Below are 58,457 nucleotides of genomic sequence, written 5' to 3' on the forward strand. Positions count from 1 at the left end.
GAGTCACCATCCCTGGAGGTATTTAAAAGAGGAGTAGATGAGGCACTTAGGGACATGGCTTAGTGGGCATGGTGGTGTTGGGTCGACGGTTGGACTCGATGATCTTAGAGGTCTTTTCCAACCTTAATGATTCTATGATTCTATGATCCGGTCACCCTGAAATGCATCCTAATGCAGCTGTAAGGACAGTTTACTCTAGTATCTTCTTTCTGTGGGCAGTAGGGATGAGACTAGGTCAAGTCTAGCTGCCTCCACACTGCACAAGTCTGCCATGACTACCCCAGCAGCTGTTGCACCTTCAGATCACTCCATATGCACTCATGACACACACAGAGCATGAAGCACACACTCTCACCTTTAGTCATAAAATCTCACTCCGGCAAACCACAACGCACTCCGTACATTGTTTCAGGCACTGTGAACCAAAAAGGAAAGAAAATAAACTCACTGCTCCCTAATGCCATTTGAGAGGGATGGGTTGGTTTGTTCCCTTTTCAGTACACCCACAGTTCCATTCAGCTAACTGCAAGGAAGGCAGAAATCTCCTTCAGTGGGACAGAGCAGGTAGTTAAAAGGCAGCTACAGCTACATCTTGCCTGCCACAGCTGGGCACATCAGAACTTAACTATCAGAATTTAGCTCCATTTTTCTGAATGGAAATTACATTACAACAGTTTCCCAAGTTCCTGGTCAGACTTAGGAGTCCACAAATGCTAAGTGCTAAGTTAACCCATACAAAAGAGGAGGCAATCTCTACTCCCAAAGCTTGCAGTCTAAAAGGGGACATGACATGACAGTTTGGAAGGGATATTCACATAGCAAAGATAGAGACAGAAGAGAAGAATTGTCATTGAAACAGTCAATATTATTATAGAATTCGACGAATTGGAGCTTCTAATATTATATTTAATTAAATCAATGCATTATAATTGCTAAGACTGCACTTTAATATCTCACTCTGTTTAAAAAGTTGCTGGAGTCATATTAGGCTTGCAGCTTAAAAATTCAAGAATGCCCAGTATATCAGAATATGGGAATTAAGACTGTAAGACAGAACCCTTGATGTTAATGAAAGGGCTTTTTTAATTTAGTCAATTAGAAAAAAAGACATTTAATACTAAGAGACCAGCTGAATTTTAGCACAAAGCTAGGATAATCATTATCCATTTGTCCTAATATTCTTCTGAGCAATCACTCTGTGCAAAGGCTTATGTGGGACTAGAAGAAATTCTCATCCCCGTAGGAAAAAAAAAACAAACCACTTTTTTTTTTCCCCAATAATCAGAACTCCCCCCGAAATCTTTACAGTAACTGAAAACACACAGATTGCTTGCAAAGGATGAGAACACAAGAACACTGACACTGCTATTCTTTATTACCTGTACCCTGAGATATAAAGAAAATCAAAAACTCCATAGTTGTTTATAATGTGAAAGGAAAAAGTATTTTGTAAACATGACCCGTGCTGCAGGGTCGACCTACCCAGGCTATTTAAGTCATAAACATGCACTAAGTAGCTCCCTAGTCCAGTCTGACTAGCTGTGAAGATTCAGAGTGCTGCTACAAGAATGAGAACGACATTTTGACATATCATATACAACTAAAACTATTCTAGCTACAATATACTGGTTTTCTGAGAAATGCGAAATAAGGCTACTGGTTGATATTCACTGCTGGGTCCTGAGAAATTCTAAAGAGAAGAACAACTAGGACATGACTCAGAGGGAGATGGGCGAACGTTCAAGAACTGTGTAAATCTGAAAAATGGCAGAAAGCAAACAATATAGGGAAAAATATAGTCAAACAGTCTACAGAGCAGAGTCAAAACTCCTGGGAAAATTCTTGTTTCTGTTCCAGAGTCACAGTGTGACCATAGGCAAATCTGAGCGCCCCATTTTCCCATATGAAAAATGAAGCTAACACTTATGTCATATTAGACTTATGATGCTTATTCAAAAGCTCTTTGGAAGCTCTTGGATCCAACACAGCATGCATTTAACAATTTGAAGACAAATATCACCCTTTACATATCTATAAAGGGATCAGAGATACTTGGACTTACAGAACTACTTGAGCAGCTCTCTAAAACAGTTAACAGAATTACTACCTGTGTGGATAAGGTTTTTTTAATCTCCAAAGATAGCACATATTCTTTGGCAGGCAGACTACCGATGCCTTATACTACAAAAACATGGGAAAGGATCTATGTATTTGCATAGAAACCATACAGCAACTACCTGCATGCATTTTCTTCTTTCTGTCACTGTCACCAAAGCTAAGAACAATAAGCACCTACGAATGAGTGGAAAATAAGTCAGTGGGATACTCAGAGGTCTTCATTTGGAAAAGCTTTGCTAGTGTAGTGATAATCACCTTTAAACATCACCTCGATTTTAAACCCTACTGTATCCCTCCTCTCCAACCCCAGCAGGATTTTTCATTCCACCCCTTTATGGGTCCCCATATATGGACCACTGCTCAGAGGACTCAGTTCAGGACAACCAGAGAACTGAGACAGCCAGGCACTTCCAATAACTTTTTCAGTCCTAAAGCCTGTGTAGAATTAACGGTGCTGGTACAATAATCCTGTTTACTCTGTATTTGTGAGATTTCCTCTGTATGACTGACGGCTGTTGAGAAATGTCTGCCATAGCAACATCAAGCACTGTTTAGTCACACAGTACCTTTTGATGTCTTGCCACATTGGCAACAGCCCTATTGTGCTGGTTTCAAAACTGAAAGGTATCTCTGCCTTACTCGGTACAGGATCTTGCCTGGTTGGAGTTGTAATGTTTCATTTTAAAGCCTTTTGAGGCAGGGAAGAATTACTTCAGACAGACACACCAGAAAAGAAAGAACCTACTACAAAGTTATTTTATGCTGTCTCGTTAATACACAAGCAGCATCTTCCAAAACCTAAACTCAGGTGTCAGTCAACAGCTACAGAGATTGAAATAAGAGAATAAACTGATGTAATTTTCACCTTCATTTAGCATTTCTGCACTATGTAAACTATATGTAAACTATGCCAGCTGAGACGCTCTCATCAACTGTCAAGCTCAGTCCAGTGAGCCGAATGGAATACTGCCTTCCTCTCCACAGCTCTGCATTTAACTGTTGAAAGACATGAGCAGGCCCGAAGGAATAGTTATACCACTATAGATTTGCTTCTAGTTTTACTGCCTGTATCTTTTGGAGACTCACCACTTGTGCGATCCAAGGAGTAATTAAAAAAAAAATTATCAAAAGGGTATTCTTTAGTTATTTTTCCAGAATCTCTTCAAAAGGATTATTTGCAAAACGAAGTCGGGATACAATGGAAGAGTTCTGACGTGCTTTTTTTTTGTCCCTCCCAGTTCTGACATTGCCACTGACTTCATAATCAGAGTTGCACTGCTTCAACACATCATACACATCGGGTCATATGATCAGTGATAATTTAACAACTATAAAGGAGGAGAAGGAATGGCAAAGTAGGTAAGACATTGGTTTGTGCTTTAAGAGATATATTCCAGTTGTACTTAAAGTTCTTGCTGTACTGTTGACTTCTTGCCAGATGAATTCTCTCTGCCTCATTTCTCAATCTATAGATAGTGAATATTATTTTTGTACTTACAAGTAGTGTTACGAGGCTAACCTAGTTAATGGTTGTGAGATGATCCTATGTTCCACTAGCAGTAGCTATGTAAATAACTAGATATTCAGGAAAAGCGTATGTAGGATATTAAGCTCAGCAAACATGCAAATAGACATTGTTAGCCATGACTCTTTATTCTTAGGATGCCCTTACTCCATATAATTATGCCAAGTGATTTATAAGTAGTTCACAGACGTATCTATGCAGATAATCATCTACCCCCAAACTATCTCATGCTCAGCAGCCATAGAAGTAGCAGTGTAACAGATTAGATTTGAGCAAAAGTACTTATCCAGCTGCTAGAAGTATAAAGATAGAAAATATCTGCAAAATACTTTGATCTTCATGAATATAAGGCACTGTAAAATATATTAAATACTATTATACAGCTGTAACAGTGAACACAAGGATTGTTATGCAAAACGAATGCAATGATGCATTTATTCAAGTATACTGTCTTTCAAATAATCAGAACCTAAACTCAGACACTTTAGAGAAAACTGCAGCAAACCACACACTAGACAATTCTGGAAAACTACCCCTGACAATCTGTACCTTGAAGCACAAGGACTGAGATTCTTTAAGCATTGTATTTCCTATGACTCATGTAATTATCACATCTTTATCCAAATCCTTCTAAGCTCTTTGTTCTGAATAACGTCTTGCAGCACTAAATTGCACATGCCACTTCTCCTTGTATAAAACCTAGAGCCACTCCCACTTAGCACCTTTTAAAGAAAAGCAGAGAGGAGGATCTATGCATTTTCCCTTTTAGAAAACGTTTGCCACGATAGCTGTCTGCTGGCCTAACTCCCCTCGAGTTCTGAGGTACAGGTCTGAGTTACTGAGTAACAGCCTCCCAGCTACAGATTCTTTAGCACATTAAGGCTACAATCAAACAGGTCACTCACTGGGCAATGAGAGGTATGGTACCTTCCCAAATAAGCAGAGTCAGTGCCCACACATTTCTATTTTTAAACCCATCTTTTGCTTCAACGTTGCAGATGCTGTGCACTTTAAGCAACAGCTGTACAGTCACAAACCTCCCACATAAGACACTTCAGAGCTTCTTTCAGGGTGACATTGGAAGTTTTGCTTTTAACACCAAACTCGAATGTTTCCAACTCATGAGTTTATACTGGGACTTGCAGAAATACATTCAGCTAATCAGAACAAGTGAACCAAAAGTATTTGATTTATTTTTAATAATCTCATCTGGTTCATAATGAATTTTTAACGATGCTAATTGCAAGCCTACTACTTAGAGTAGCTTCCCTCAAAAGGGCACAGTCAACATAAATAGCTTAAAGGCTCTTTTTGAGTTTTCCGAATAATTTTGAACCCTATAAACCACTCAAGTTAGAAGACCATGTGCAAGCTTAATACTCAAAAACACTTACATATCTCAGCTGCTGAGAATGTACTTGCATCTGTAACAAGAGCCGTTGGAAGAGATGCAATTCAGTTCAGTTCTCTCAGTGACTTCAGCTCGTCTGTTTAAAACTCATGGTGAAGAACAGGATTTCATCATTGTACCCATGAACAGTTCAAGATTCATTGTACTGCCGTAACTTAAACAGATTAAATAATGCGCCAACAGCAAAACTGAACTTGGTGGTCTGAGCTGAAAAGCGAATCTAGGTTTCCTCAGCTGCTGTTCAGTATCTTTATCGCTTCTGCTCTCACCAAACAGCTGTACACTCAAAAATTTAAGATAATAAGCATGATCAGTAGCAGTGAGTAGTGTATTTATTGGTAGTAAACTGAGGTGTGATGACCACTGAGCCCGTATCAGTCAATACCACTCTGTTACGGACATGTATGTTTAAAGCCTTTTCAATGCCTCTTTCCATTCCCCAATAGCTTTCAGTTTGGGCAGTGAACATCACGTCACTTTACTGAGGATCTTCTCATTCTTAGGTCTCGCCTATATTCCATCCTGAATAGATTACAACTCACTTACCTCAAAACAAACAGAGCAAGAATTCCTGTGCTTCCTTCAATTTTTTTCTTGAAGCTCCTGGGCAGTTCCAACAGCACTGGCAACTACAAGAGCTGGAGAACATTTAGTGTAACTAAATTCTACACTGTGTGATTTTTTTGGTCACCTGTCTCATGTATAGAAAGGGCATTAGGTAGACCCATTTTTGTAAAGTGCTCCAAAACCAGAAATGGAACATTAGGGAAGTTCAAACAACTATCCTCTAAATATAAAAACTAATACTACTGAGGTCCCTATGCAATTTTCCCTTTGCAACTCCCATTTTTCTCCAAGTCATTTATTTCTTTGCGCTTTACTTCCACTGTCACGTATGTCCTTGCTTATTGGCCTATTTTATTTGTGCATACTCCAACCTCCTGCGCCACTCTGAGTAGAGAAAGCCTTGAATAGCCATGGGGATGGAGCTTGGCGAGTTGGGTAGGGAGAAGCATGGAGCAAAGCAATGATGTTTGATGCCTACTCATGTTTATTAGCAGTGGGGACATATAACAGTACTTCATTTTGGTTGTACCTGGCAACTTAAACTAAAACTTGGGTTTTTTTAAACAACACTATTACTTTTAATTTCCACGGAGAGAAAAGATTAGTTGTTGGGGGCGGCAGAATTGGTGGGGCAGTGGAGAAGGCTGGATGCAGGGATTTGGAGAGGGGATAATTTCTGAGCTAATTCTCTTTTACACCAAGCTGGGGGTGTAATCAATGATAGTATTAAAAGGAGCTGTGAAACTTGCTGCAGGCAGCACTACGTTGATCCTTTTTTAGCTTGGTCAATTACTAACTACAAATTTGAATAGCAGTTAATAGAGGTACTTAATCAGCCATGTAGGCTTCATCTATGCTATGTATTGAAAGTGCCACCTAGTGGAAAATATCACTTTAATGAGAGGCTATTTCTGTGACTATTTTTAATTCACGAGTGACTATACAGCTATATGAAATGTAGCCATAGATCACTCAGTCACCTATACTGAGACACTGTCATATCCAAGGATATTTTCCTCACTAAAGGGGGGGGGGGAGGGAAGCATGCTAGTTCCAGCAGCAACACCCCCAAAAAAATCCTTGATGCTAGTTAAGAATTCGATTAAAATAATCCACATAAAGTCTGTGGTCAGCAGCTAACTGCCTAATAGTACCTACGGTGCAAAGAACAGAATGTGCTCCTAGAGACCTGTGTTCATAGAGCTCTCAAAACCCTTATCTAAGGTAAAAGAATTTCACCAGACAGGATTTAGCAGCCCTAATTTAGTTTTGCCACATATTAAAAAATAACACAGTTTTCTTCTAAATTTCAAAAAGCTGCAGATATGCGAGTTTCCACCAGCAGAAGAGCGTTAAACAAATATACACATACACACAAAAAAGAGAGTTCTGGAATGCCAGATGACATTTTACTTAACTCAGCCGGCCACTCGGTTCATACCAAGCATTCATCACACAGTTTGTGGGGTTTTTAGCAGGGACTGAAAACCTTCTGTTATGCATCAGGTCTGCTGCTATGTCAGGTATGAACTGACCAAAGTGGGCTGCTCATCTACGGGACAAGTTTTCCCTCCTATTCCTGTGGGCAGCCAAACGATGATCTGAGGTCCTGCAACAATGGCAATGTGCAAGCAGAGTGAGGCAGTGAACAGGGACTTTGGATCTGTTTGTACTTTGTTCTGGAAAGCTTATTGAGCAGACCCCTTTGGTTAATTCCTACGTTTGGTAGTGAATTATCAGGTTAGGCTGCAAGAATTTCACCACGTTCAATCACAGTTGCGTAAGTGGCATGACTCACACAGCCTGAGGAGATCCAGCACATTGCAAGGTGTTAAAAATTCAAAGCACAGAGCATCCTGAAAACAACAGTTAGGAAAAGAGATATTCTTTTCAGAACTAGCAACATTTTCAGTGTTCTTACAAGACAGCCATTTACTTTAGCCATCCTAAAGGCTAAACATACATCAACATATGCTAGCTAGTTCATTTCACAAGTGATGAAAGAAAGAATTCATGTTTTGCACTCCTCATACAGGATCTCTGTTGTGGCATTTATTAAGTTCTATCATATCACACGAGGTCGTGAGTGTTACTTCTATTTTACAGATTAATATGGAACACACATTATCTGGTTAGCCCAAGGTAACTGAACAAACTAGCGGCACTGAGAATCATCTACCTTGGTGTTCATTCTACCTCACTTCTATGTCTTACCATCTACTCAGATATGTCCGTTCTCTCTTTACACAACAGAGAGCTAAGCAGTGCCATCCTGGAAGTTGGTATCATTCTTTTAAGAGCATATGTACCGACTAACAAAGAAAATACATTAGAAACATAGCTACTCCTTAAAGAATACAAGATTAAAATACTACGGTCCTGCTCTTCATTCTTCACTGTCATCACCTCATAAGACTACTAGTGTGAAGTGGGTGTGAAATACCAGCATTCTGACTAGATGCCGTATTAGATTACATGAGAGGCGATGTATCAGCGTAACAGAGACCAGCCCTGTATGCTCACACACCACGAGCTGCGTGCGGCAGCTCAGTACTATATTGCAGCACATTTTAGACCTTGGAGCACTTCGTTAAACAGAAAATTACTTGTAAAAGTTAACTTTAAGAAGCCTGGCATATTCCATCATAGTATTGCTTCAGGTTTCAAGAGAGAGATGTTACAATTAATTAATTAGCATAGCAAAAATCCCTGCAACATAACCAAAATTCTAAGCCAGGCCTCTTCGCTAGCTTTGCTGCTTCCTGCATCTGGGCATGTGACTCACTCACATCACTTAAGGCACTCCTATTCGGTATAGAACAGAACAGGCCGAGAACTTTGAAAGCTGAATAAGGTCACAGTCACTGAAAAATTTGAAACATCTCCTTGCCATTCAGCCAGCTGACCACTAGCTGTCCCCATTGCTTCACAGGAGTAAAGGATCGGTGTCGGAACTGGAACGAAACATGCCTCCAAAAATGAGTGCTGCTACTCTTAGCGAGGGGGGGGGGGGAAGTGAAAGCTCAGAAAAATTAAAACGAGCTGCTACAGTTCTGTAAGTCTGTAGATAAGAAAATGGATACGTAGGAGAAGGCCTACATCCCAGGACAGTGATGGGGTTACAATCTGAGACAGATCAGCATGGGAAGCTTAGGATACAATCTTAGCAGATCTACGGCTTTATGACACGACAAAGGAAAGCCCTGGAGACCCGTTCATGTAGCAGACCAGGAACAATCAAAGTTGACTGGAGCATTCCAATGTTCCTGCCTAGTCTCTGACCACAGCCATCACATCATCATCTGCAGGATCTGATAAAACCACCTTAAGAGATGTTTTCCCAACCAGCATCTATGGTGGACACTACTTCCTAACCTCAGAATATAGAAATTATTCAAATTTAGAACTGGAAAAATGTATATCAGAGAGGCCATAAGGTGAAGGTGTTTTAGGCTCATCTCAAAACCATAAAGTTCTTTCCTCTCTTGAGAATTCAGGACAATTTCTCATTTCCATTCATCTTTTGGCTTCTCAACATAAGCCCAGAACACAGAATTGTCACTATATTTGTTAGATCTACAAGATTTTGGACTTGGTCTTTTCACAAATCAACTTGGAGAAATCTGGTTTCATATTGATAATGGTTGGGATTTATTATCACATAACAGATGCTATTAAGAAGGCAGAATAATATTTTGCAAGGCAATTAATTCCACCTTAATTGCTTTTTCAGCCTTAATGTGGCTACTCACAAAAGAATGATGAAAGGCTGCATATGCCTAATAAAATTTATGTTATGAATTTGGATGCTATTTATTGCTTTTTGTTCAGCCTTTGTAAATCAGACCCATTATCTGCTCTATAATATTTGCTTATAAAAAAATCAAAGACAAGGCAATGTCATTTCTAACGTGCCAGGCCTCCAGTACACCCCCCTAGCCAGTGAAACTGCTAATACATCATACAAGGGCAGTTGTCACTCAAGTCAGCTATTTAGATCAGAATCTACCCTTTTTCCTTGCTACATTACAGTCAAGCAAAGATAGGAAGGGTAGTAAAGGTTGAGAATACTATATCCTTCAAAATATAGTTATAAGGAAAACATACTCAGGAAAGAGAGATTCCTGCTTTGTTACTTTAAGCTTCTGCTCTGGAAGGACCTCTCTTCTACTCGGCAACTGTCATTCCTGCACATCAAAGCATAATGCACTAAACCAAAACGTCTGCAGAGAGCTTTATTCAGAACAGCAAAATGAAATTCAGAATTGTCAGTGCAGGATTATTAGCAAAACAACATAAGAAGCAAAATGCGAGTTCTAAATTCACCAAGTTGGAGAGGAAGAGTTCAGAATTCAAAATATATTGGCAATTTTCTCTAAAATGGGCTAAAATCCTGATCCAAAACTCCTCTCAGTTTGAAATCTACAATTTAGTTCCAAATTCTGAACTTTGCTGTATGTAGTATCAATGTATGCAAAAATGTCAGGCATCTCATGTGCCACTAGCTACCTACTGAATACCTGTGGGAAGTGAACTGTGGTTTTTTTTCACAGATGAATGCACTGTATTAGTGCCTTCTAACAGACTTTAAGCTTTATTGACCAAAATAAGTAGCTCCAAATACTGTACACATATTATACTGTGTACAGATACTTTACAGATGTAGCAACTGACTGGAGAAACTTCTGACTTTTTTTTCCCAGAAGAAGCTTTGACTGAAGACTAGCATATTTATACAGGACTGGGTATACATATAGACTGATCTCCTCAAGATGACACCTGTTACTAATACATGTTCTTGCTAGAAAGTATGAAAAGCAACTCAAATCCAAATCCCTTTATACCTTGTGTTTGAGAACCTATGAAAACATTTAGTTTGAAATGAACCATATCAGCATGTGATTATTCACATACCCCCAGCAGTTAAAAAACATCTAAGTCTAAAGACTGGTTCAACTAATAGGTTAGATTCAAATGATATAAATTAAAAAAACTTGGACTAACTGAAAACTAAATACAGCTTGCTGAAATCAGACCAACTTAGGGTACTTGGGAATCCAAAGGAAGCAGTTTCCCGCTTAGTGGTCACAGCATGTGGCCAGAGGAGTAAAGTATCGTCAGTTTAACGATCATATATTGTAAAGTACTTTCTTTAAGCAGTATGGAACAAGGAAAACAGTCTCCATCCATGTCAATATATACACATATTAGTTGAAAGCATCAAAAGGTATTGTTATTCACAATTACTAATTTCTTCTAATAAACATGAATAAACACTATTTTACTACTTTCGTAGCTTCATGAACCAAATCATACCATTATGAAAAAATGGATCAAAATGTTTCTCGTGTAACAGCGTTGCACTAGGATAAAGAATGAATGCGTGACTGTAGTCTGGTGTATCCAACATTCCTGAACACCGAAGAAGGGCAGATCAAGATCCAAACCGTGCAGTGAGACCCAGCCCTTCTGCAGCGTTTTGTGCTGTTGGTATTTAGGTAGCTAAGGCCTGCAGGAAAAGTTTTGTCGCATGAACATCTTCCAGACAGCTGGAGGGCTACAACTAATGCTACTGTAAATGAGCAAATGCTGCTTCTTCCTCCAGCTGATTTATTGGTACACCTGCATTCAGGAGAGGTATAGAAATGCTTAAAAGGACGAGTCTTCAAGAGTTTTGAAGAGGAGGAAAGGAAATAGAAATCAAGTTACAACAAAAAGCTGTAAAGAATCTTTCTTTGTAACTATTTCAATACAGTCTGAACTTGAGAGCTACCAAGCAACCACACCGCTACAGGTGATTGAGAAAGGGAGTGAAACACTCCGGTAAAAAAAAAAAAAAAAGGTATCTATAGATCATGCTACATTTAAATCCCATTGCATTGGTAACTACAGACACAGGCTGTCTAGAGACACCTAATGCTTTATTAGACGAATATGATTTCTTTTGCTGAAATAGGACAATTAAGGTGTTCAGATACATGATGTACTGATCATTGACTTCCCTAGATTTGAGGAGTCTATACTATTTTGAATGGCCAGCTGTCACAGATGTGTAAATTGCAACTGAATAAGCTCACATATGCAAGCAGAAGAAACAGTTTCTGCCAGCTTCCCTCCACCCCATGATTTTTAAAATACCTTTCAACAATTACGCCAGCAAAACATCATCCTCCAAAAAATCACAAGAAACAACATGCAAAAAAGCGCAAGTTTTACCAAAGTGCACAGTACGAAAACCTTAAATACTCAGAGAGGGTAGCCTGTGCTTCTCCACATAGCCCTGAAATTAACAGTCAAAAAAGGTTTTTTCCACAACTACAGCTACAAACCATCTTGTGAATACAGCCTAAGGACACCATTCTCTCACAAAAGGGAACAACGGTGTTATCAGGTGTGCGAAGTGATTCTTTCCTCCTGAGAACCAGAAGGAGGAACCTGTAAGTTTAAATGGTGCTTAAGCGTAAAAGACCCTCAAAGAAAAAATACACCTCTGAACAAAGAAAAAACTCATTATACTTTGCACCTGTTTAAGAAAAAAGTCCTTTTAACAAGTTGGTTCATTAATAAAGGTGCAATTAAGTATCACATCATTAAAGGAACAGGAATGAAAACAGAGTAAATTCTCATTAAGAGACAATGCTAAGGTATCTATCTCATTAAAAAAAAAGAAATCAACACTTTCTCTCCTCGCTCCTGCTTATAGATAATCTCATAGGAATTTGTTACTTACATAGGATTGCTCCTGGAAGTTAGGAAACAGCGGGTTTTGAGCTAAAAAGCTAGAATTTGTTCCCATATTTCTAAGAAAAGGTGTTACTTATTGTGAACAAGCACAGCAATGAGAACAGAAAAACCTTTAGGGAAAACTACCACTCATTTCAATATCACAAACAGGACACAAGCATAGGGAAAGTGACAAATTTTGCATTCTCTCAATAACAGATTCGCTTTCTGTTAACGTTGTAAGTTAGAATAGAGAAACTTCAATCACTGTGGCAAGCAGCCAGCTCATGAATAGGCTTGCTAACATCAACAAGACTATTCGTATGAACAAATGCTCAAAATGACTATGAGACTTCTTGTATATCCTTTGTAATGTTAAAATCAGTAGGATTACTGTGGTTTCTAAGTGCTCTCCCACATGGACTAAGAGCTGAAGTCAAGAAGAGTGCTCATGTGAGAAACTATGTAAGAGCTGCAGTTAAAGACTGAACGGGTCCTTTGTTTTCAGTTTAAAAAAAATAATATAGCACATTCTAACAAAAGAACTACCGGACTAGCAGATACCAGGCTTTAACTATAACCGAGTGCCTGAAGTTAGATTCTGACATCTATTGATCAAGAAAAGTACTACTGTCGCTGTGTGAACAGTTATTGGTTAACTACGTATGCAACTTTGCTTGAAGACCATGAGATTTCAAACTACATTCAAAAAGTATAGAACCGGGATGGTAATACATAAAGGATCTGTGAGAAAGGAAGCACTAGAACTAGCAGCAAGGTGGGGTTGCCTGCATGGTCAGCCCTTCATTTGAATGCAAATGTAATTTTGGGGCAGGCAGTTATCTGTGACATCAGGCAGGACCTTAGTAAACTGTTACCACCAGCACCTGGTAAAACCATTGTTAATCATGTGTAGTAAAGGGACATCAGGGCTAGCATGAGTCATTTATAGAGCCAGTCAGGGCTAGAAAAGAGAGAGAAAGAAAGAGGAGGGGAAGAGAGATCAAACAAACACTGTGAGGAGCAGGATGTCCCAGCAAGACAAAGCCGGGCTGTGAGCATCATGTATGTGAGTTATCTTTTGGATAAAGAGAACAGCATGTATCCAGGATCTGCAAGGTGCAGCAGCAACAACCTGCCAGTGCAAAACTTTGTGTCCGCTCCACCCTATTCCGATTACATGGGATATCATCATGTGCCAACTCTGGACAACCATGGACAGCCTGCGGGAACCTGGGGATCTCACTATGGCCCACAGAGGGAGGACTGGAACGCTTACGGCCCAGGACCTTCCAGCACGGTTGCTGCTGCACAGATCAATGGCTCGTCTCCTGGACAGGTCTCCTACAGTTCTGCTGATTACAGCTCCCTCCATCCTGCTGGATCTGGGGGGTTACCTCCTGTAGAAACAATTAATACACAGCAAATCTCTCCCAACAGCCAAAGGCACAGCTCTTACGAATGGATGAGGAAAACGGTGCAATCCACTTCTACAGGTATGAGGGCACTGAGGTTTTATGCTGAGAAGAGATTTCACTTTTTTTTTCAATAGTTGGGGTTTTTTTTGCCAGGTTCCCTCTTTAGAGGGAAGCATACAGTTTAACAAAGAAAGATCCTAATTACTCTGAAGGATTCTCTTGCTAGCAGTTAAATATTGGTTCGATTATTGGATGCTGGTTTTGGTCAGCTGACTATTTCTTATATTTCTTTCTTGACCTTTAACGCTGAGGCAAATGAAAAGCAATGTCCTTTGACAATGAAGTATTTTCACTTCAGATATGTTAAAAAATTTGTGATATCAAATAATTGCTTTTAATTGGAGTCCTATAGATTGGAATGAAGCAGCATGTCTGCAGAAAGAAATCACAATGAAAGTATTGTATTTCACCACCACCTATACTTTGCTTATTTTCCTCAAGTTTTAGAGTACATAAAAAAAGTTCAAGTAAAATATATACAGTGGGGGGGCTGGAAATAAGGCTTTGTATTAGAAACAACCTCTCTAAACCTCAGAACACTGAAATGAAATGAGATCTGCAAGATCAAACAATGAGTCAATGCTTTAAAAACAGGAATGATAAGGAAAGGCTTGCTTCACTTTGTAGTAGTAGCTCTCAGAATATGCAGGAATACAAAGATCCGTGGTAACACAATCAGTTAATACAGCGACAGATCAGTCTCTGATGCATAATAGTCAAAGACTACAAAACAATTCTTCAACCGTATCTAACCAGTAAAAATAAGTCATGAAGCCTGAGGAAAAGGTTCTGTTTGATTGTGATGAGGAACAATAGAAAAAAATATAAATATTGAGCATCCTTAAAAGAAAAATCTGTACCTTGTATGAATAGGAAAAAAGTTATGAAACAAGAAAGGGGAGAAGAAAAAGAGGGAAAACTGCCTGAAAAGAACAGAGGCACAATCTGCTATATAAAAGTATTTGATCCTCCAAGGTGCTGAGCAGCTTTGACACGCACTGAGATCAGTAGAAATTAAGGATGCTCAATACCTCCCCTAAAGAGATGCTCACGGTATTTCAATGTTACATCCCAGGAAGGTTCCTTTCCTTTCAGCCCTTCCTCCCGCCCCAGCTCCACATGCCTGTAAATAATAGTTTTCAAAGCAAGTACTAAATCAATCCCTGATGGGAAAGTAATTACTTAAAACATACTTTAGAAAAATGAAAGCAACTATATAGACAAATTGTCTTTATTAAAATAACGCATCTAATTTATATGGACAGACCGAGTCATCCTCACTCCTGCTGAACACAATGTTAGTTCATAGAGAGTCCATAGAAGTCAACAGGACAATCAGAGTAGGTTGTTACTCTGGGTGAAAATGAATTCTGGCAAATTTAAAAAAAAAAAAAAGAGTAGTTGGGTTTTTTAAAATCATATTTGTTCTTCACTGAGTACTACCCAAGAAAAAACAAAAGAGGGCCGATATAGCAAAAACTTACAGCTTACTTTTGAGTAGTCCTTACAAGGGCAAAGAAAATTGCTTACAAACTGTATGATTTACAGATGGCAGAATACTTGCTCAAAAAACCACTACTTCTCATCTCTTCTTTACCTACCTGCCTCTTGCTCCTGTGGATTTAAATTGCAGCCTCTCTGAGAGGAAGACCTGATCTGATCTGTCCATGCTGTCCCTTTTATAGTGGGGACACTGTGAGATAGAGAGAGAGAGAGAGAGATATAATAGACAATAACATTCTAACTGCCTGCTTAAGAAGCATGCTTAGAGCTTTCTAACCCTCCAAATTTCAAGTCTGCAAGGGTCAGATCGCTCACAGGAGGTGTTGGGAGTCTCTCCATTCTGGAATGGTCCAACAAGACATTGAGCATCTTCATCTCAAGAAGAATCGAAGAAATCAGCATGTCATAGGACCATATCCTCCCAAATGCCCATGGGCCAGTGTAAGGCCCTCTGAAGTTAGTGGGAGCCTATCCATTCATTTAATAGGTACTGGGTCGTGCTTTAGGGAAAAATCCAGATCAGTAATTTTCCTGCTGATTCTTCCCCTCTTACTTTTTTGCTAGGCCAGGAATGCTCAGTGCCAATAGATCTGCTTCACTGGAGTTGGTTCCTTTTTCTTCATTCACTCCTTTTCCTCTGTTTAAAAGCAAGGGCAGTTTTGTTTTTCCCCATTCTCCAAAAAATAAAATAATTTTTAAAAATTTGCCCTAACAGCAATGTCAGATCTAGCAATGAACTTAAGTGAGTTTGGTTCTGAGCATACAAGTGTTGCAAGTGACTTCAAATGCATGACTAGGCTAACTGCAAGCACCAGTGGTGTTTGCTGGATCACGACCAAAACACTCAGCATTTTCTTAGACGGAATCCATTGCTTTTTATGTCCTTAAAGCTGTATGCATACATTGAGCATTACCCTTCTGTCTCTTTGCAAAGCCTTTAGGAATTTCAGTAGAGGTTTTGTATAGGCAAGAGTGAAGGAATCACACCTATTATTTATTAGCTTTCCTTATTCCCTGTGAAATAGATATGAGCCAGTATTCTTAAAGCTGGAAAACCTGAGGCTCAGACTTACCTGAAGCAATCGGAACAGAAATTAATTAGACAAATTAATTTTATTATTTGTTCATTCTTGTTGCAAAATACTAGTTATCAATAATAATATTATTTCACTATGGAAACAATAATTATTAAGGCAAGTGATTTTTGCAAGATATTCTTGAAAGTGTGCAAGAAATGTTCCTGTAATCTTATCCCTTTAAGATCAGGAGAGATTCTTTCTGAAGGTTTACTTACATTGAGTAGTCTGACTTGCAACAGCTACAGAAACAAGGCCCAGAATCAATGACATTTCCATCTCCAGAGATTTCATGGTTAGCTTCTCTTATTGGTGCTTTGTGGCCTCATGACCTGACAGATGACAAACAAAACACTTTATTGAAATTTCTACCGCTGCCTCATGCCCTACAGGTCTTTTGATACTCTGTTATCTACACAACTAACCTGGAACAAAAGAAGAAATTATTTCAAGTCTTACTCTCTAACTTTAAAAACAACATCCAATATAAAACCATGTCTTCAACTGGTGTTAAAGTTAAGTTTATGCGGTTATGCTACTTGAAACCACTGGAAGATCTCAGTATTTAATGTGAGACTATCATCCTGGTCTAGTGCTACTGGAACACATTTCCCACAGAAAAGACCTAATAAGGCTTTCATCCATCATTCTCTCTCTGGTTGAAGGATGTCTGAATGCCTCTCCCTGCAGCTTTGGAACTGGAGGGATTGGGACTTGATCCTAAATGCAACGTGTGTAGGGTCCAATCCCTAGTTACTGCATTCTTGAGGGTGTTCAGGATACAGGAGAAAGCAAATCTGTTTTGACTCAGAATGCTTGAAGGAAGAAACACTGACTACTTACTATTTTCAACCAAGAACACCAATTGAAAAAGACCCTTCTCTAACCCTTATACTGCTCCTGTCCCCTCCCCTAAACCACCACTTCGAAAGGGCGAGCAAAGCCAAGGCAACTAGCAATTGTAATAGAGGACAGAACAAAGCCACGACAGCTAGAGATTTGAGGTGACAATTACACACACACACAGCATAATTACAGGCAAATTTTTTGATGGAAAGTAGAATAAAACCACCTTAGAACAAGTTACAAATCTCCTCCTGTTTATTTCAATATTTTTATACCACTTCAAAAGGGCGAGCAAAGCCAAGGCAACTAGCAATTGTAATAGAGGACAGAACAAAGCCACGACAGCTAGAGATTTGAGGTGACAATTACACACACACACAGCATAATTACAGGCAAATTTTTTGATGGAAAGTAGAATAAAACCACCTTAGAACAAGTTACAAATCTCCTCCTGTTTATTTCAATATTTTTATGGAGGTATGCAATCACTCACACAGGAGTAGACTTTACTTTTTGCCTTCATGAGAAAACAACATACATCTGTGGTAAAACTGTGCCCAAAACAATGAGTTTGAACAGTTAACTGCCAGGCAGTTCCAGCAGCAATGAGAATTTGCTCACAAAGCTGAAAGTACATCTTAAGATCTGCACTTACGTTACCATAAAACAGGGAGGGAACAAGTTTGAAACAGAGGTAAACTAATTATAAGCAGAGACTTTTCCCGTAGATGACAACTCTCCTATCATTCTTGTTCAATAAAAATTTACTCTGAAGACATAAAGACAGTTTTTCTGATGATGACGATGACAGGTGCTGATAGCATCATTATCAAATGCACTGTAAACGTGTAGCATCTAGTCCTTGAATGAAGAAGTTATATTCCCTCAAATCTAAGGAAGAGAAACAAGCCTCTTAAGAAGCCATTCCTGCAAAATGCTGAATGCCTAAAGAACGTATACCACTTGGAAAAAATTTCAGTTAATCGTTTGCTTTTTAGTCATTGGCAATGGGATTTCCCCTGATCTTGCCACTTAGAAAACCACCTACATTTTCTGCAGGTTGGGTCCTTCTGCCAAACAAAATCCATACAGGGCAGTCTGTCCAATCATTGTTTAAAGGTGATAAAAATGACTCTGCTTTGGATTCAATTACTTCTGTACGAATAGAAAAGTTTACACTAGCAAAGTGAAGGACAGAATTTCGCCAATGAGTCAAATACAGAATAGCAGAACAAATTCAAATTTGAAAACATTAGCATTTTAAATAGAAGTCAACAGAACAGAAGGGAAAATTCTTCAAGTCTGTTGAAAGGTTCCAATTCTACGACCCTATTCTGTTCTTTTCAGCATGAGTCATCCGAACATGTAGACCAAGAACAAATGGTCAAGACCCAGCAGAAAATACAAACACAGAATTTCACCATGTTTCACAAACCTTTATGCATCCAACTTTGCAATAACAAATAGTCCTACTCATCACACTAAGACTTCTGGCAGGAATATTATTACTCACATTATACAGGATTGGATCCATGTAACATTTGCTAATGGCAATACAATGGCAGTGTGTGTGGGGGGTTTTTTAGCTTAACTTTACAGAACATCATGTGCAGCACAATGTCCATCTTCAAGACTTATTTAAAATTACTTTTGTTTCACAACTTCAGTTGGTGAAATTACACTAGAGAGAATTTGCCCCTTTCTTTTCCTACACTTTTAAAGTGCATAAATATTTAGAGATAGTCCCAAAACAAAACTCTGGGGCCTGACCTCTGACAGTCCGTATCTTTATAAACTCAAAAACTAACACTAATCTCTCTCTTAATACTGAGCTAACATAAAGATGCAGATTTGAACTGAGCATATCTTCAGGCCAGAAAGCTGTTTCACATTTGGAGCGGACTTAAGCTAACTTCCAATCACCAAGTACAGACATTAACTCCCTCTGAAACTATGTTAAACTATGGAATCCAGATTACGATGCTTTGTTAGTAATCCGACGGTATTCTATACTATGACACCTTCTGTCTAAATTAGGTAGCTTCTGGATTTTATGAATGATGCCAATTTCAGTAGATGAAGAATATTCCTGAAAAGTTAAGAGAGGAGGCACTGAAAAAGGGGCCAGGGCTAGTTCTAATGCTAATTTATTTTGCTTTGTAAACTAGTTGTGAGGTCCGATGGTGGGGTTTTTTTTTTCCTTTCCTGGGCTACATTGTCTGAGGTTTTGAGGCCTATCTGTCATATTGAGGCAACAGACCCTTTCAACACTTCTCTTCGCTTTGATATGCAGTCTTGTCTCTTCCTTCTCCCTCTTTTCTTCAGGAGTTATATTGCCGGAAAGGGTGATGATTTTCACAGCAAATAAAGAGGCCTTCTCCTAGCTTTATTGTCTTCAGAAGAAATACTCTGTGAATTTTATGACCAATGGGAAAGCTGTTCCCTTCCCCCAGCTCAAAACTTGGCCAGTCACAAAAATTGCTAGAGTGGGTGTGATAGAACAGGATTGTTAAACTATGTCTCATGAAAAGTTTTCTAACTCTGAAATGTCTTATTCCTCGTTACTCCAAAGGCACTCTTCAATAGTCACTATTTGCAAAATAGGTTTTTGACAAAACTCACTGCTCTTAAATAGCTCATTAAAACCAGGAAATCCACTCCCCCAACACAAAGGCAGTCATACTGCAAAGGTAGTTGCTTCAAAGCTCTTTTGTTTCCTTTTTCTTCCACCCAGCTACTAATAACCTCTCCAACCACTTGCAATTCTGTAGTATAACCGTCCATGACAGAACACATTTCCAATAAAACTGACGCTATATTGCTGATTAAAATTATAATCTGTCACTAACAAAAGATTAACTAAGATTGTAGAAAGTTAAATGTTGGTAATTTCACTCACGTAAGTGAGTAAAATATGCAGGATTTTACTAAAGAATTGGATTAAAATATTAACTTTTATCATTGCATCATTAAATTCTGCCATTATCTCCTAAAGAAGTCTGAGAAGTGAAGAACATCCTTCTGCTGTCTCTGGGGTGAATCCATTAGTCCTACCTCAAATTTTACTCAGGTAATACTTCTCCTTGAAATAAAATGCATCACTGTAAATAAAACCAGTAGAAGGTCTGCAAGATTTGGCTCAGAATGCAGTAGAGTGGATCTATTCCACTTAACAGATGGAATTTAGAGGCTAAAGTCCCAAACTGTTCAGCGATAGGTTTTGTTGCTGCTGTTTGTTAACTTTGGCAAATAAAAGTGTACTTTGCCTTTGAAAGGAAATGCCATATGCAGACTAATTCCAACCCAGCATCCAACAAAGGCATTAGGAAGACTCTCACTGACTTCAATGAGAATCTGGGTAAAGGCCGAACAGACTAAAACATGACTCTGCCAGAACTAAAAGTATCCTCTCAGAAGACCCTGGCAGACCTCAGCTCCCATTGTCTGTTGTCTCTCACAGAGGGTATTACTCGACACAAAAAATCAAATTATTAAAGACAAGATTTATGTGACAAATCATAGGGAATTTTTCTCAGACTCTTGTTGACTTTTAGGAAGGAAATGTTCTCCTTTTGCTTTTCTACTTTTTAAATTATTCTCTTAACTTACTTTAAAGAACGAAATTAGATGTGAAAGCTCCCAATCTTCCTTCAAAAAGAAACCAGATATTATCATTCCTACTAAAAATAAACTGAAAGCTACTCATATGAAAATAAAAGATTTTATGGGATAAAGTTCTGTTTTCACATACATTTCATTTCTTCTTCAGTTTAAAAAGCAAAAAACCCAACTCTCTGCTACTCAGATAATAAGGGTTTAAGCACTTAAAACCAGAAACAGGAAGGTTTATCTTGAAGTTTACCACCTTGTTTGGGCAACAGAAGAACATTTGATATTTGTCTATGGCTTCTGAATGAGAATACAGTTCAAGATAAGATCACCTTGTTGCTCTTTTGTGTACTCCACCTTAACAACACAAAGGAGACTAAGGAAACATTTTAAACATTTTGTCCCATAGAATGACCCCAAATTCTCATTTAAAGAGGAAAAAAAACCTAACCAAACCACCGGCTAGAGAGATCAAAAGTTAAAAAATATCAAGTGAGGCACTAAAGCACCACAGGTGACCATATGTTAAACAAACAATTTACACTTCGAATGAATGAAAACAAATGTCCTAGTGTTTATGTGGACTGAACTGAATAACTGCTGCTCTTTAGAGACTCTAAAATTCTTACCATAATGTTGTAAAATTAACAGCACTTTTCACTTGATTATCGGTGTAAACATAATTGGGCTAATTCTGCTTTCACTACAGTTTCGCAATGATAGAAATGCTACTGAAATGCGAATGTCCTATGTATCTACCCCAGCCAAGCACAGCACAGCAGAACCTTCACAGGGAAGTTAACAGATTTGAGTCAAAGTGGTTTTGGCTGCATGGGTTGAGCAGAATCCCCAGGGTAAGGAACAAACACAAACATGCATACACCTATTTTCCCTATTAAAATATTCCAAGTAAACAGACTGATGGCCTCAACACAGTTGGAAAACGCCCATAGCATTGTAAACTCACTATTAATGGAGAGTGCTTTCCCAGGGTTGAACACCATGGAGCATGGAAGCTGAAGGATCAAATTCTGATGTAGACCTTGTTCTACAAGCCTGGGAAGAGCCCTAGAGAAACCCTGTCACGTAGGGCGAGCAAGTTATTATCCACAACCAGAGGTGTAACAATATTTGTTTACAGCAGGACTCCAGTGCTAAACAAGTCTGTATCTAGGATCTATACAAACAGTACAAAAAGGATCAGAGCCCGAAGAACCTCCTAATGCAAACAATACCTTGGTGAGCCAAAAATTCTTACAAGTAGCAAAGTACTGACTGTCAAATGCTGGAAGAGAAAAAGGTGATATGGCTCCCAAGCCTTTACCATACAGTGTACACAGCAAGTGGAAGGCAACGTTAACTTTAAGTATGTTCAGCTATTAAAACAAAGAGACACTACGTCTCCCTCCACAGATGGGGAAAAAAAAACCATTAACCTGTGAAACTAAATAATGAATTAAGGGATAAAGTACTTCAAGATTCTGCTACAGTTCTGTACCCTGAATACTGATCTTTGGGTGCTACTTAAACTTCAAAAGCAAGGGGAGTTGGAAGGAGGGGCTGGGGAGAAATCAGGCCTTTGACACCACTGATACATGAAACCTCCAGCTATTCTCTCCTGCAGGGGGGAATCTGGTTGCTACGGGGCGGTGTGCCGTGGCGATCTACTCGGAGACTGAAATTTTACCAACTCAATGCCTGAAAATCTATTTCAGTCCTCTCCATTCAAAATTAACTGCTCTTATTAGGGGGGCAATTCTTGAGAGTTTGAACAACCTGTTTTTTGAAGAGTTAGGCACCCACACAATCTTTTCAGAAAAAGATCTGTAAGCAAACACGAGCTGTTGTATGAAGCTAAGCTACATCTGCAGCAATAGCAGGCTGTTACAGGCCGCAAGCCACAATATGCCTCAAGTTTTATGCATCATCTGAGAGAACCTGAATCTAAGGGGGCTGTTCTACTATAGTGACCACTAAGGACACAAACATTCACAACCTACGGTACCACAGTGGGACACGCTGCAAAAAAAATACTAACTAAATATACATTCCCTGTCCCAGACAATTTACAGTCTAAATATACACATCTGAAGAAATGTCCATATGAATATAGACAGGCAAGGAAGCACAAAAAAACGGTAAGGCTGTGGTTAGCGAACATGGTAACACTGGTCTTAACGCAACAATGATCCAATCTTTCAAAAATGTAGGAAGACCTTAGGCTAGGGCTCAGGGGCCTTAGTTGTAAGCAGGTGTTGATCTCTGATATATTGATTGCCTAATATGAACATTTACAACAGAGGAAAGGTGGGTGAGAAAGGAAGCATCAGTAGCCTTTCCCATTCTCAATTCTCTTTCACTACTGCCAACACATTCTGTCCTCAGAAATTATCCTGTATAGAATCCATAAAATTTCAGCTCCTTGCATCTGTGTTCACTGGCTCATGTCGTTTGCCATTACCTTTTAACGACCCGGATACTGCTGAGCCATGTCTGCTTCAGTCAGCTGTACCCACAGCTGAAAGGATGCAGCAAAAGAACAGATGCTGTAGTTCTATCATCGTTCAATGTCCTTTGTAAAGCATTATTGCTTTCTTTTTCTCTTTTTTATTAACTGCCATCTGAAAAATCTATGTTACTATTCCCTGTGCTATTATCAAGTTGTGGATAGGCTGTGCCAGACTTGAAGGAAAAACACATCCTCCAAGCTGCGGTAACAATCACAATATCGTATTAATTTTTCTAGCAACAGGAAGTGAGGAACTTCGGAAGCTCTCAGTATTTTCTATGCAGTAAAATATCCCTCACAATTTCCCTCTGAAACAGGTAGCAGTGTATCAGCTTTAGGGACAGAGAAACAGAGCAATTCAACACCAGGCAGGAAGCCTGCATCAGAGCTGGGAACAGAACCCAGGTTTCCTGGCTCCTTGTTCTTAACAAGAACGCCTTGCCTTTCCCAATGATAACACAAGGGTGATAAAGAATATGAGGACCAGTTTATCATCTATTTACTAAGGAGCAAACCCAAAATCTGATGGTATGAACCTCTCGTGTTGTAAATCAAGACCGAGTCCACTGCAGTCAAGGGAGTTACTCTGGGTAAGTGCATAGAGAATCAGGCCTAAAATACCTACAAACGTATTTTCAAATGTAAAGCCAGATATTTTGTGTTACTAAAGTTAAAAAATTCTAGCTTGAAGCAATGTGTTCTTCTTTCAAAACAGGTAAAACAAGAACAAGAGAGAAGTACCGAGTGGTTTACACAGATCATCAGAGATTAGAATTAGAGAAGGAATTTCATTACAACAGATACATTACAATCAGGAGGAAGTCTGAACTTGCTGCAAACCTAAGACTTTCCGAGAGACAGGTAGAGTATGGATCACCCATTCAGGATTGCCTTTGAATTTATTATTGCTGATGAGGACATAACCGTACCGGTTAAGAACAGAAAAATGCTAATGCCTCTAATAACCAAACAACGCGACTGGGTTCCCTTTGCAGTGTAGGAACTCAAAGCATCCAGCTGAATGGCCTGACAGCACTGTTTGCCCTCATTTCTAAATATCCCATCAGCACTACTTCAGCTCTCATAACGACATCAGGGAGCTGTGCAACAACACAGAAAAAGCAAACACCGGTCTTACATACAGTCCTGTTCTGAGAAACAAGAGTTTAAAAACGTCAACAAAATCCTGCCTGGATTTCTCCCTGTTTTACTGGGGTAGTGGTAGCAGGGAGAAATTTTTGGCAAAATTTCTAAAGCGGAAGTCCTGGTTCTGCTGAAGTCAATGGAAATTCTATAACCAATTGCAACAAGGTCAGCCTTAGCAGAGAATGGAAGTGATGAGCTCAAGTACGTTCAGGTCACTTGAAGGTATTTGCTTCTTTGGCTGCCTTTTACCTTTTGTTAAAGATTTCCTACACACTTGCTGCTCCTTTCTCCTGCCCCTATTTCCTCCCACCCCCTCCAAATTCCACTTCTATTCCCACGATGTTAATCAAAACACAATCCTTTCTGGCCAAAAGATATATACAATTTGCTCTGGAACCAGTCTGTGCCGCGCTCTTCAATCATGCAATTGCAATACCTGTGCCACCCCCTACCAAAGCAAAGCAGGTACATGGCCTCTGGCTCTCAAGCACTTCAGCTGGCTCATGCAAACAACCGAGATAAGATGCCAAGCTAGATCTCCCACAAAGACACTCACAACATGGGCTGAGCATATGTTCGGTCCTATTTTACTTGGGAGTTTCTTGATGCAGCACACTGAAGTAAGCAGTGAAACAGAAAATTAAAAGCTTTACTGAAGGATCTCCCTGAATAGATTTCAGGACACAATATGCTCATTTGCCGCCTTTTCTATTCGCAAAGCATCACAGCTCTGTTTTCTCGGTCAGTTACTATTCAGTATCATTCATTGAAGGTTATGTCTGATTCACCATTGTTTTATGGGCTCTACTGAGCAGGAATAGTCCAAAATCCACCTAGTTGTAGCACTGTTCATCCGACTTGAACTTGTCTTACACAGCACATACTGAAAGAGCTTACAGAAACGGAGAAGCAAATACCCATTTTGCAAATATTTCTCTATCTGCTGCTGAATGCAAGTATTTAATTATTGAAAATTAAAATTATTTCAACCGGATATAAAAAAAATATACTATGTGTCTTTTTGCTGGCTGGTTAAAACCAAGTATTTATATTGAAAATTAAAATTATTTCAACCGGATATAAAAAAAATATACTATGTGTCTTTTTGCGCTCTGTTAAAACCTTAATAACTTGACTTCATTATGCTGAATTTAAAAATTATGACCCTGCTTCTGTAAACGACCAACAATATTTACTTGAAACTTCCTAGGTTCAGTGGTAATTCCTGATAAACCTTTTTGTTAGTATATCTGAAGTAGTGATACAAAAAAGACATGATACATTTCTTTGATATATATTGGGGAAACAAGGCAACAGTTTTTGCAATATTTGTTCTTCTTCATCATCAATGTGTCATGAATGAAATTAATTCAAGTGCATAAAGCCTACATCTCTGAAGTCACTTTTGAAAATGTAAGATTAAGAAAGAAATACCTGATCTATACTCCCACTACTACCCTTTCATACAAATTAAACAACCCCATCATATGAATATGACTGAACACACACTGTCCTGTCCCAAGTTCCACTGCACTCAGCCTAAAACCTGAAATGATTTTCTGGAAAAGCTTTTTTCCTGGCTATGCCAAAATCCCATCCAGGACACTGGAAGGAATATCTCAAGACAAAAGGACAAAGAACAATTGTTTAAATAAGGAAGGAAAGATGTAATATCTAATGAATAAAAAAAAAAGGCAAAACGAAGCATTGCTAATATAGGAAGGATACAGAAATAAAGGAGATGATGAGGACAAGAAAGAAGAGAGAAAATTAGACTTCAGGGGAAGAGTTACTCGCACAACAACCGAACAGTGGAAAAAAAAATACTGAAAGGAAAGAGGGCAACAGGTGAAGAACAAGTCAGCTGATGCAGCTGACCATGTTAGCTTTTAGTCTAACATTACAGACCTGTAGTTACTTGTAGTTATTTGATAATTGGCATATGACCTTGAAGTGCCTACTAAAATTCTCACTGGCTCACTGCTGCAGATCTGCATCCCTAGTTTAATAACAAACCAGAACAAAAACCTAAATTCAAAGGCAGGTAAGAACACTGAAGCCAGAGGGTAATTCTGAAACATCTGTAACAGATGTTAGCTTGGTTTTCAGACTGTTTCATCTTTTCATGCATTTTGGCAAATGCATGGGTGAAGCTAGATTATCTCAGCACAATCAGAATGCACAATCAGAATGCAAGAGATCTGAGAGTATTTGAGACTGGTTTAATGGAACATAATTTGGTACTGAAATGATACTCCAGAAATTAAGACAACAAAATGAGCTGCCAAATGTCTCACATCATAGCCTGGGACTTAAGGGACCTAGTTCAAATTTCCACAAGCTTTGTGTGTATCTGAATTCTTCAATTGTAAAATGGGAATAATAATGCCTCAAGGGTAAGTACACTGAGGCCGTCACAGAGACTTCTTAAGATGTTTTGTGGGGCTTCACCACTAGTTTTCTTTTAAAACACAACCTAGTAGCCACAGATGTTATCACCTCTTACTGTTTTACCTCCTTTCTGATCATCATTCTCTTTCCCTTTCTAGTTTCTAGCAAAGGATAACTAAACAAATCACTGTTTCTCAACAAACCATTGATTTTTCTTTGGGTTATAGAAAATGGTGACAAAAGTGTTTCCTTTGCCATCTGAACACCAACAAGAAAACACAATGTATCTGAATGAGGTAGCTTGACTCATTACACTGACTAGACATAACACAGAGCCACTTCCAAGGATAAATAGCTGGCATGCACTGCTTTAAATCCAACATTGGGGATTCACATCCAAAGACTTTTCAGTTGCCACAGAACAGTCACCCTTCCACACCTGAACAAGTTCTGCTGTATTTTCAATTGACCGTTACTCATCAACTTCATCTCATGTCCTTACTTGTTCCATCCTAATCAAAAACCATATACTTTTCAATAGTTGCTTCACTTCTTCCCAAAGATGACTGCATTTCTGCGACAGAGCAATGACTATGGTATAAAGCAGTGGACTGTGCGGGAAGCAGCAGCAGATTCTGGCTCCATCTACAACTGCAATAAAAGGCACCTAGCTATTAAGGCACCGTTTATACAATATTTTGAAGCGACGTTGTGTACCAAGAGTAGTGCACTGGTGAAATTCTGCTCAGAAGTGTATTTCCATTGGCTTACACATTGGAGCAAACCAATTAACGTGCAGCATCCAAACAGGAAAGCTTTTGTGCCTCAGTTTATAGGCCAGTAACAGGTTTTGACTTGCTCTGACTAGGGCATACAGTTTTCAATGTAAAGATACTCTCAGATTCTTTTGGCCATCACTATGACACACGAGATTCTGTTCTGTTAGATTTTGCACAAAAAAATAAAAAAAAACCCCAAACCCAAAGCTCATTCCATAAATAAATACCTCCTCAAAATAAAACTGAAAAACTGAAAAACTCTTTTTATCAAACTATTAATAAATATTTTATTACCGGATAGGAAAGATTACCTGTATGAAAAACAAGCAAACAGCTCTGTTGTCTCAGTTTGCCACTGCCTTTCTCACTGGTCCTCATGCAATTGATTTTACCTATGACCCTTGACCGTATACATAAAGGACCACTTTGCATTCTATTAGCAACTGAAAAAAATTTTCCTCTGCTCCTCCGCAGGTGAAAATCTGGTTCCAGAATCGCAGAGCCAAAGAAAGAAAATTAATGAAGAAGAAAATGACTCATTTTGATGGCAGCAATCTTGGCTCTATGCAGAGTGACTCTGGCTCAGTGAGCCCGATGCCAGTTCCTGACCAACAGACTCATTCAGAAATGTCCAGTTCTTTATTCCCACCTCCACCTCCTCCACCTCCGCTTCCCATGAATGGTTTGCAGCACAACGGGAACCTGCAGCAGGTAGTGGCCTCTCAGTAAGGCTGCCTGAAGAGCTACTGCATAACGAACACTATAGACTACCAGTACATGGAGCACTACAGTATGAAAGAGAGAGGACAGCTGTAGCTGTTTTGCAGGAGTCCCCAGCATGACACAGTTCTGTGCGCATAAGCTTCAAGTACAGTAAACCAAGAGCCACTTGCCAGGTCTGCAGGATAGCGCAAGTTCCCAAGGGCAATGGAACTGCTGTGTGCCAGGAGTCCTAGTTGCAGGGAGCCTCTGCAAGAGGATGCCATGCCGAGTCTTTGCCACAAGGCGAGCATCCCTCCAGCCATGCAGCAGGTGGGTAGGCACTGGGAGGGAGGAGAGCTGAGGACCAGATACGGCCACTTGTCACAGCACACTGCAGACAAAAAACAAAAAGCACAAAATGGGCCACAGGCAATACAACATTGCTGAGGCAGTAACGGCAGCTGTACACAAGGGCTCTGTCTGTCCCTCGTCCCTAGGTAAAGAGTATATTCCTTCCCCTCTGATCTCCACACAGGTTCCATGTACTAATCTCACTTTCATGGACTTTACACATGGATCTTGATAAATGAAAATCTGGCTTATATGTTTTGACCCACTTGATGGAAAGCCTGGGTCGTGGTGATTGCACTCACTACATGTTAAGGGCAAAGGTCAGGGATGAGCTTTTTGGAATTTTTTGGTTTTGACAGGTATGATTTCCAATGCTCCATACACTGGTATAGACATGCACTCTTCAATTTTACCATAAATGTTTTGAAAGCATTCTGGAACTGTGAATCTTGGCCCAAGTTCATTTCTGACAGAAGAAAAATCATGTCAGACTCATTTTGTACCCTACAAGAAAAAGCAAAGGGGGGGAAATCCTTTTAAGAAGTGTAGGTATTTTAAAAAGTGACTGCATTTCATGAGACAGCATAGCCCATGGATAAAGATGCAATAACTGCATTCAACTAATTTTAAATTGGGTCCAGCTTTCAGAGCTATTGTGACACTAAAACAATCTGAGAAGCCAAATTAATGGAAGGCAAAGTAAACAAATATTTCACTTAAATATAAGCTTTCGGCATTTTTTAAGTGGGTCTCAATTCCCGAAGTGCTGAACCCTTCCATACTAAGCAGAATTTGGTAGGTAATCAGTACTTAAGAATAATCTGGATACTTACTTCCTAATACGACTACTAATTGCATGTGCGTAACTTTTGTCTGCAAAGGGAAAATTTTTAAAGCATATGCAAGTGATTTGGGAATTTATACCCTCATTGTCAAAAGCAGCTTAGAAATTTAGGATGCCTATCCTCACTAATTTTCATCAAGGTGTCCTCCTAAATCTCTCTGTCACTGTTGCGAATAAGACTTAGGAGCATTAAGACATTTAGGCACTACATTCTTGGGGTTTTTTCCTTAATTATAACAAATAGTACTATTAGATCATCAAAATGTTGGTAATGTGAAATTACTTTGTATATGAAGAACATTAAAATAAATGACTTTTTTCATAATTGTTTTCCAATGTGATATCAGCTACTGTAGCAAGTGAACATGCAGATTTTCATGATTAGTGTGTTATTGAATTGTAATATCAAATTTAAAAGCAGAGTGATGGTAAAAAAGCTTACAAAAAATAGAGGAGAATGACAAGACCAGAGTGGTTCAGGGAGCTGGCAGTTTTCACTATTTCTTAATTTTATTTATCATTTTACGGTTGCGAGAAGGACAGCACTAAATAAGAGTAAAGTTCCAACTTTAAATGGACACATACCTACATCGTAAAATTCCCACTCCTTCCTTTCCCAATGCTGCTCCATTTGCTGGCAACAGCAGTTTGAAGCTTTGCATAGGTAATACAAATGAGATGAAGAAACTACAATTCAAAGTTCAGCAACTGAAAGACTCCTACTGATTTCCACGTACTATGAAAAGCGGAACATGACATACAGCACGTGGGAACAAAGTGATTTACCATCCATATTGATGAGCATGGCAACCAAACCAAAACACTGGTCTCCCAAAAGAGACATCCATTGAATCTGTCCAAAAGAGGAATCCATTGGAAATACAAAGAACAGCCATTCTGTCTACAGAGGGAAATGCTAGAGATATTTTACCTACAGTTAACACACACACACACGCACATGTATTTAACTTAATAGAGACTGAAAAAGGTTCAAGGAGAAAAGCCTCCTCACATTGGCCAATTAAACAGAATTATGCTTGCATACTAGAGAAAAATTAATTAAAATTTCCAGATTTAGACTTTCAAAAGGTAAGAATACAGAAGAAAACTGTCTTTTGTACTGATACACAATAATTTAGGACCTAGCTCTAGCTAAGTGCACAGAACACTGGCCCCAGGGTTTTGCAGGATCAAGTTCATAGGTACCTGTTTTAATCCCATTTCCATGACATAGTTTAATATTGTATTAAAATTTTAAAAAGGAAAAAGAAAAAAGTCCTTCAAGAAAGAACTTTAAGAAAAGAAATATATCTGAACACAACTTCTTTCTCTTTAAAATTATTTAAACATCATTCAAAGAGAGGGGATCTGGCAAAACGACCTGTTTTATCTTGTTTACATGTAGAAGAGTTATTGAGGAAGATAAGTGACCACTTTGAAGATCTGCCTCATTTCTGTTCCAGTTTGCTGAAAGCATGCTTGCTATAGGTTGCTATGTGTCTCCAATCAGAAGTTGTTAAGTACACAAAATAAGGCTGGATTTTATTTGCAGAAGCAAATGTTCAAAGGTTAAAATTTATTGCTCCAAAAGCAGTATCTATAAACCAGGGCAATACCTTAGAGATTATTAACCTTCTAGTTATGCCAGGTACAATTTTTTTGTAAAACTTACCAGCAATCTATTCAACTAAATGTTTTCAATGTGCTTTAATCCTTTAAACAGTTGCCCACCAAAACCAAAAGAAAGCTATTTTTCTCTGAGAAGCTTGTGTAGTGCTGTTGCTTAGATGCTGTATCGTGTATAATTAAAAAAAAGAGAGACATAAAATTGGAGCCAAATCAGTCGAAAGTATTTTGGTCCAGCATTGTGAGTCATGAAATACTGGTGCCAGTCCTCAGAATAATACTCACTTTCTTCCTGACTTTGGGTGTATCATATAACCTATCACTTTTATCACATCTAAAAACTAGGGACACTAAAGCAGAGTTGCTGTGAAGATTGATTGGTTGTTAGCAAAGTGCCTTGAAGAAGAAAAGCATACCTTAGACTACATCACAAGAATATCTAAGCCCTTAATCCTAATTGTGATTAGAAGAGCGACCAAGGTATATCCAATTTTCAGAGGAATTCACTAACCTTTAAACGCCGTTACCCAGCGAGAATTGTGATCTATATGGTACAAAAAGATCAAGAGCAGCATAGCAAACAGGACCTTCTACAAAAACTTCACGCAAATAAGCAAGATATACAATTCAAAATTACCTTTGTAAAACAAAAAACTTCAAATATGCAGTATCTGCAATTGCTGAGGGGTTATGCAGTCATTAACATACATATGAGAGAGCATCAAGTGCGTGCTACCTTCTACCCAAGGAGCAGATTCAAAAATATATTCATTCTGGATGTTAACACAGAAATTAAAAAGCATACTCCTACTTTAGCACCCTTATTCAGTTTGCTGGTGCAGCGCAGGCTTACTCCAACCCAAGCTCTTACGTCCAGAGCGTACGCTGAAATGATGCATCCCTGCGAATGACTTACAGAGCCAGTCACATTTTGGAATGGCACTGGATGTTACTAGTTGGACACAACATTGCGCAAACCTCACTATGTAAAAGAATAGGCACAGGTTTTATGATTAAAATGTTTGCCAGCTGTTTTCATACTCAAAGAGCACAAATACTTTCTTGTACATTTTGTAACAAACTCTGTTCTAAGAGGTATCACAATAAATGGAAAGGCTTAATTAAGATACACCCTGCATGTTCTTGGTCTTCTAAGCCACAATAAAGTACAGTCACTCTTAAGGCAGGACAGACTTTCTATAGACAATAATCTCTCTTACCTGGGAGTATGAAAGAAGAGTTAAATTTGTGCAACAGAAATGCCAGTCTGCCAGGAATATAAGCCATGCATATGGCAAGAATGGCAAACAGTAAAGGCAATCAATTCCTTTGTTACCTCATGAAAGAAAGACCACACCAAAGAACGTCTCAAGGACTCAATAGCGAGCACCCAATAATCCCATCTAGCCATACTCTGGTCGGCATGAATTAGTTACACTAAGCGGGAGCCCTACACTACATGACACAGGAAGGAAACCAAATAAATATCAATAGAGGATTTGCTGTCCATTTCCATGGTTCTGTGAAAAAGAATCAATTTAACCTGGAGTTCACATGCAGGCTCTGTAACTCCTGCCGTATTAAGTCTGCTTGTTGAGCAGTAAGACATACTCTTACTACTGTCAGTGTTGATTTTGTAGCAGATTTTAAATTATTTAAATTTCAGAATAGTAAGACCTTCCTTTACCTCCAGACCATTCTTTCCTGGCAAATACAACACTGATGCAGATCATACATGAAATATATTGTCACTACTTTTAATAAAATGCAAAAGTTAACATTAAGAAATGCAAGGTAAGTCATTGGTAGCAGCGGTTAGAAAAACAGCAGTGGAATAGATAGAAGGGGAAATACAATCACCATGCTCCCAACAAGTCACTTTTCATCATTTTTCAAAAGGATTTGTTAACAACCAAAATTTCAGAGCATGGAATTAAAAATTAAACCACTGAGGAAGGCTTCACAGACAACTGACATTTTTATTTCTACTGTTGGTCTTTTATGAAAAAGAAATACACATTAGGGATGAGAGACACACACAGTACAGAACTGAAACTTGTGATATATCCCTTTTTCTTTTTCCCCAGAAGAGCTCAGTTCAGCAAGTGAAAATAGTTCAGCTACATTGCTCGTTCAGCTCTCTAGGCTGTGCCACATCCGACAATACGAAGATATGATTTGGCATGTGCTTGCATTTCAAGCCCTGAAAATGAGACCTAACTAGGGTGTTGCATATTAAACCAGCCCAATTAAAAAGGGTAAATAAAATTTTCAGAAGCTTTGTGTTTGTAGAAGCTTCAGTGAAAGCAAGAGCAGTCTCTTTAGCTGTGTGGTTTAAAATTTTAAAACCATCTGCCTTCCTTCATGACTAGTCGGATTTTTTTTCCAACAGAACTGACCTCAGTTGACAGCATGCCACGTACTGACTGACCTTTCCTCAAGATTTATACAGCTGACTATTAACTTTAGGAGGAATGGGTGCGCGTGCAAAGACCAGCTTGAATAAAGGGTCAGTAACACCTCCAAAATACTGCATTAAAACTATCAGCAATACATAGTTCACTAACAAAGTCCTTAGCTAGCCATTCCATTGAAATTCCAAGTATGCAGTTCTAAAGGTATGGGCAAGAAGCATTCCTAAGCCTGATGTTACTGATGTGTTATTAGAGTGGTCACATGGAGGCAAGAAAACAAACATCTATTCCTATCACCTTAGCCAGAATGGGACACGCTAAGCTCACCTGCTTTTTTCGCCTCAGAAACAAAACCCCAGATAGATTTCATATCATTTTCAAGCTTCAAAGATGGACAGAGTTGTTTCTTCTTATCTCCATATAAACGTAAGACTAACTTTATGAGTAAGGGTTCCTAATAAAAATTATCACAGGTATAAACACCTTTAATGTAAGTTATTGTTGTACAGGCCAGTTTTAATCTACCACTAGTCCCTGAAATTGCAGTTATGATAGCTGTCATTAACACATTTAATTGCACATTTGTGATTATATTATTATTACCCAGTTTGGAAATGCTCTTTAGAGCAGCGCATATACCATAGTATACCATCTACATTGCCTGTACAAACAAAACATTAATGGTTCCAATGGTTATCACCATGCTTGTTTTTATTGCTAGATTCATGCTTGTTTTGCTAGATTTTCATCACCCACTTGTTAGAAAACTAGAAAATTTTCTTCCTTCCTCAAAGATCTCAAAGTACATTGAATTTTACACACATACAACTTCACTTCCCAATGGTTATCACCATGCTTGTTTTTATTGCTAGATTTTCATCACCCACTTGTTAGAAAACTAGAAAATTTTCTTCCTTCCCCAAAGATCTCAAAGTACATTGAATTTTACACACATACAACTTCACTTCAACAAACACTGAGGCAACTCCTGTGGACACTGGCTAAGTAGATAAATTATACATAGCAATTTAACAGGTGGAGAAAAAAAATGGAAAATTGTAACCTTGGAGTTCAGTTATTCTGGCAATCCATCTCTCTGAAGTATGCCAAAGAGCACAGCACTCTTGCTGCCAATACCACACATCTTTCCTGTTCTGTCTTTACCACCTGCTGCAGAAAATGGTGTAAATACAAACCTCCATATGGATGAGATTTCTGGATGTCTAGCCCACTACCTCAGAACTGCTTTTGCTTTCCCATCACCCCAGAAGGTCAGGCGAGGGCCCATGGTAACACGACAGTTCCACAAGCACTTTAAAAAGGCATAGACAGCACCCTAGCCCTTCCGCTACCACCAGCAACTCATTGCCATCCCCTCACAGTGCAAATATGGACAAGACAAGGGCAGTTCACTTTTCCCCCCTCCTCCTTTCTTTTCCCTTTTTTTTTTTTTTTTTTTTTGACAGCAATGGCCACTAAAGCGTTCCTGGAACTACAGTGTCAGTTACTACTGTACACTGAAGATGGCTCTGAAGCTACTGACATGCTGGATCTGAGCAGGAAGGACACGTGCATGGCCAAGAAATTACTCTTGGGAAGGCAGACTCAGATTAACAGTCAATCAGCTCTCAAAAAACATCAGCCCCAAAATTTGGTAGCCTCAAACTACTAGACTACGTGCAAAGGTACGGCTCCTTTTTAATACAGCCACATGGTTCTGCTACACAAAATGGGAGGCATAAGAGTCAGGGTGCAGAAGATCATTTGAATGTTGCCATTTTAGTTATCTTATTCTCACTTTGGTGTTAAAAATCTGCAGTCCTACCCAGCAATCTTATCCTGCTATGTAAATCTTTTTAAACAAAATGCCTTATTCAAAGCTTACTATTGTTAGCCGGTATCAAATCAGTGTAGCAATTCGCCATCAGCGTATCTTGATCTAATTACGTTCTGGAAAGAATCGAAATAGATCTAAAGAAAATTCAGATAATGGAACAGGCAAAACAAGAAAGGGAAAGGAGGAGCATAAACAAAAGATAAAAGAAGAACAGAGAATAAAGGATAAAGCTCTGAGATACAAAAAATAGGATTAGGTGATAGTGAAATTGTGGGGGGTATGCGCAGAGGCATCCCATAAAGAAAGAGGAAGACCAGGGATTAAAAATGTTACCATCATCTAATGCATTCTATGAAATTAAATGCCATTCACTGAGATGTGAAAATGGTGTGCTTAGGAGTAGAAGTCAAACAACGTGTCTGATCTGAAATCTATGAGCAACCAATGTTCATTTGTACTATGTCAATGGATTTCAGATACAGTCAACGGAGACAAACCTTCACCCTCCTATGGATCTGCCTATGACTGACAGCTCTGCATAACTTTTAGCAATACATCGGAATTTAACTGCTGGCATAATGCTCACAAATAGGCCAAAGATGCCAAGGACACTTCCAGTATAGGAAATGTATCTTGTTTAATTTGGATGATGCTCAGTGGAGTTCTTTGTTCTCTTTAGTACACATCAGTACTAAAAAGTCTGTGGGCTCTCAAGAATTGTATTACAATTCCTTTTCTTTCAAGATGAAGGGAACAAGAGTCTGTTCTGACTTTTTTTTTAATGTCTATTCTTATAAGGGTACAGCAATTACAGAAGGCCTTACTTTTTCCATGTCCTATCCCATGATGCAACTTTCCTCAACATTCTCAGGATCCCAAGGATTAATAAAGAAATCTGTAAATATAGCAAAATGAATTATAAAGATTTTAATACACTTCTCAGTAAAAATTCTTTCCTCAAAAAAAAAAAAAACACACAAAAAATAGAAGAGGAATATCTTTCCTCTCTTTAAGTACACACTTAGAATCCTTTAGTGCTGGAATTAGAAGGGATGTGTGAATACAAGTAGTGTCAAAATACAAAGGATACTGAATGAAAAACCACACCTTTGTAAAGGGAAACAACTCATTGTAATTTGCACCTCTTTTGCAAGCATACCCCTTGACAAATAGCTCATTGCAAAGAAATCCATCCGAGATAAAAATATATCAAATTCACTCTATGAATTGTAGCTAGACAACCATATAGAGGCAATTCTCAAGTCATAAGGTATGGTTTAGTTCTCCCATGTTAGTATCAAGCTCTTAGTAATGACATATAAAACCACCTTCGGAATAATTTTTTTCAGTGGGAACACTTACATTGACCTATAGAGTACCCATGCGTCAGGCACTTTACAGAAAAGCATCAAGGCAGTTCTGATCCACTACCTTGATAACCCAGATGTTTGTCACTGCTGATTGCAATTACCTAAGCTGCCACCACCGAAAACAGACTACTACGCAGCAGTTTCAGAGGAAGGAACCCAGCCTTTCAGGCAGATAAAGGTTGTCTTCAGTTTGAAACAGAAGCCAACAATATTACTGGGCCTAATCAAAGACTTTTTTCAATACTTTTTACAGTCATTTTCTTTGTACTTCTGGCACCATTTTTGTTAGGAAGATTTACTGTCTGCTTTTTAAAATTTATCAGTTTGCAATGGCCACCAGATGAAGGGATCTCTTTGAATCACTCTGTATGGGGAGAGTGTGAACATGTGCATTACAGTTAGAGCCTTAATTTCTCCCATGCTGGAAAACCACTTACAAACATCAATAATGAGGGGAAAATTTTCGAGACAGTTATATTCAAAGACATGCTGTTTACAAGGTGCTCTCTATTCTGAAGTTATTGCCTTACAATTATTCAAATTGACCGTGTCCCTTCATTTAAGAAGTAAAAACGAGATTTTTTTGAGTATCTGAGAAATTAAGAGAGTAATAGATTTACCTGTTGATTGATAACACATCACAAAAATAAAGGCTTTGGACAACAATCACTTGAACACCAAACATTGCCATTACAGTTACCACTGTCTTTTCTTAAAAAAAGGTCTATTTACTAAGCTACAAATACAAGCAACTGTTGCATCATCTTACAGTACTGGAATTGCTGTTGAGTATCAGGGCAGGGTAATAGGATAGATAAAAGTTCTCTAAAAGAGAAAGCACCAGAACTAGCAGAAAGGTGGGGTTGGTCAGCCCTTCATTTGAATGTAAATGTAATTATGAGGCAGGCAGTTAGGCTGACGTCAGACAAGATCTTGGTAAACCATTACCACCAGCACCTGGTAACACAGTTGATAATAAAAGAGGATGAAGTAGAAGATTCCAAGCAGAGTGGCATTATTAGAGAAAACCAAACACCGTTATTTTTAAGCAGCGAAAGAAAATAGGGAAGAACAAGATGTTGTGACAACGTATTTACAATCTGCGAGCGTCATGTACGTGAGTTATCTTTTGGATAAAGAGAACAGCATGTATCCAGGATCTGCAAGGTGCAGCAGCAACAACCTGCCAGTGCAAAACTTTGTGTCCGCTCCACCCTATTCCGATTACATGGGATATCATCATGTGCCAACTCTGGACAACCATGGACAGCCTGCGGGAACCTGGGGATCTCACTATGGCCCACAGAGGGAGGACTGGAACGCTTACGGCCCAGGACCTTCCAGCACGGTTGCTGCTGCACAGATCAATGGCTCGTCTCCTGGACAGGTCTCCTACAGTTCTGCTGATTACAGCTCCCTCCATCCTGCTGGATCTGGGGGGTTACCTCCTGTAGAAACAATTAATACACAGCAAATCTCTCCCAACAGCCAAAGGCACAGCTCTTACGAATGGATGAGGAAAACGGTGCAAGCTAACACTACTGGTAAGTGTATATTCAACTTTCAACCTGAGAAAGCATCTTCTGCTATCACCGATCTTATAAATAATTAACTTCACTTGAAGCACATAGGTTGGTGGGTCATTTATGACATTTATTTAACCTACTGCTGTTTAATGCAGTTTTAACTAAATTTGCACCAGTTTCACTTTCATCCCATAAAGCCTTTATAGGGTTACTATAGTGGAATGGCTGTTGTGTTTAGATATGGCTGCATCTCACTCAAGTCCAGGAATCCTTGTTGTGACATTCTGTAAAGCATTTTGGATGAAAAACACAATATTCTTGAGAATGTTATGGAACAATGAATGCAGCAACATTTAACAGTTACAGGCAAAAATACTACATAATTATTTTGTGCCGCAAGGTAAATATCAAAATAAAATCAGGTTGATCTTTTTAAATCTTTACAGACTTTTCAATACTTTTAAAGAAAATTACGTGCTCTGATCCAACTGTAGTGATTACGCAATTTTCTGCTTTTGTTCCTGTGTCTTTTATTTTTCTACCTAGATTTATTAGGTGAGAAGAAATATTCCTAGAGAAGTAATCTGACTCAAATGATCGGCGTAGACTATTTTGTTTGCAGACCACATCTCATCAGTTAAACTTCCTTTTCATTTAGTTTCAAATCGGTTTTACAGTATTTTTCTCGCGTACCAGAATTTTGCAGCATGCCACAATTACACAATTAAAAATCACTTTCTTGCAAGCGTCACTCATTGATGCGCCTGTTTTTGTCACAAGCTGCATGCCAGATGAACCTTTCAGTGTATATTCCCAAGGTGTAAATTGGGTGTAGCAAGGTTTGCTAAATCTATTGTTAAGGTTAAAAGTAGTAAGTGTGTGTTAGAGAGCATCAAAGAAAATGCTCTAAAGAAGGAAGAGCAATTACAATTGGAACAATCTTAGAAGACACAAAAAATCAGCACTGCTGCTTGAGACACAGTCCTCCTTCAAACGCTTATCACTCAAGAGCAGAATTAGTCTGGTAATTGTTTCTTAGTTATAAAGCCGATACACACAGTTTTCCTACTGTTACTAAATATAAAACGCCTAGTGAACATTCAGATATCACAACGCCATCCTTCCACTTGGAGCCTCTACAAAGGTCTTCAAAGCCAAGCAGATTTATAGTCTGTTTTTTCCCCCTTATGTATACTCATGTAAATCAGCAGTAACTTCATTAACATCATTGGAGATTTCCAGGTGTAGAAGTGATGCAAGACTTGAGTGTAGACTAAATTCAATTGAGACTACTGAATGTCAATGAGGCAACCCTGCCCCTGTCATGTCACTACATTTTAAACGTGTTAGCATTCTTAAAGAATAAAACAGACTTAAAAATCTAAATCCTAGTCTTACACTTATTGCACAAACATGGAAGACCCTGAAAGGTTTCTCACTCGCTTGCTCGACTTTGTAAAATATATATGCAACTCAGAAATGCAGTTATGTGCTTAAATTCATCTCTAGTTTGAAAAGCACTTACACAGAACTTACATACATGCCGAAATACTTTATGAACAATACTGGACAGGTGAATCAGGGCCTGTCAACAGATACATGTCCTGAGGCTGTACATTCCTGGAGCCCAATCCTCTGAAGTGTTAAAAACGGCTCGGGACTTCACAGAATTGGGCTCAAGACATCAACCCAGCTTAAAAAAAGGGTTTGGGAGAGTAAAGCACAAATGTGGCATTTTGCAAAACAAGAAAAGTACCAAATAGATTTGGCTTTTCATTGGTGTTTTTAAAATAACGTTAACTGTAAAAACTGGAAAATTTTAATAATGACACATAAAAAGTTATGAAAAATGAAAGGAAATTCAAACAAATAATGACAAGGCTAAAATTATGCATGTAACAACTACATATTAGCTTATCAATGCTTTCTCTAGAAGATAATGTAAGAAAACTTACTTGATGCCATTATAACCACTCTTTGAAACAGACTTGCTCTCTGTTTTTCCTTATTGCCGCAATATTATTCACGCTATCAAAGTAGCTACTGGCTCCTCTCCTTCAATATTATTGCTTCTTAATACAGTTCATTGCTCTAAACTTTCAGAATTACAGCCCTAAACTTTACAAATATATTTATATACTTAAATATGTGTATGGCCTTAACTTCACTAGTGGCGTGTATTCACGTCAATGTATGTGAGCAGCGTGGAATAACAGAAATCAAAACACATCTAATTAAATGAGGGAGCCTGCTGAAATACCGTCCTAAAGACAACTGGAATTATTTTTGAGGTGGGGATGTTAATGGGAATTTTTTCCCCTCTATTTAGACTCTATTAAATACACTACATTCTGATTCAATATTTGTATTTAGCATTTTACACAAAAAATTAAATTGCAGGAAAAGTGAAATGAAAATTTACCTGACCGAGTCAATTCTCAGGATGAAACATCACAAAGACAGAAGTACTATGTCCTTTCAACAGATAAAATTTGATTTGAAATTATATATCCTCTTACTAAACGACAGTAACTGTATATTCAGAACCAAACCTTTTTTTATTTCAAATACACAGACATTGCAAACATATGAGGCAGTAAGAAATTTTAAAAAACAAACATCAAAAGTGGGCTTGGTAAGATATCTTCCCAGACAGGCTATCAAAATGAGAAAAAGAACATCTAAAGAATTCCTTACAGTCTGATCCTGTTTTTACTAAAAATCAATGACAAAATGCTCTATCAACTTCAGTTATGTAAGAGCAGAACTTCAGACCAATTCCCTTCTAAAACCTGTGTAATCAACAGTGTAAAATGTGTATTTTATGAGAGCCTTCAAGGCATGAAACTTACTGAAAAGAAGGTATGTAAACAAGGGCCTAGAAAATAGATTTTATATCTTTTAAATCTTCATATGAAACTTCATCTGGGAGTGACCCTTCTCAGAAAGAGAATGGACTTTAAGGGAATTAAACAGAAAGACAGCATTATTTTTATATTTTGCAAGGTCAGCCTCAGCTTTTTTATTTTTTTAACTATAGTCAACACATTTTATGTCTTTGTTTAAACAAGCGGTGATGTACAAATAATTCAGATTACATCACAGCAGAAACACAGCCAGAAAGCAAAACAGAAAAGCAGGAAAAAAGGCCAGGCCTCTGCTCTAATGCTAATTTATTTTGCTTTGTAAACTAGTTGTGACATCTATTTTCCACTGGCCTACATTGTCTGAGGTTTTGAGGCCTATCTGTCATATTGAGGCAACAGACCCTTTCAACACTTCTCTTCGCTTTGATATGCAGTCTTGTCTCTTCCTTCTCCCTCTTTTCTTCAGGAGTTATATTGCCGGAAAGGGTTACAAAGCAAACAAAAAAGAAAGAGCCCAGCTCCAAGCTTTATTGTCTTCAGAAGAAATGCTCTGTGAATTTTATGACCAAGGGGAATGGGGAAAACTATTCCTTTTCTCCACCCCCTCAAATCATGGTTATATTTGCTGATTATAGTGAAGCCGGAATAACCCTGTTGAATTTTAACTTGTTTTCAAAGATTACCTTCTAAGCCTTCAGTTTACAAGGAACCCGAATATCTATACTATTGTTAACATTATAACTATCACTTAGAGCAAATATTTCAAAGCCAACAATTTGTACCTTGAAAAAAAGTAAAGTCAGTTTGATGATTGTTTCAGTCCTGCAAATCTAGGCAGGAAAACCTTGTACGCTAGAAGTCGAAGTGGCATAGGATTTGGGAAAACATCCTTAATTATGCATATTTCAAAATGTCTTGAGCTATGCCTACCTCTAGCCTTCAGATAAAAATATCGCAGTCTATCCTCAGTGTTGGTCCAAAATTAAAGAGAACTGAGGAAAAAATATTCCTTCATCTATTTCTGTCCTTTTTTCCTCTGCTAAGATGAAAGAGTCTGACATTTGTTTAGGGCTTGTAAATTCCAAACCAATTGGCTTGTGTTTCTGAATGTGAAAGGGGTTCTTGATAAGATCTCCTTGTCGCTCCTTTGTGTGGCGTGTGCTTCATCTTAACACCTCAATGGATTTTAGGGAACCACTTTAAAGGAGTCTTTGTCCTACAGTTTGTCCCAGAAAACTCACATCAAAAAAAACCTGGGAAGATCAGAAGAAAAAGGAAAACTATCTAGCTGGCTGTTGAAAGTGCAAAGGAGAACAAATAAGTTGAAAAGTGATCTCTGTATTATTATTGCATGAAGAATTGTTTAAAAAAGTCTATGAAATGAGAGATACCTTCTAACCATCAAGTAATGCTTCTCTTAACAGTATTCATCCAATACATCTAAGAACATTTCTTTTATACATTAGAGAGAGGATGATACTGAAATCCTTTTACAAGTATTTTATTGCCTCGTCTTACAAATTGCCAAGTGCCTTCAACTCGAAAGGGAAGCTCAGCACACAGAGTACCCCCAGTAACAGCTCTACAGGCACTCAGCATCCTGCAAGACCGGACCTTTTTGAAAAAATAAATTCAAATTTTTATTGAACTTATAAGCACGTCCTATGGCCACACAAGAGCGTGAAAGCATTTCTAATAGGACATTTCTTTGTGTTAGAGAGGCAATCTTTAAAAACTCAAATAAAGAATTAGGACACAGTACCACTAAACAAATTGTGACTGAACTTCAGTCTTTAAATCCTGTGTATTTATGCCTGCCTATACACAGAAGTCACTTCAGTGAGCACTGACATGAGACCCCTTTGAGATCAAATATAGCCAGCACCAATTATGTACTGCTATGAATCATTTAAGATGCTTCAGGGTGTTTTTCACTTGAGCTTTACATTTAAATGTATGTTTACAGAGAGAGGGAGATAGAGGGAAAGACAGTTATGATAACCAATACTCACTCACTTATTCACTCTGCACCTCATATTCCTTCTATGTAACACAGAAAACAATCCCGTGCAAGTACTCTGTAGTTTAATGAATGTCTGTAAAATGTTTGAGATGTTTGAAAGAAAGATGCTATAGAAAAATCAAATTCAACATATTAATAATATTTCTTTCTTAAACAGGTAAAACAAGAACAAAAGAAAAGTACCGAGTTGTTTACACAGATCATCAGAGACTAGAATTAGAGAAGGAATTTCACTGCAACAGATATATTACAATAAGGAGAAAGTCAGAACTTGCAGCAAACCTGGGACTATCTGAAAGACAGGTACACAGAGACTATCCATCATTCGTACGCACCCATTCACCAGACACTGTTACTGCCACAGGACACGAGCAGCATTCACGTTCTGTATCCAAAAGTAGAGGGAAGGCAACCATGAGTATATTTCACACACAGGGAATACACTACGCAAATACAAATTAATGAATAGGTTAATTTGACAGAAACCTCCAATTATGGGTAACTAAACGTTAGGAATTAATTTACACTAGAGAAACTACTTACTCTTACGTGCATAACAGCTTGCTAGACAGCTGGAAGTTAAATAGTTCAGCTTAACATTATGTTCTCAATAGTTATGACATTCACCATTTTATTTCTTCTTGCAATCACACAAAACGGTGGCCAGAAAAAATCCAAAGCATTGGATATATTTCAGCTGTAAGCCAGGAAGATGAAAACTCAGCATTCAAAGAGCAATCAAATGAGATATCTACGTATTTTTTGTTACAAAATTATTGCCACTATTTCCACAGGCCACATTCTTCCTCAGTCAGTTAGATTTCAGCACATTTTAAGGAGTTTTTACAGCCTTTGGTTTTCAAGTCAGGATTTCTTTTTGCTATTATGTTCACAGGTACTTCACCTAGAGTAGTAGTTCACACCCACTATATACAGGATGCTTTAGGCTATAAAATTTGGTGCCAAATACACATATATGTAGCCAAGACTATCCATTCAGGAACTTTTCAAGTGCATAGTTAGATCCATTGCTTCTCTGGAAAGCAGCTCTGCATTCATTCATATCAAGTACATATTTAAGCTCTGTCCTGAATAAAGATAGTCTCCTGAGCAGGGGCCCAGGTATCTTAGCTGTGTTCATACAAAGACTAGAGGAATTCAGGATAAAGAATTTCCTAAAATCACTGTGTAAGCACACTTACGAAGCACAGCTCTGCGGTCTGCAAATATAGTTAACTGTTGAATCCAACCCTCCTTATACAACAGAATTTCAATGGTTCTGCTACAGTTGGAGGATAAGGGAAGATTTGACGATACTGAATAAGGCATCTCATACCTTAGCAACCAGATTTATTGCCCCCAGGTAAATTTAAACAAGAGATCTTTCTTTTTAGAATTTCACAAACTTTCGTTCTTTCTGAATATACACATTCAGTTCTCTAAAATATTCTCCTCTTTCAGTGGCCTCCTCTGCTTCTGCATTCAGTCTGTGCAAGAACATGGAATAGAGAGGGACCAATTGAGGCTGGAAGTGTAAGGATACATGGACAAGCAATGGTATTTTAGGATCAAGCACTGGATGCAGTGATGTTCAATCTCAGACCTAAATAGTACATAGATTACACTCCGCAGACTATAAGTGGCCCCAGAAAGTAACTACAAAAACAAGTCTATCATTGATGGACTAAAGTTTGCTATACAGTAGGATGTAGCTCCATCAGAAATGTTCAGAGAACTGCAATTATAAGATTCAAAACCTCTGCTTTAATGTTATGCAAGCTGGCTGATTTAGAACACAGACATGCCTGGAGGAACCAGTGATACTGCATAAAATCAGTAGTTTCCTTTTACATAGCTGTTGCTCTTAAAGCCATCCAATTTTTGACTGGTAAATTTCCTTCAAGTATAATGTAGACAAAATACATACTCTATCTGCACTTCTACGGGACTCATGACAAAGCTAAATGCTTCTTACTGTCATTACCAGTAAGGTAATAAAATAATAACTATTTGGAAAATAATAAAGAGAGTTTTAATATAAAGCAATGGTACAACTTTCTGTATAATATTGTATTCAACACACCTTAAAGGATATAACAGAAACTGTAAAGTGAGAACACAGAAAATTAACGATAAAGAAAACACAAATGGGGTTTCCTACTCATTCACACTTTCACATAAGGAAAGAAAATAGATACTTAAACTAAAAGTAGATTTCAAACAGATAGGCGTCTTTTCACATGCACAATTAGCCTGGGAAATTCATTGTCATTAAGTAGAGCTGATATACCTATTTATACACGACATAGTACATATATTTTACATATATAAACATAGAGCCCAGTAACAAATTTTTTTGTTAACTTTTAAAACACACAATAATATACATACACACACAAATCACTCACAGCATAAATGAAGAGAAAGGACCCTCACTACCTGTGTTTGAATTAATCTGTAACATAGTGAAGAAGTAATCTTCAAAATTATTCCATAACAACACAAGGCATTGTCAAAGCTTAGATGATGAACTAGGCGGACCCTGAGTCTAAATAACTAAGCTGACTCCTATGTTCTGAAATATAACAGAGCACGTTCACTTTACACCAGGTCTAAGAAAAGAAAGTCATTTTCTATTGATTATGAGGTAGAAAAGGAATACAGAGTAACTGAAAAAATTTTCAGTGCACAAATCCAGTGTTGTTTTTTTGGTTTATGGGTTTATGTTTTTTTGTGGGGTGGGGTTTTTTTTGTTGGTTTTGTTTGGTTTTTTAACATATCTATATTTTCATTGCTACTATTACTGTAGAAAGTCGACCACTACTTTGAATTAATCAGATAACATTTATAACACCACAGGTGAAAATCTGGTTCCAGAATCGCCGAGCCAAAGAAAGAAAAATGATCAAGAAGAAAATTTCTCAGTTCGATGGCAGCGGGGGCTCAGTTCAGAGTGATTCTGGTTCACTCAGTCCAAACGAAATATCTAGTTCTCTGTTCCCACCACCACATGGAATAAATGGATTACAGCCTAATGACATTCATCAAGTCATAGTTTCAGAATGAACAGAGGAAATAAAAAGGAAAAAAGAAAAGCAAGAATGGATTTCCCCGCCGCCCCCCACCCCCTTGAAAACTCAACTTTGCAAAGGACCATTCTCATTTAACTGTCTTCAGATTGCTGATTTCTAAGTGCAGGATCTGGGACTATTATCAAACTATTTTACTTATTGCAGAAATCTCAGGGAACTTGCACTGCTAAGATTCATCACTCAAAATCTTTGAGTAGGAGGTAATTTGCTTCAGACACACAGAGTGATACAACTGAAGATTCAAGTAAACGTAGTTCTAGTCTGATCATACATATACACAGAAAACTAAGTGAACTGATTATAAAATAGAGTACTATTGCATAAAATATAAGATGCTGGGTGTATTTGGTTTGTTACATGTTATATAATTAGAGTAAACTGTAGATGTTAATAAATATTCACACTTAAGTGTACTGAAAAGAACGCTACTTTCTGAAAACAACAAAAACATTTAAAACACTTTTAAACACTCAAAAAACATAACAATGTTGCTATACCAACATACTGCATTTAATTAAACAAATCTTCTTTGCCCTACGTAATTCAGGCATGCCAATCGCCTAAGCAATCGTTACAGATATATAACAACATACCAAACCTGCCAAGATTTGTTCAATTGTAAGAAATGCAGCAACTTGCCGTGCACATTAGTAAATGCCAAATAGTTTGGAAGATATCAGTATTACTTCAATCTTCAATGAATGCACATATTATTGCTCAAAAATATGAGCACCAATGTAATGGAAAAAGAACTGTTACTACCAGCAAACCACCCAAAAGCAAATAAAGAATTTGTTTAATGTCCCTAAACCTTTTAACTGAAATAGTAGCAGTCTTGGGCCACTGATTTTATACATGACGCTTATCTCGGGCTAAAGGCAAGAAATATCCTAAAGTCGCTGACACTGTATTTCGAAGCTGTGATCAAGCAGCTTAGCATTCACAAAGTCACAGCAAGCATGTAACAAAAGAAGTGTTCCCACCGTGTGCACCCCTGAAAGAGCACAAATTAAGGATAAACATGCTCACAGTGTGGTTAGCTTTAATTATTGGTCCATGTTGGCAGATGAGAAGGTAGCAATGGTATGTAGAAGGCAACTGACGAGTCTGGAAAAAGTAGAAAGAAAACGCAAAGCACTAAAAGAATGCCCAAACCCTTCAGTAGTACTATTCATTGGAATTTCATAATATGAGCTTTCTGATACCATACAAGTAAGTGCTCTATTGGAAAAATTTAATTTTACTGAACATGTCATCAGGAGCAAAGGTAATAAAAAGGGAAAACAGAAGAAAACACCGTTATCTGGCATATGAAAAGTCATGCATCACTTATTTCAACAACATCAAACTCTTGGTCTCAGAAACAGCAGATCAAATTATTCTTTTCTTAGTGTCAACGAGCATTGATAATGGACTGAGCAACATGGACAGAACTTGTCAAAGCATTCATTATCCGGATTCAATAAATTAGATCACTTAAATTTGAAGATGTGCCTCACTGTTTCCCAATTATTTAAAAATAACTGTTAGAGTAACTCCATGAAAGTAATTCTATTAGGAGTTACGATAATAACACTCTTCAAAAAGAAATACTAAATTATAAAATTGTAGACATGTCTCAAGCTAAATTAGGAAGAAAATCTGTAACACAGAATAAGATCTTGCTAATTGTAAGCATTTTGTGGGTGGTTCTCCAATATATGGCTAATAATTTCTTATTCATATGGTTAAAAGAAATGGGCATATCTTAATGCAAACAAACTGCAAACAAAAAATCTTGTGTATATAAATATTTATAAAACTCAACCCTATGAGAAATTGAGACTACATCTGCATGGCTTTAATTCAGGATCTCCTAAAACTGTTCACGGATATTATAGTGTTATGTGATTGCATGGACATTTTAGAAGACAGAGCAGCATGTTATAGAACATGCACACAAACAGACCTACTTCTGTTTATATTAACAGAAGTATACATGCTAGCAGACAGTGAGACACATACATGCTGCTCTGCTATACTTTTCATCCGAAGAAATCCATACGTTTGCTCTAGAACAGATTTGGGAGAGGAGGTTTTCCCAGTTCCACCAGCCCCTCTACAAGGGTGGTCCTTTTATACATGAAGGATGTAGAAGACAAAATAATTTCCCAAGAAACTCAGGAAGAAAGAAGCTGTAATACTTTAGACATACAAGAAAAAAGGGAAGAGGACCTTTACCTTGCTACCCAAATCTCAAATCATCAAAAGGCCTACCTTTTAGAAGGCCTACCTCTAGAGAAGAGCAGGCGACGGCTCTTGTCAAGGTATCAGTGACAGAGAAATGGAGAATGAGAGAAAACTTTTTTCCTAGTTTCTAGACTTTTTTTCTGTGATCGGTTTTCAAATCAACAAGGAAGAATGGCAAGTAAAGAGCCATAAACATACAACACATCATTCATTATACTTTTATACCAGAAAATGCATGGCTTAACTTAAAATGTCTCTTTCCTTCTAATTTATGCCAAAATTGAAATAAAAAAACCTTACATAGTTATTTACCAGGTTAACATTCAACATATTCAAAATTATCATCTTGCAGTTTCTAAACAAGCTCCAATCTACCTTTTTGAATTACCAGGCAGTCAGGAAACACCATGCTGTCCTGACAAACTGGGCGGAAGAGCCACTGAAGACATTGATTGTACTTCAGAACGACCATTGTTCATAAAGGAAACATTTTAAATGAGACTATTTTAGATGTCAAATGGGAGTTTGAATGCGATACAAAGCACATCCTATGAGATGTTTAAAATCAGTCTTGTCAAGAAAAAGTGTTTTCCTTTTTCACGATTGTCACCCTGAATTTTTTCCATCAGGTCTATTTTAAATGTATTCAGAGCATATACTGATAAATATTTGGGGGAGACAGTCTCTATCGTGCACTAGATAATGACCTCCAAGCCTAAAAACTATCAGATTATCTTCTCTGCCTACAGCTAAGTCAAATAAGAAGTTATTCCCCCATCTTGCATTGTGTGTAACTACCTCCATCTAGATCATAATGTCCCTTTAAGTTTAAGTGTAGTGCCACAGCTGTTTCTCAAAATAATCCAAGGGAAAAAACCATTATTAAATCCCTTTAGACTAACTTGGATCATTTTTGGTAAACTGGATTAGAGAGCAATTAAATATGCAGTCATATTACCAGATCAGGAGGATGGGAAGCCATAAAGAGGGGGAAATGGCAAGCAGCTGAAAGAAGAAAATTCTTACTCTGTCTCTGACAGGGTTTGGACAGCGTATCTGACTGTAGCCTATGCCATTTTTTTTTGCCTGAAAACATTATCCCAAATCAAAACACAATTCAGAACTACATGCTGGTATGACAGGAGCCCATCCTATGTTCAAGTTCTGCCAAGATCAGCATGGGAACACAAGGATCAGGATATGCAGTTGGGTGGAGACAACAGAGCCATTACAAAATCCCTACATCGCTATTATTTTCTGGGCAGCTGCGTTTGACTCTTCTACGTTGCGTATGTAAAGGAAAAGCTTCAGAAGACATGATCCAGCCCTTGTATTTAATTTTTGTATTTATGTGGGTGAGAAGAAACACTAAAGGCTATAAATAACATTTTACAATATTTATCTTTCCTCCTTTGAAGACTTCTCCAGGGATTTTAATTAGACTCTCCCTTAGCACCATTAGGCAATTATAATAATAATAAATCAAACACGATTCTTCTCACCCAGTGGGCATTTTCCCCAAGCTCTCTCAGTTTCCTGTCTTTTTCACTTTATGTAAATAGAAAACCATCACACTGTTTAAATTCAGCTGTTTGATTGGTATTTCGAGTTTGCAAAGTAGTGAGCCACTTTAACACCATGCTGATATCAAAAGAAAATTCTGCATCACACAACTGTCTAATTCCAGCAGCCAGCAAATCCCTTCTGACATTTATTTGAATCATCTTTATTCTTATGAGAACACTGTAGAGGTGCCAAAGCTTTGGGAACAATTGCCTTTCTCAGTCCCACTATCTATAAATACTTAATCAAGAAGGAACACTTTACCACAAACTGTTCACGCTGAGACTCAATGTAGCAGCACAGCGATCTGGCTTCATTAACTAACTTCTAAATATTGATCCATGAGAGAAAATAAAGAAAATTACAGATTTATCTGCAGTTACAGTAACGACAGATAGTTTAGACCAGAAATTGGAAAGGACCCTATTATATTTAAAAAATCATAATTTACAGAGAAGAGAGCATAACTTAAACCCCTAATTGGTTGCTTGTAGTAGTAATACAGGTCAAACAAAAACCTGGATCAGAAACTTGACGACCTCTTGAAACAAAGATTACTTTCGAAAATTGATCTACCTCTACATCAGGCATTTTCAGTACAAGCAGCACAGAGCTGCATACCCCTGCACAAAGCCACAACCCTTCTAGACATTACAAAATATTTGTATCACAAAAATAGTTTCATTAAACCTCTCACATCACTCTTGACTTGCCTTACGTCAACAAATGAACATATCCAAATTTGCCTAATGAGTTACACCCTTCTATTTCTAAACAAAAGAATGTGGACCTGCAATGAGATGATGGATGCACCCGGAAAGGGAAAAATGGAAAGGGAAAACGCAACAACCAAACGCACAGAAATTACTGGGGTCTTTTTCTCATAAATTCCACGGCATTAAACAGGATCCCCTATACATTGGTTACAGTTCCCAGTCAAAAGTTATGCTTTTATTTCCCAAAGAGGAAACTAGGAGGTAATGCTAACATTTTGGGAGCTATTTCAGAAAAGCCTCAGGTACTTATCAAACAATCTTAAAATGTATAGTTAATATTATTTTTAAAAGGAAATATTATTTGCATTGCAGGGACAATTTTTTTTCTTCTATGGATGCGCTAAACACTAATGATCCTACTGAAATTATCTGCAATATATGGTATCATGGCATTTGGGTAAAGGTTTCATAATTGGAGAATGAAAAACACTACCACAGGTGAATGGCTCAACAGTGGGCTGAATGCTAGATGGCCAAGTTGTAATCATGGATCCAAAACCCATTATTAGCTGCGGCTTCTTATGTGCAATTGAGGTTAAAAATGTTTGAAATGCCTATCAGCTTAATGCTTTGATCCATTAACTGCAACTCCCTACAGCCTGATATTCTTCCTATCACCCCAGATATCAAAAGTAGAGCAAATAGAATAGGAAACATTAAAATTAGTGAAAACTTAGAACACTGCCTATGGATACCTCAAAAAGAGACGGGATACAGAACAGCACGCCAGTAAAAATCTCAACATTTCACATGGTTGTTTTCTACAGGTTGCAGGATTCCTCTCTGAAACCCCTTATCTATACCTGTTTTCAGGCAGCCAGTGCAACTTTCTCTGAATGAGGCACAGTTCTGCCTCAAGACATTGGCAAGAACACACACAATTTTAGCAGCATCCATTTGGCATGCTGCCACCTGATAGCTGTAGCTCTGAAAGCCAAACACCGCAGCATTTAACAAGGCTGGCTACAGTAACCGGAGCAGCAACAAACACATCTTCCCCTTCTCACTGTACGGCTGAACTAAGAGGCAACAAGAACAGTGAGGATGAGAAGGACGAAAAGAAGTTCAGACACATACCTCGAAAAAGGGTCTTGAATTTCCAGTGCTTGACATAATTCCAACCTGAGTGATGCAGCCATGCAGGCCTCCCAAATTTCATTACGCATCAGATGCTGTTAAAGGGCACAGTCCAGCTTCTTAAGGTTTCTCCCCACTAAACCCTTATCTGTTTTTCATGGAATAACTTCAATCAGATTCACTTCTTGACTTGGGAAATGAGCTCATATTAGTGGGAAAATAATACTTCAGCAATATTTTGGAATTCCAAAATGGCTAAATACATTTTCATTGAGATCTGGGCAGAGCTTTCCAGTACTGCAAAGCTGGTTCATCAACGTGAGTATTCCTTTATCAGTTCAGAAACACAGGTCTCCCAATTGCATTAGTGAAAGTCATGGAATCGTATCCCTCCTGCAACAAGGCTCAGAATCAATAAATAAAAAGAAATTCAACCTCTGATATGAGCTATCATGTTGTTTAAAAGCTGTTTAAAAATGTTACTGGAAAACTGTTATGAGGTTTTCAATGATAAAGATCATAAAAACATACTTGCAGTCACTTTCTATGCCTCAAAATTCAGTATGTAATTAGAACCATCCTAAGCTCAGTTACTGGTAAACTCATTTCCATGTTAAAAAACTCAGCAGTTAAGCATGCATCACTCTGTTCAGGAATAAACCTGCCCTAGGTCTGAAGTAAAAGGGCGATCTAGAAAAATTGTAGTTTATAGTAAGGTGTATACACTGTGCACTGGCAGAGGAGTTAGAAGCAGTCAGATATTGAAAGAGGACATTTTTAAAACTGGGTATGCAAGGAAAAGCTGAAATATAGAAGAAAACAATTCAGAACTTGATTACAAGTACCTAGATAGGAGTGTTCTGGACAGAGAAAAACACCACTGCCACTGGGCAGGCACTCAGTAGTGATTCTTTGTACTGAAGGCAAGAACAAGACCACATATTCCCAGGGCAGCTGGCAGCTTGAAGGCTCTAAGGGGCAGAAGGCTGCCTGACAACGTGACGCTATCATACAGTATTCAGTTTGGCTTTTAAGGGCTCTCAGCCTCCAGCAAAACAAAAGAGACTCTGGCTTTTTGGCATCAACCTGTACGTAGTCAGTGACCTCAGTCTTCTTGACATCTAGTTCATCCTCCACATCCAACACAAAACACACCTTTACAACCAGTCAGGTGTAAAAATCCTGTCCAGCCCCTCGTACCACAGAGGGATGGCTGGAGCACAGCTGGACTGCCGGTTTTATATTTAATACACTTGCAGACCATTTTCAAGCTTTGTCTTCGTGCAGTTCTGTATGCATTCTGCTACAGAGTTATTGCTTGCTGCCACGGCCAATTCTTCAAATGTGATGTGAATTCTGCGCTCAGATAGGACCATTTACTGCATCTTCCTCTCTCGGAAGAAGAGAGAGTGCAAAAATCAATTTGGAAGGCAATATAAGTGACCAGCAGCCTAGCACATGCAGGGCAGCCAAGAAAACAGAAAGCTTAACTGAAACAGGTTTGAAAGCAGCACTGAAAGAAAGTGATTGTTTGTCAAAACACTACGAAGCATAAACACAGACGTTCTAACATTACCACAGCTTAACTTGCTCCTCTGTCAAGTTAATCCTGATTCCAACCGAGGTAAGTTCTCCAAAGCTGCTCATGCGTCACATAGGTGGAAACAGTTCTTATGAAAACTGCTCTTTTTACATCACACAATGATTTTACCTCAATGGAAATAATTTGTACCAAGAGAGACACCTCATTACTAACCACCACATCCTACCAGTTGATTTCTTTCACATTAGGAACTGAAGAAACAAGCTAACCAGGCAAAAAAAACCCCCCAAACTCCCACCCAAAACCCCCCACCAACAAAAAACTCTCAAGAGCTTGTATTCTGAACTCTCTTTCTCTCAAAAAGGAATGCGAAATCTCAGCTTGTATAAACTGACTCAGGAAGGGGGTACCCTACAGGTGATGTCCAATACTGTTTATTCTGTTCACTCTTTTTGAAAAAGAGAGTACTTCTGCTGTATCAAAACTGAGGCATTCGCATCTCCAGTGAGGCCCTGAAGTTCTGAAACCCCTCCACTCCTTGAGCCAACATTGATCAAGAAACATGATGGTTCATCCACCAGCCTTAAAATACATTCTCCATACTCCAAGAGTATATTCCTATTATCCAACAACCTCTTCCTTTGTTGAAAGTGTCTGTCTGAAATTAATGAATTATGACAGCCAACATGACATCTCTTGTTCTTCCTTCTGAATAATGATTGTGTGGTAGAGATTCATATGGAACAAAGAAGGAAGAAATATATTGGAAGAAGACTCGGTATCTCTCAGGCCCACATCAGCATTCACTTTCCATGTTCTCTCAATAGTCCTTTTATTTAATACTGTGCTTTGGTTTAACTCCTATCTTTCCTGCACTTTCTTTTCGTGTTTCATACTCTATATAAGAACACTTTTTATTCCAAGAAAGGAAGTGATTTGGGTGGATAAACATTGCCAGAGACCATAATCTCTCCACAAATCATTCAGGTTTTATGACATAATCGTTTCATCTAATAAATGGCATCCTAAAAAAATACTGAAAAGGAGGCATCTAAATACTTCTTCCTGCGAAGACATAAAGTTTGATAAATCATGCTGAAGAAATTCCCTATAGTATTTACATCTGAAACTCAATACTAAGCAGGCATTCTTCAAATACAGATATGGGTTACAAAAGGTGTTTTTCTAAAATGGTCTTATTTTTACCCAGATAGTCATCATTCCTGCTAGGAGAGAACCCACCAAAAAAAAACCCCCACCTCTACTGAAACTTCAGCTGAACTTTGACTTCAACCTATTAATTAAAAAGCATAAGGCGTTAAATATGAAGCTAGTACAGCAAAGTAGCTTTTTCAATTAAGGAGTCTTCCTTTCTTGGCTTGCTAATACCTCAGACACTCATTATAAAGAGGTCACGCAGTCTATTATGCCAAAACCCTACACTTCCTCATTTTACACTTCAATTCAGCAAATTATTTTACCACCTGTTTGAGCACCTAACAGAATCCATGCCTTAATTCCACCAAATGCTCACTTCTGTCACAATGTCCATTTAAATGTCTGTCACATTAGCTTATTTATTAAATTAGAACACAAGTTGCATTAAAATGTAGGCTTTTCAATTAAACATGCATGATACTGCTGCTGGATCTCTCGCTGTTCGCCACACCTTTCCCTACAACCTGCATCTCATCATTGTCATATCTAATGTTACAGCTGTAAATCCTTGCAGACAAGCTCATGGTTTCTTTATTTCACTTTATAGTACGCATACTGCTCGTCTCTCATTTTGTTTCATCCTTCTAAAATTTTCAACAGTTTTGTATTTGAACGGAACGGAAGACATGCGAGGAACAGGAAGCAGGCTTGGCTTTACAGCATCCAAGGGGGGGGTCCTAAGCGCTCTAAAAAAATCTAGCACAAATCGTCTTAAAGGGCTTGATCCACATCCCAAGTCAGTGCAGAAGCGCTTATCCCAGTGAAAGCTGGATCATGCCAGTAGGGCAGTGTCACGACCGTGTGAAATCCCAGATTACACATGCGAGGAACAGGAAGCAGGCTTGGCTTTACAGCATCCAAGGGGGGGTCCTAAGCGCTCTAAAAAAATCTAGCACAAATCTTCTTAAAGGGCTTGATCCACATCCCAAGTCAGTGCAGAAGCGCTTATCCCAGTGAAAGCTGGATCATGCCAGTAGGGCAGTGTCACGACCGTGTGAAATCCCAGATTACTACCCTCACAAGCTGCCTCTTTCGCTCTCATTTATTCACGTAAGCAGGCTGTGGACTGCTCCTTAGCCACCTGTAATTGTCTGTTCCCATGGTTTACCTTTCTCCCTTATGTATCTAAGTGTTAGGCAGAGCAATATGCCTAAGTTGTCAGACAACGTTGAAACAGGGTTAATGCCCTCACCCTCCCTAGCTCTGTGCAGCATGGAGCCAGTTTTGCCAGAAGACAGTGAGACATCTCAGTGGCAAGCTTTGTCACCCTCTTATTCCAAATAATTTATAATCCTGTTGAACAGCACTTATGGCTGTTGAACTTCATTAGTAATTTTTCCCTCTTATGAGGGCTGTCTTTAACACTATCTTTTGTTTTCTATCATTTAACTGGTCATTAAGCTATCCTTCATCTCAAAACAGCTTAGTTTCAGCAGTGAGACATCTTTATGGAAAACTATTCTGAAATCCAAATACTTTATATCAATGGAATTACCACCGGTGTCATTTTAGTTTTATAAAACAGACACACAACCACACATACTTTAGCAAATAGGGACAGGATCTCTCAATTCATAGGTTACAGAGATACTGTTACAAGTGGTAAAGAAATCTTCGCTATTTCTTTCAATGCCAAGAAATCCTTGCTACTGATGTACTCGCAATTCCATTAATAGGAGTACTGCAAAGCCACGGTCCAGATGAAATTGTGATGATAACCAAGAAGTACAGACACCAAGTTAGTTAAACACAGAAAAAGATGCCAAATATCTTTACAAACATGCCTTAATCTAATTATATAAGACACCGCATTTCACATCTATCAGGGTAAGAGTTAGAAACCCTACCCGTGGCCCTCTATTCAAATTATTCCTTTGAGTATGGAAGCACCTGTAAAAACTCTTCACTCGTCAGCTTAAAATATTCTAAGAAGTAGAAATACACCAGCAAGGTTTATAAGAATCAGTGGTCATACAAAGCTTTGAGAAAACAAGAAGTGTTGTAGCACTGTGAAGAAGATAAAGCAATTAAGTTTTCACTATTTTATTTAGCATTCTGCAGGGACGGTGCTGGAAAATGCTTCCATAATAAACTAAGAACACGTTCCATGGATTGCTGTGAAATAGTCCCAGAGCTGTCTGACTTCTGCTCAGCAACGGCACACAGCCTTGAGCCCAAAACCTTGCATTTAGCTCATTCTCATAGGAAATGCTGGCCAAAAGGACATCAGGTTACATACCCTGCAGTTATATTTTAAATATAACTACCTTTCTCATGGACAGTTCACCAAAGCTCCCAAGAACGAAGACAATCTCAACTAAATATTAAAGCCTATAATGTAAATGCACAGCATCAGACCTATCATTTCTTAAAGTGTTCTCAGTTACAATTATAAGTTTTATCTTTTTGACTTTCACATCAGTTAAAGCAGACATCCTGAATTTAACCGAGAGTAAAATAAAGGTCAGTACCTTATTAGACACCCCATATATAACTTTATTTCAGTGGTTTCAAGGCTTTCTTTCTATGGGTTATGAATGGCAATCATGTATATACAACTGAAGATGAGTGAAAAAAATATTAGATCCTCAATTATGGAATTATTTTAACTTTTTTTGACATGTTTCTAAATAGGACATCTTTAATATTTGGTCAATGACAGCGAGCTATGTTCTGTCCCAGACTTACTTTCTCTGCAATTTATCCACAATATTCATCACCAAACAAGAAAAAACAAATTTTTCACAAAAATGAGAGAACATAGAACATATATTTTAATTTCATTTTATAATGACATCTTCTCCCTTAGTCATGATGTTTTTCCCAAGTCATTAGAGTGTGATTTACCTGCAACTCCACATAAAATGGATAACGTGCTGAAGTAAGAGTACGCAGCACTGATAAAACTGTAGCTCATACAATTTTTCTTTCAGAAGCAGCAAAAATTTTCACAATCGAGTCAACTGCATTTTGCTGCTGTCTAGAAAGTCCTGAAAAAGAGCAAAGATGATTTATGAGGGAAGTCTTTTCCTAGGAACAGCAGACAGGGATGGAGACCCATTCTTCCTCTTTTAGGAGGAGGTGAGCTCCCTTCCTTACAGTAGCTGTGGGTCAGGAATTCAGATTTGGCCACATACCAGACCCGACGGATCACTTTATGGTAGCAATGCTAATATTAAAAAAACCCAAACAACCCAGAAATCCTCTCAGAATTTTATTTCTGATTCCTATATTGCAATTACGAACACCAATACTTTTTTGGCTTACTTTCCATTTGCAGTAGGCAACTAATGAAGTGTTTAAACTTGCCTCAGTAATAATTTACACCTGTGTGGAGGGGGAGGAGGCATTCCTCTGCTTTCAACTATTCCGAGAGATTTTTCTTCCCCAATTTTGGTACTCCTCCTATGCGGATTTTCTTCCCTCTCACCACCCCATTACCCTATGCAGGACTCAATTTCCAAACCGCCCAACAAACCCCGGTCAGCCATCTCAAAGCCTCGGGAAAATTCAACAGCCACCGGCCTCGTCGTGAAAATCATCCCCTCCTCCCTCACCTTCACCTCGGCCACCCCGGTGAGTGACGCGAGCAAAACCTCAGCAAGCAAGCGACGAAAAATGAGCGGGGAAGAGGGGAAAGTATCTCCCCAGCTGTTTTTATTAAAGACCCCACAGAAACACACCTGGGAAAGGGGCAAAGCCGAGAGGCGTACCGCCC

General features: G+C 38.3%; 2 protein-coding genes across 2 annotated transcripts; both read left to right on the plus strand.

Moving 5' to 3' along the window:
- The first annotated feature begins 13,259 nt into the window (after window positions 1-13,259).
- On the plus strand, window positions 13,260-28,801 carry LOC103894109 (homeobox protein CDX-1). Its single transcript, XM_009273427.1, has 3 exons — window positions 13,260-13,840; window positions 24,081-24,226; window positions 28,156-28,801. Exons 1-3 carry the CDS (start codon window positions 13,408-13,410, stop codon window positions 28,408-28,410), a joined length of 834 nt encoding a protein of 277 aa, XP_009271702.1. The 5' UTR covers window positions 13,260-13,407; the 3' UTR covers window positions 28,411-28,801.
- A 9,065-nt stretch (window positions 28,802-37,866) lies between these two features.
- CDX4 (caudal type homeobox 4) lies at window positions 37,867-46,329 on the plus strand. The gene is made up of 3 exons (XM_009273428.2): window positions 37,867-38,369; window positions 43,399-43,544; window positions 46,101-46,329. Exons 1-3 carry the CDS (start codon window positions 37,937-37,939, stop codon window positions 46,305-46,307), a joined length of 786 nt encoding a protein of 261 aa, XP_009271703.1. The 5' UTR covers window positions 37,867-37,936; the 3' UTR covers window positions 46,308-46,329.
- The last annotated feature ends 12,128 nt before the right edge of the window (window positions 46,330-58,457 follow it).

The sequence above is a fragment of the Aptenodytes forsteri genome, unplaced genomic scaffold (assembly GCF_000699145.1).
Source record: "Aptenodytes forsteri isolate BGI_AS27 unplaced genomic scaffold, ASM69914v1 Scaffold191, whole genome shotgun sequence".
Taxonomy (NCBI): domain Eukaryota; kingdom Metazoa; phylum Chordata; class Aves; order Sphenisciformes; family Spheniscidae; genus Aptenodytes; species Aptenodytes forsteri.

What these genes read in the sequence shown, in the direction of transcription:
- CDX4 (XM_009273428.2), top strand. Translation starts at nt 37,937, where the DNA reads ATGTACGTGAGTTATCTTTTGGATAAAGAGAACAGCATGTATCCAGGA. An exon ending in GGTGCAAGCTAACACTACTG is followed by an intron (nt 38,370 to 43,398) that starts GTAAGTGTATAT and finishes TTTCTTAAACAG; the next exon opens with GTAAAACAAGAACAAAAGAA. An exon ending in TGGGACTATCTGAAAGACAG is followed by an intron (nt 43,545 to 46,100) that starts GTACACAGAGAC and finishes ATAACACCACAG; the next exon opens with GTGAAAATCTGGTTCCAGAA.
- LOC103894109 (XM_009273427.1), top strand. Translation starts at nt 13,408, where the DNA reads ATGTATGTGAGTTATCTTTTGGATAAAGAGAACAGCATGTATCCAGGA. An exon ending in GGTGCAATCCACTTCTACAG is followed by an intron (nt 13,841 to 24,080) that starts GTATGAGGGCAC and finishes CTTTCAAAACAG; the next exon opens with GTAAAACAAGAACAAGAGAG. An exon ending in TAAGACTTTCCGAGAGACAG is followed by an intron (nt 24,227 to 28,155) that starts GTAGAGTATGGA and finishes GCTCCTCCGCAG; the next exon opens with GTGAAAATCTGGTTCCAGAA.